Genomic DNA, 72,089 nt, shown 5'->3' on the forward strand with positions numbered 1-72,089 from the left:
AGAAGAGATGGATGATTTGTTCCATCCATTTTGGTTACCTTTTGCTAAGAAGTCAACATTAGCCAGAATATGGTTCATAGGGATGTAAGATTTGATTCAAAGTGTCAATTAAATTCAGAATGGTTTGGATTTAATTTCTGCTTTTCCACATAAAGTTTTAGTGTCTAAATTAGTTTAAATTCAACTGACCCAATTTGTATTATTCAAATTAGACTTTTTGACTAATCCCTTTCATTTGGTTTAAGCTCTTTTTTTGCACGTGTAATAAGTTAGTTGAAAAAATGAGAGCCAGGATTTAAAATCTCAAAATATTATTTTTAGTTACTTTACATTATAAAGCTCATTTCTTTTTGTTTCTAATTTTTTATGCCCATTTCAGAAAATTGATTGAAAACCAGTCAACATTTTCTTTGAAAACTTTACTAAAGGTTGTGAAGGACTAAACCCCAAAGGACAGTCTCATTTCCTCTTTGCACAAAGAAAGAATCTCCTGCAGTCTGGATTACAAAGAAAAGGATTAGAGGCTAGCTAAACTAAAGGCTAAGTCCCATCAGAACAAATCAGTTGGAAACATATAATAGGAAAGGAAAACAGTAATTTGAAACCATAATACCTTTTCAGGTTTAAAGTAAACAGCAAAAAATAGGTAGGTATAGAAAAATAGTGCAACTATTTTTGTTCATAAACTTCCTTCTATTTCTGTATGTGTGATTGCAGTGAGGCTGCTTAATCCAAAAGTTTGGGTTAAGAAACAGATAATCACAACTTTTCTAAACCACAGCAAAGCAGGTTTCATCCAACTCTCAGGAGGAACCACATCCCAGGGGGCAGACGCTGCTACGGATTTTCTCTATTTGATCTGTTTTGCAGACTACTTAAGCTAACAAACATCTGGATTAAATAAAGGAAAATGATTCTTGGAAAATATTTGCATATTGGGGATTTGGTAATTTTGACTAAGATATAACACTTTCTCCAGTTTTTCTTTCCATATACAACATTTCCCATCTGCTTTTCATTTAATTCACAGATCTGAAAAAGAAATAATCATTATATTAAAATCTTCTGAAAAGTTATACATTCTGCCAAAATTCCTTAATTCCCATTTGCATTCATAAGATTACATTAAAGTTACCCTAACAAGGTCAATTATCCAACATTAGAATTTTTTTTTTCTAAGAACGTTAGATCAAATTCATAGAGGACAGGCCCCCATTGTCGATTAGCTGATAAATATACTTTTGATGTTACTTTTTTTTTGTTAACTGAAGCATGAATTATGCCTGATAATTCACTGCATAAATTGTATTTAAATATTTTTATACCTATTAAGGATTTTATTTGGTTGGATCCAAGCCAGTCATTGTATAAACAGAACAGCTCATTCCATTCATGAAAAGTATTAGGATTCAAGTTCTATGTTAGCAAAGAAGGTGGGAGAGTGATCTACCTTGATTCTCCCCTATGTTCCATTAAGCTGCCTCTTGTGGTGTTTCGGACACTTACCTAATTTTAATCAAATGGGTTGCAAGCAAGATAGGAATTCACTATAGTTATTTCTCATTGTTTTCCTCTATTCTGAACGGAATTCCATACAACACTGTCTGGATCTCTATATGCAAATCTAAAGCAAGTAATGAAAAAAAATACACTTGAAGATTCTCTGTTATTTATCAATAAATACATTGAGTTTTCTGGGACTGCTCCTAAAAAAAAGAAACTTGCAGAGACTATATATTTAAGTTTTAAATGATAACCAAATGATAATGATAACCATTGCATTTCTTCTATTTATCCAGACAGAATTACATATAAAAAACAACAATGAAGTAACTTTGCATATTTTTATTGATGTTGGGCAGAAAAAGCTTCTGTCATTTTCTCATGCAAGGCAAAGAAAGAGCAATTGTTTTAATTTTTATGATGTCTGTACATTGATTTAGTTATAACTTAACCAAGGTTGTGTGTACAGTATATGTTCAATCTTTCATTGTATTATCATCTTTCCAGCTCTTTCTTCCCACAGCTCTCCTTGATTTTCTATGCTTTTCTTAAAAATCTTAAGTAAAAAAACATTTCAAGGAAGTGTTCCATATGAATATTTGCATAGTTATGCCACTATCGTCATGACCAAGGAAAGGTCCTATCCTTAAGAAATGGATGGAGAATTCTCCTTTCCTTGGAAAAGTATTGCGTGACTGGATTTCTGGCCAAAAAATTTGGAAGACAATTTTAAAAGGCCATTTGTCCTCAGTTGTAATTTGTATAGAGTTACTTACCTACTTCATATAAGTTATATAAATAGGGATATATTTCTATTCAACAAGGAATACATGTGTGAGGAGATATGGCTTTCCTCTGCTTCACAACATATAGCATCACATCATAATTTCTCAAAATAATACACATTCTGGATAAGAAAAACATTTTTCATTCTTTACATTCACCTAAACCTTAGACCAGGAGTCTTCAAACTTGGCCCTTTTATGACTTGTTGACTTCAACTCCCAGAATTCCTTTTGTGATATGTTCCCCTACAGCTTATTTTCTCAACTCTTTCCCTGACCAAACTACTTGTCATCCTGTTGTCATATATGAAATGAAGACAGAGACAGACTGGGGCAAGTGAGCCAATTGGCAGATTAAGTCCCTTTATTCAGTGATTGCTATGGTATCAGAGCCGAGGTGGTGCAGCAATTAGAGTACAGTACTGCAGGCCACTTTAGCTGTCTGTGTTCAGTAGGTCAGTGGTTCAAATCTCACTGGCTCAAGGTTGACTCAGCCTTCCATCCTTCCGAGGTAGGTAAAATGAGGACCCAGATTGTTGGGGGCAATGTAAATATATATAAACATTGCTTACTGGTGTACACCACTTAGAGAGTGCTTGCACTTAAAGCGGTATATAAGTCTCATAAATAAATAAATAAATAAATAAATAAATAAATAAATAAATAAAAAAATCAGTAGAGAAAAAGCGTGTTGAGATTCTCAGTGTAGAAAGGAGATGGTGTCAGATCATGCACTCAGATCACTTTTTCCAAGGTATGCTTTTGGGTAGACTGGTAGCCAATTGGCAGATTAAGTCCCTTTATTCAGTGATTGCTATGGTATCAGAGCCGAGGTGGCGCAGCAGTTAGAGTGCAGTACTGCAGGCCACTTTAGCTGACAGTGTTCAGCAGGTCAGCGGTTCAAATCTCACCGGCTCAAGGTTGACTCAGCCTTCCATCCTTCCGGGGTCGGTAAAATGAGGACCCAGATTGTTGGGGGCAATGTAAATATATATATATATATATATATATATATATATATATATATATATATATATATATACATTGCTTACTGGTGTACACCGCTTAGAGAGTGCTTGCACTTAAAGCAGTATATAAGTCTCACAAATAAATAAATAAATAAATAAATGAAATAGCAATGACCATTTTGAAGTAGTCATATGGATTAAGCTATTTTTGTTTCGACTCAACATATTTAAAATTAGTCCTCTAATTGTCTTCCTTAACCGGATGCCCTCCAAGTAACATCTGTAATCCTAGCTAGTGGAAGGTATCTGATTGGAGAGGAAAGCTATATGCAAACAATTTTCTGTAAAATTAAGAAAAGTAGAACATTTTCTTATAGTTCTTGCTTTCCATTGTTGTCAATAGAATACTCTTTAAATTGGCTGTATATTTTAAAATCAGAGAAAGGTAGAAAAGATAAAATGGCCAGCAATGCCAATGACAAGGGAATGGGTTTCTTAAAACCAAGGGGAATAGCTACCATGTATGAATTACTTTAGTTTAGCATACTTGTTTGATACAAAAACAATTGTCAAAGATCTAATATATGTAAGTCATAATTTTGTATATGTTCAGCACGTACAATTGTTTCAAAATAATTTGCACTATACACTTTATTCTGAATTATTGTATATGTAAGAAATGTGCAAACTACCATCTTTTTCTAATGGTTCCTATTGTTATGCCCTACCTCAGACATGTCAAACACAAGGCCTGGGGGCCGAATGCAGCCCGTGAAGTGGTTTCATGTGGGCTGCGAAGCCATCCTGGAAATAGTGAGGGAATGGCCCCCACTGCCATGGCCCTGGCCCAGGCCAGCCGGGAGGGACCCAATGTACAATTTTGTTGTGGCCATCTGTACTGAAACACATTCAGTCTTAGCTCCACAAGGCCATCTAGAAACAGAGAGGAACCAGCCTCTGCTGCATCGGCCCCGCCCCCTGGGTGCATGCTGGGAGGAGTCACCCTTTGTGAGGAATGAAGAAATGCACTATCGCCTGGAAGTGGCCAGCAAATGGCTCTTACCTACTTCACCTATCTGGCTTGATGGGCTCCAGGGGAGGGGTTTCAGCAGGCAGTGAAGCTCCTCCAGTGGACCATGCCCTGGCACTTGCCTTGGTCCCACCCCCTTCTGCCAGAGACCCTCAGATCTGTCCCACTCCTGCCCAGGCCCCCTCAGGCACCCTTGAATTGAACGATGTAGAGCTGGCCATGCCCACCCAATAGGCCAAACCCACTCCGACCACACCCACCCAGTAGGCCATACCCACCCTGGCCACACACACCAGCCCCCCAGAGGGCAACCACAATGCTGATGCGGCCCTCAATGAAATTGAGTTTGACACCCCTGCCCTAGCTCATATCATTCTCAGATGAAACTTATAAAAATCTATATGCTTCCTATGAAAAAAAGCAAATGACACTTGCCCTTATGATGTGATGTTTTCTATTTACCATAATCACCAACACACATCTGGAAACCAAGCATATGTGACTATCAGGAAGCAATCCTAATGTCATCAGTCCAGCCATCTTGGAGAGCATAGCAGGATTTCTGTATCTTTCAAAAATTACAGACTCAGTATAAATGGCTGCTTGCTCTTCTATTTCTAGTGATTCCCCTGAACAGTGACTGCCAAATAGACTTCTTTGAGTCAATTTTTATGGACAGTTATATGGACAGTTTTAGAGAAAGCAGAGGATGGAACTGATACAGCTTAAATATTTAATTTTGGTTGTTAAATCTCAGTACTTTGCAACAGCAGTTCTAATTATGGTTTCTTATTTAATCTTCCTTCTGTGGGCATGAATCCAGTATTTTCCAAGAAGCTGCTGTAATTTGGACAATCTCGATCTTATTTTTTTATTTTGCTGAGTGCTAATTTTTGCACTAGTTCTTATGTCAATGTGAAATTATACAACATATTAAAGTCGATAACATATCCAATGAAGATGGTAGCAAAAATGTGATTGATTTAAAATAAAAACCTTATTTCCAATGTGTCCCTTACAGGTGCTAGAAATATATCTGGGTATCCTGCTTCACGAGAAGTGTCTCATTATTTCATTAGAGGAAGCAGTTCTACAGAAAGATGTTTTTGTTTACAGAGGCATATTAAAATGACCGAGGCAATCAGCAAGAACAAGAATTATTATTTGGTTAATACATAGCTTTGAAAGTATCACTAAGTATTTTAAGAGTTTGCCATTCTCCTCACTGATAATTGAAGTTGATGGTGTGTGAAGAGCTGAAAATAGCATTCTGAATCTCTATTATTCATTTATTAGTTACAATATAGACATGTCTTCTAGGTATTAGGGCACTGTATAAGATTATGATTAGAATCACACAAAATTCAATAAAATGCAAATCAAGAACAATCAAGCAACAAACACAACAGAAGATAATAAACTGAGCAGAACAAATATAAGTCACTAACACTATTCATAGAAACAGAAAATTTAAGTATGTACAGGAGTTGAAGATACATATTCTAGTCCTGTCCATTTAATTTCCATTCTTCATGTATTAACAAGAATCTTTCCAAAGCCTTTATATCAGTAGAGGAAATGTCTGATTATTTAGTCCTCTCTTATCTTTATAATAAACATTATTTCCTCCAACAGAAGTAGTGTAGAAAGGCACATTTATAAGACTGCTAAATTTTGTATTAATTAAATATTAATTTATATTTAATAATAAAGAGAGCCAGTTTGATGCAGTGGTTAAAATGCTTGCCTAGAAACCAGGAGATTCTGAGTTCTGGTTCTGCCTTATGTATCAAAGCCAGCTGAGTGATTTTGGGTTAGTGTCTCTCTCAGACCAACCCACCACAAAGGGCTGTTGTGGGGAAAATAGGAGGAAGGAGTATTAGTTATGCTTGCCACCTTGAGTTATTTGTAGAGTAATAAAGGCAAAATAAAAATCTAATTAATTAATTAATCTTGCATGGGTACTCAGAATGTTGCATCCAACTCCTTATGATTTTGAGAAAAGAAAGTTAAATTTTCTGTTGTCTTTTTGAAAAGGGACTGATTTTATATCGTACACATCTCATAGTTTATTTTTATTTTAAAAAATTAACTTCTGTAAACACTGCCTGTACAAATCAATTGAGTACAAATGGACGAGTCAAACATCTCTTATTTTAACAAGCCACCTTTCTTTTTATTCACGGAACTTTTTACTGGAATTGTCTACTCAAGACTCCTCAAATATGTAATGATATGAGTTCTGAAGCAAAATTTCAAACTAATGTCAAAAAACTAACACTTGATCTCTGTTTCCAAAATGAAAAACCAATAGTTGAAATTTTATTAAAATCATGTTACATTTCCAGCAATAAATGATTGCTTCCAAAATAAGAATCAACAATATCAAATAATTTACAACAGGACTATAAAATTTGACAGTAATGGCATTCATTCTCACGGGGAAACACACAGTGGTGGGATTCAGCCAGTTCACACCACTTCGGCAGAACCAGTAGGTAATTTTTTTGTTGCCCAGGCCCAGAATAGACTTCCAGAAATGGCATCCAGACAAAGAACTGGTTGTTCACATATCTGAATCCCACCACTGGAGACACATTGATCTCATGTCATTAAAATCAAACATATGTGCATGGAAACATATCAAATCAAGTCCTGATTTCTATTTGGAAGATTAACCATGTGACTTTGCTGTGTAAGTATTTGATTATATGCACGTATAATATATGTTGAAAGGCTCAATAGGACAGCTATAGAAACAGAATAATGGATTAAATAGGCTTTAGGATTATTCCAGTACATCACAATTTAATGGACCAGGTGGTTTGTTATTTTCACGTTTCCCATAGCACTCTTGATATTTATATAAATACTGCTCTGTGCCTCGACTTCAACCATTAATGCTGCTGCTGATATCAGTAGAAACTTATTCAGGAGGAACTCATAGTGGAATACTCACTGAATCATGCAAGGAGAGATGCTCTGAATGTTGAGGGATACCGTATACCTAAGAACTTGAATATGTCTACCTCTATGGTTCTAGGTACTCTGAGATCCCCCCAGATACTCTTGTCTGTGAAGGCAAATATCATGCATACTTGGGCTTTAAATAAATCTTCCAACATAAAAGTTAGTGATCACTTTGTTCATACCTGAGAGTACTACATATATCATATTTGCATGGGTAAAATCAAAGGCCAGTCTCAAAATTATACACTATCTTGGGAGAAGTTGGCACTGATGCCCAGCAGATCTAAGAATGTGCTGCCTTGCAAAATGTAAGCATCATTAGGAAGATTAGCATTCAGAAAAATTGGCTTAGTAGAACCATTTAATAATTGCTTGAGTGAAAAGGGAAAACTGGCTGACTGTCTCACAACTATTTCACTGTATAATCTCCTGAGCCAATAACAGCTCTTAATAAAGATCCTTACAACATAAAACTGATGGAGATATTAATTAAAATTGTTTCCTTAAAATTTTGGAAGTAATATTTTGATCCAGCTTGTTTAGTTTTCTTATCGAAAGCCTAATGAAAAAGGACTAATCCACTAGTTTTTTTAAAAAATGTGGCATTTTCTCAGAGGTTGATTCATTGTAAATTAGAACTGTGAGTCCTGATAAGCAGTCCAGGAAACCATAATAAAGTATCATGCTCTAGAGTATTCTTTTAAGCAGCCTAGAAGTGTCTAGCAAATGGTAGTAGAATTAACTTTCCTCAGTCATTTAATGTGATAATCCAACAAATTTAATTTACCTACAGTATATGCATTTTTAAATAGTCCCATATATTAATATTTAAATTCAGAATAAAGATTTAAAATGAGATACTTGCAGGCCAGTTTTATGCATATTTATTGGCAAATACATTCCACTACATTCTTTGTTGTCGCCAATGTTTTCCAGTGCATAGGACTGCAGTTTTAGTTAAAGGGACTTAGGAGAAATTGTTAAGGCATTCAGAAAGGAAAGGCTCTGGGCATCTTCCCAGCAGTGCCCCCTTGGGATATACAATGAGTGATTTCATCATCCATCACAGATTATGAATTATCTGGTCATACGTGGCAGTGCCTTTTCCCTGCTGCTACTTGCTTGCCCACACAAGCTGGATGCAATTCAGTTCAGTTTTTTTTTCCTACTGCATCTTGGAATTCATTCAGAAGAATTTCAAAAAAATACAAACAAATCCATAAGAACACTAGTGTGATTTACTAGCAACTCCTAAACAGCAAAATTGCTAATAAAAGAAAAAGCACTGTCTTCAAAATGTTATCCAATGGCTTAGCAGTTAAAACTCTGTGCTTGTTAACAAAAAGTTTGGCATTCAATATCCAAGTACCATGTAAAGGGGTGAGCCCCCATTCCTGCCTCAGCTCCTGCCAACCTAGCAGTTCAAAGCATGCAAATGAGAGTGGGTAAATAGGTATCATTTTGGTGGGAAAGTAACAGTGTTCTGTGTGCCTCAGTCATGCCAGCCCCATGATCATGGAAGCATCTTCAGACAATGCTGGCTCTCTCAGCTAGGGAACAGAGATGAACATTCCCCCCCCACACACACACACAGAGACACAATATGTGTCTCTGTGTGTGTCTGTGTTTGCATGCTTTCAAATTATTATGTGGGCAAGAGCTGGATAACAGGAGCTCATCCTGTTGCGTGGAATTCAAGTTGAGAACTGTCATCTATCCAGCTGACAAGCTTAGCATCTTTAACTGCTGAGCCATCACGCCCGAGACAGAGATAGAGAGATGATAATAGATAGATAGATAGATAGATAGATAGATAGATAGATAGATAGATAGATGATAGATGGATGGATGGATGGATGGATGGATGGATGGATGGATGGGTAGACAGACAAAGAGACAGAGACAGACAGACAGACAGACAGAGAGACAAAGACAGAGGCATATATATATATGTAGGTCTTTGGTTATTCGGGTTTTCTCCCACGTCAAATTGGAAGTGTCTTGGCGACGATTAACGAAGTCCCATTCGTCATCTTCAGGCTTCGTGCTGAGAGAGAGAGAGAGAGAGAGAGAGAGAGAGAGAGAGAGAGTGATGCATAGATATGTATATTTGCAATAATATAAGATAAAAGTAGCATAAAATATAATTAGGGAATGATGGCTCTTCTGCCATGTATCCTCTGTTTTCCTGCTTTCATTCAATAAAGTTGTAACACCTATGTGAAAAGCAGGGCTGACATTTGAAACTACACATAGAATTGATAAATTTGTTTGCAATTTCTTGAACCAGCTGCACACAGGACATAATGCATGTTATATGTTTTCAATGATTCCTTCATTCTTTGTACTGCTATATTCAGTAGATCAATCGGTAATCTGCGCAAAAGATACGGCAAAAATAGACAATCAATAGTGTACAGTCTGGCTTTTCTTAAAGTGCACAGTGTTAATTTTACATCAGAAGAAAATTGTCACCAGTCAGCTTTGTAACAAAGGGATGAAAACCAGGTCTAAACTGTAAGTGTTGTGAACTCAGTAATGGTATAAATGGGTCTATTCAGCTAAGGAAAGAATGATGAACACCATCACTGTGGGTCTTACACAGGGAGAAGTATAACAGCCTTTCTCAGGTATAACACCTTTTAAAAGAATTTCCAGTAAGAGCTAAGTGTCGGTGGGAAAGTTAAGAGAGGAAGCAAAGCTTCTCCTGTGACATACAAGGGGACAGAATGAAAGGGAAACAATATTTTTGCTGCCAGCTTACTTCTTTCCCATTTTGGGGCGGGGAGATAAGATCTTCAATTTAGCTGCATGCCATCCCTTGGAAATACCTAATTATAGTATAAAAGGGCCATTACTATCTGACAGTTGAAAAAGGCTCTGAAAAAGTCAGCAACCCCAAAAGTGCAGAATTGAGGGATAAGGTTGGAATGATTTAAACATATCTGGCCTGTAAACAATATAGACCCATAGATGTCAGCTAAAACATACAGAAACCTGATTTGAGGCTGCCATCTAATATATGTCCAGAGTTTTGCAGCCCAGATATGGCAGTTCTAATTTAATTCCTCACTGCAAGGAAATACCAAAAGTGGAAGTTCAGCTTTGGAAAACAGAGTACAGAGTTAAACTCAGCAATCAAAAAACTTATCAACCTCTTCTTCTACATCAGCGGTTGAACCAAAGCTTGGAGAAGAGGATTAAAGTGATGTTCCTGAACTCTAATAATATTATTCAGTCATTAAATACACTGTACTCAAATTCTGTCTTTGCTATGCCCTTCCTGACTATGAAAACAATACAAATCCATTTTTAAAAATTCCTGAATAGTAAATTGTGTCCAATTCCAATCCATATCAATTCTCTGATGCTTAAGATGTCAATGTGTAATCATTTAATCTTTAGTAATAGTAATAAAGTTGGAAGGGACCTTGGAGGTCATCTAGTCCAACCCCCTGCTCATGCAGGAAACCCTACACCATTTCGGACAAATGGCTGTCCAGTCTCTTCTTAAAAACTTCCAGTGTTGGAGCATTTACTGCTTCTGGAGGCAGGCTGTTCCACTGATTAATTGTTCTCACTGTCAGGAAGTTTCTCCTTAGTTCTAGGTTGCTTCTCTCCTTGATTAGTTTCCACCCGTTGCTTCTTGTCCTGCCTTCAGGTGCTTTGGAAAATAGCTTAATTCCCTCTTCTTTATGGCAGCCCCTGAGATATTGGAATACTGCTATCATGTCCCCCCTTGTCCTTCTCTTCGTTAAACTAGACATACCCAATTCTAGCAACCATTCCTTATATGTTTTAGCCTCCAGCCCCCTAATCATCTTTGTTGCTCTTCTCTGGTGACCAAAACTGGATGCAGTATTCCAAGTGTTCTTACTTCTTAAATTTCATGTTCCCATTGCAATTCCTGTGCAGTTTTAAATTTACTGTTCCTGAATGGCAACATGAGCAACTAAAATCTGGAAGGCTTTATCTAACACAATTAGCACTCTGAAAGATTGTCAACTCTTCCTCCCCATGTGATTTTCTTAGTAAAATACAGAAGTGGTTTATCATTACATTTTCCCATGCAGTATGAAATGATGCCTTTGCCATTGTCACTAAAGTAATAACTAGCCTCCAGAATCTTCCTATATTATTGCTGCCCAATAGAAGTGCCTGATTGATTTAGTGGAGTAGCTGGGTTTATGTTCACCCCTTCAGTAACCCTGTTGAGATTATATACCTTTATCATCCCATTTGCTCATCCCTTTTATAACTTCCACCACAATGACACAGCACTGAAGATATTGGGAAGGGGAAGATATCAGATTTTTACTAGCCTGATTTTTCTCTTTCCATGTACAATCCACCTTCTTCAAAAGTTATGTACATATTATATAGAACAGGTGGACCTTTGCTACCCTTAATTTCTTTCTCCTGATCCTTCTTCCTTCTTTGGAGGACAATACTAATGAACAACCCAAAAGCCAAATATGGATCTTCTACTTCTCCATAGTGGCATTCATAATAAGCCAAGAGGGTACCAAAACAACAGCAAATATTATGATGTGATTGTGCAAAAATTGCAATTTAATACTTTTATCACAACTGACTCCAATAAGCCCATTTTGTTATTTGCTTCATGATGCCATGGATTGTGTGGGGGTGATGTCATTGGGGGAAAATATAAATCTATTGCAAAGAAATGGATGCAAACTAATATTAACTACAGAACTGTTGAACTGATTCTTCATACAAGCAATATCTTATTTAATATTTTACAAAAGCAGATCTGTTGAGAGGAAAATGTCAAATGAATATGCAGGTTTCAAAAAAGATAGAATGAAATGAGATTAAATAGCTAACATATAATAGATAATGGAAAGAGCAGAAGAATATAAGTGAGTTTAAACTTTTTGTTCTTTTTCTACAGAAAGGTCTTTGACAGTGTAGATCATGCCAAAAATGTTGAACATCCAATGGTTAATGGGTGTATCATAACACCCTATTAGTCTAAGAAACTTTACAGTGAACAAGAAGCTATTATGAGAACTGAGAGTAGCTCAGAACAGAGAAGGTGTAAGAGAAGATACATATGGTCCCCTATTAAAAGAATGGCAGAATAGCAAAGGAGGACAGCTGGAATAAAAATTGGAAGTTGAACAAAATAATTTAAAATATGCAACTAAGAACATGTTGTTAGCCATTTAAAATGATTTAGAAAAATTCATTATGAAGATAAAAATGGAAAGTAAAAAATCTGAGTTAATGTTCTTCTTTACTTCCTCTTTTACCACTTCAGGTGTCGAGGGAGATACAAAGTTCTGATTCTTGCTGTTAATTGATGTTGTTATATTGTGTCTTTGATATTGTCTGTTCATCTTCTTCTGTGTCTGCTTTGTGTTCTTTCACCTTCTTCTCCTTTTGTATATGCCTTGAAGTAACATCAACTGTATTGTTTAGTGAATTTACAGGTGATAAGGTAGCGAAGTGAAAGTGATATATTTGTTTTCTTCATCTGAAGAGTAAAGTTGGAGAGTATGTTGGAAAAGTAGAGAGGAACTTAATGTTAGGGAAAAAGCAATGTTCTATGTAGTGTTGCTGTGAAATTTGGCCCAAATAAAGGCCAAATACTCCCTTGAGGAGACGATAGCAACAGAAAGCAAAGCGAGAGCAAAGAGTGTATGAATCCAGTTTAAAATTCCTTCCAATCAAAGTACTGTTCACTAGTCTAACAGTCTACAATTGATCTCCTCTGTTGATAAAGCCTTAAGGACTTTACTTCCTGGGATTTTTTACTTTAAAGCCAGCAGACTGAATTGCAGATAGAGAGAGCTGACACTGTGCCAGGTGGGTTTCAGTTGCTCTGCTCTGTTTTCAGCTTAGTACATTTCTGCTCTAGTTATCTCAGGCACAGCAGTCATCACATTGTAGCACCCCAAAGCACCAACCAATGAACTGCAATAAACAACACTGTCAGCCTTTACAGTGGAGAGTACTTGGAACTTTGTCTAATTAGGCCTTCTGCCAGCCAGGTGAATGGGCTGCATCAAATGGCCAGTGAATTAGCCAAAGGATATATTTTCCTCTTGCCAAACATTTAAACAAGGCAAAGGGAAATACTGTCTGACGCTTAATGTCCAAAATGTATCTCCAACTTCTAAAACTTATAACAAGAAAACCAAACTTTGTGGATGCCAACACAATGTGGTAATAAACATGGTATATTTAACATGTCACCTATGGCATATTATATCTATTGTTTTATTGTGCTCTTTCCTCAACAAACATTCAGTCCTTTCAGTGCTAAATTTAGCAGATTAAATCCATTTAGGCTGTATCTACCATTGTCAGACTCAGCTTTACTCTGAATGAAAAAAATATGTTGAAATAAGAAGCACAATTAACTGCATTGGTTATTGATTTGATTACATGCTATCAAGTCATTATCAAGTCATTTCCCCCCCCACAATGATCAGCCCTATTATGGTTGTTCATCTACCAACAGTGTACACATCTCCACTGTAAATGAGTCATTCCTCTTTGTTGCTGGTTGTTCTTTTCTCTTTTCTTCCACATTTCCCAGTATTAGAATCTTCTCCAGAGAGATAAGCCTTTGCATAATGTCTCTGAAGCAGGATAATTTGAGTCTGTTCATTTGTGCCTCAAGTGAGAACTCTGGGTTGATTTGTTCAATGAGCCATTTGTTTGTTTTCTTGGTATTCTATACATGTTATTCTCAGGAGTCTTGTCCGTGCCAAAGTTCAAAAGCTGATTGATTTCTTTAATTGATTTATTAAAACTAGTTATTTCTTTCAAATGGCAAATTATGCTGCAGTAAAAAAAAATTCACTACTCTGTTACTGGATTGTGCTGAATGGACCTAGAGCTCATCAGGTTTTGGGGCAATTTAGCCTACGTTTCATGCATTTTTATTTCAGGAATAAAATGATAGAATATACAGATCATGGGGACTGGTTTCATATATATAATTCTGCATATTTTATAAATCCCTTGCCAATGAAACATGAGAAAAAAAATTGCTTCAGTTTTTGTCTGACATGGAGCAATAGTATGTTTGGATGATAATAATTCCAGAAAAGCCCCAGAGTAGACTAATGTGTAGATTTTCATAATAAAATTTCTATTCTGTTTTAGAAAATTGAGTAAGTAGCTTTTGAAAAGAAATATTTTCTTCTATATCAGATGACTCCTTGACTGAGATAGTAATCTGGTTTGGTTTCTCCTATATCCTGGCTTCTGCTCTCTCTCAGATGATTAACTGGGATCTGCTTTATACATTTGAATTTAATATGCCATTGTATTTGTTCATGTTGAAAAAACAGATCATGTTGAATCTGTTCTATTATACTGTATGCAAGTTTTATTCTCACTTTGCGGTGCCTCTATATAATAATAATACAAAGACTGGACTGAGAGCCAGACTAGAGTGGGTCTCTCTTTGAGTTTATACACTAAGTATGGTCAACGTAAGAGTGAGTGATTAAGGAAGCAAATCTCATAAAAGCTAAGGTGCCATGTTGCTGATTTTTTTTTCTTTCCCTGCAATGGGGAAGTTGTTTTGCCTGCTGCTATGGTTTCTACCCTCAACCCCACCATAGAAAAGTCTGCCAGCTAGATCAATGCTCCATCCCAGATTATTACTGTGCTATAGTTTTGGACAGGTAGAGCTCCCTAAACCTGTCCCATCCAAATTGAAACATTTTGCAGATGTGAAACTTCAGTTTTCATTCTAATAGTTGCTGGGTGATAAAAAAAAAAATCAAAGTGGTTAACTTTTTTCCTGACATTAACCATTCAGCCATTTCCAATTTGTTTGGTGCATAATCAAACCCCACATAACTCGAAAGATGAAACTTTGTGTAAGAAACAATTTTTGACTAGGAAGTAGATGCAATTGTTGATTGGGAAGCAGGCTGACCATCTGTTCTACTTTTCCCCAGATCATCCAGTATCTGAAGCAGAAGACATGGCTTCAAGGTACAGTATGTGATCAAATAAATAAGTCATATATTTGTAATCTAATCCACATGGTGATCTATGTTGGATTTTAATGTTAATTATCAACATCATTTATAATTTTGCATCTACCTTTAAAAAATAGTGTGCAAATTTTAGACAAATCCATACCTTTTATCTTTGTTTTTGGTGATAAGCTTTCTTTTTTCTGTGTTTCTTTTAGGAGGCAATGTACAAATTGTCATCCTACCAGGAACATGTTTTTCTTTGTAACAGCAGTTTCAAATGTGTTGCATGCATATCAGCTCGAATGCATTTATGCCAAATATTCTGCTGAATGACAATGATAAGTATCCAAAGCACCATCGAGTGTACCTGCTTCTTTGCTTGGCCCGTGTAGTCCCTTTTACTCCAACATCAAAAATTGGCAGTGGTATATTATACTGCCATATTTTTAGATTTCTGTGAAACAATCTCCATAAGATATAGGAGGCCTAGGCAATATAAATCCATTGCTGACCTCAGCTTCAACTTTCTGTCCTTTAAAACATCAATATTGCATGATTAAAGTTCTATAACAAAATGGCAGCTTTTTAGTAATACAGTGTTTTCATTTGCTTTAAAAAAAAAGCATTGGAGGCAAGGAATGAACTGAGTCTCTGTAGGCAAAACACATCAATTTTCCTCATTAAAATCCTATCTCACAGCCCCCAAAATGAAATGACAGTTTTTATCTTTGCCCACTTTCTGACCTCACCTCATTATGGGACATGATGTTTACATTTCTCAGAGGCCATGTTAATATACAGTCACTGGAGTAGATCAACAGGGACAGATATCACCAAAATCTCTGCCTTGGGTTGAAGAGGGGAAGCAGTCAACCCAGAGGCTATTAGAGCCTACAGTAGATGGGGAGAAAGAGGCTTCACCTTAATTCCAGCAAGATGGATTGGCTGTGAATTTGAAACTCTTTAAATTAAGTAAAGTTGAACAAATCATGGCTTAATGCAAGACATGAATTTTGTCATGTTTTATTTCTGTTTTCTTCTGGATGTCCACATTGCTGTCCAAAGATTTCTGAGTGCTTATAATTGCATCCAGTGGATGTAAAAATAATGGACTTTAAGAGCTCCAGCTAATTATGAACATCCCCTTTTCCCAATCAAAGAAAAGTAGAATGTATAAAAGTATATTTAATTTGATGGCTTCATTTCTGTTTCACATATGCTAATATGTCTTTATCTGCATTTAGAAGAGAAATATAATGTAAAAAATTGATCCATATGGAAGTACACCTGATTACCCAGAACAATAACCAAAATGAATTTTTTTGGTGCAGTGTCCTCTTTACACATGAAATGTTGCTTATTTCCCTTTATTTAACACCAAACAGTTTATTTATTTATTAAATTTATATGCCACTCATCTCACTATCAGGTGTGACCATGGGTGGCTTACAATGCTTAAATACAATTCTTAAATATATAGATATCTCATTAAATTTCTTAATAAGAATTTTTTTCTTGGACTTGGATTTTCAACACAAATTTTTTCATTTTGCCACTATTGCAAACAAATCTTTTTGTGCCAATGGGCCTCTCTTGTTTGTTTGTTTTTCTTCCAAGATATCTGATCAATCATTCATCTGTCCTTGTATTATAAACCAGAAATCTGGCAAACTAGTCTTCAATTTGTCAAAGTTCTCAAAAGAGGGCTGTTGATTCTGTATTTTACCCTTCCCTCACTTTTATTTTTCATTATTTAATTTGCTTATTTAAGGCAATTATGACTTTATTACCTTCTTAGAAAGAACTTTTATTTTTAGCTATGTGAGATTTTGTAGTACTTTAAACAGGCTTTTGACTATGGCTCATTTTCAATCTGAATCATTTTGTAGCTTCAACTGAGATCCATATTTGTGTTACATTGAATTCCTGCTATTTTTGATAATCTACCAGTGTTTACATCATATGTTTAGCTATATAAGTATTAGTTGCTTTGTCTATCTCTGCAGAAAAAAATACCATGTTGTTGCTTTTTTAAAAAAATCTGAAACATATGAGTTGCTACAAATCTGATTGCTCAATTTCCCATAATCTATTCTTCCCATGATTTAAATGCTCATTCATGGTTTCTTTTGCCTTGATAACATGTCTGTTTCTTCAAACTTTTTAAAATACAGTTATAGCCTCCTAATCCATCCCTTCCGTTTATTTTTCCCCTTTTTAATATAATATAAATTAGTCATATCGGCAAAGAATTGTGGGACAATCTTTTGATTATTGATGTGATATTTCTTTTAGGGTTCTGTTCTCTAAGCAATTTCATATGATGATCCATTATGATAGAAAATCATAGAATGTTCTTGCAAATCATCCTTGAGAGGTCATTATAAATCACATTCATGTCAGAAGCACTTCTGGGTTGAAAGGATTAGCCGGTGATATCACCGATGCCCAGGGGCTGCCCCGTTTGGAACTCCTTTCATGACCCTGGCAGGATTTGGAATGAAAGACAGGAATTCACCCCCACCCTACAGCAGCACTTGGGTCTCGAATGCAAGCTTGCTGCTTGTCAAGCAAGTGTACTCACCATGGGAGCCACCATATTGGTAACTGCCCCAAATCCTCCCCAACAAAATAAAATTGGCAAGAATGGGTGCACGTACACCTTCCAATGCACAAGCATGAGTTAACCATACAAGGTTAAACTTCAGATGCAGGTTTTAGAATTTTTCCAAAGAAACTTCCCAGTGATTGTTTAGACTTTGGAAATCTGAACATTTCCATACTGTGCCCATTTAGAAGCATTTTTATAATTTTGTATTATCAAATATCAACTTGCCTGTTTTCCATGTTATAAGTTATGTGGAAATTTTTCATGAACTATTGGAGCTGCATTCAGAGTTTAGAGAAGCAGGTGCTAGAGCGCAAGTTTATTGAGTGTAGGTCTAATCGTAAACATTTTACTGATTTCCCAGCTAGTTCAGAATCTCTTATTGTTTTTCATTTGACCTTGCAGTTTCTGCTTGTGCCATACACTTTCTTCTTGTAAATTTTCCCCAACTAATTCCATCTTTCTATATTGTTCATGGATATCTTGTTTCTTGAAATAACTCAGCCTACTTTTTCTTTTCTGCCCTTTACATTTAGACCTGCTTTCTAGAATTCCTTTATGTGACAATTTCTCTTGATTTTTGTAGGCATATTTCAAAGTCAAAATATTTTAGATTTATATGTTTTAAATATATGTTGCATAGATCTGCAAATGACAACACTCAGCTGAATCTTTCTGAGCTTGGAACCCGAATAGGCTCAACCTAGGTTACGAATTGGATAGAGGACCACTCATCCAGTGCATTGCAGAGTTGTAGAGTGGAAACAAACAAACAAATATTGAAAGAAAACAAAGGCAAACTACTTCAGAATTTTTGTCATACTATGAAAACTGCATATATGTAATCATCTGTAGCTAAACTCAACTGTATTTTTATCTTACAACAATGGAATGAGATGGAATGGAATGGAATGGAACAACTAGCTATATAATTCATTGAAATAAGTTACAATTCTGATAAACATAGAACTACATTTCTTTGTGGTTAACGTATATAATGTCACATTTGGTTTTTAAACATTTGTGTCAAAAAACACACCCAGAACTATGTTCTAAACTAAATCTTGGGTTCTATATTAAATCACCTTGGCAATTCCTTAATGCTTAAGTAATATTGTTCATTGTTTGAAAAAGACAACTTTATTAAATTATCTTCATAGCTAAAAAGTATGAATATACACCATGCAGAAGGTCCGGAAGAAAGTGAAATCATATGAAATTAAAGATATATATATATATATATGTAGGTCTTTGGTTGTTCGGGTTTTCTCCCACGTAAAATTGGAAGTGTCTTGGCGACGTTTCGACGAAGTCCCATTCGTCATCTTCAGGCTGGTGCTTTCAGCTTCGTGCCTCGAGCATTGCTGCTCGAGGCACGAAGCTGAAAGCACCAGCCTGAAGATGACGAATGGGACTTCGTCGAAACGTCGCCAAGACACTTCCAATTTTACGTGGGAGAAAACCCGAACAACCAAAGACCTACATACAAATACCCGCGAAAACCTCAGAAAACATATATATATATATATATATATATATATATATATATATATATATATATATATATGTGTGTGTGTGTGTGTGTGTGTGTGTGTGTGTGTGTGTGTGTGTGTGTGTGTGTGGCATTTTTGAAATAACAAAAAGATTATTAGATAGGAATTTGCTATAATATACAAAGTTTACTCAATATAAAGGCAGATAAAAATTAATAATAATTAACACAGTTTTATGTTTTTTAAAAAGCAATTTTAAAATTGCTTTTAATTTTCTCATGTTATAACAGCAGCAAATATATTTTATTATAGCAACAAATATACTATATATTTATTATTGTGGGAACAAATATATTTGCAACCTCAAAGGATTCCAGAATAAGTCTTTCCTACACTATAGAAAAAACTCAAACCTATTAAATCACCTATTTCACACATCACACTAAGTCATAGCTGTTGAATGATGATTTGTTGAATGAACCACAGCTGTTCCTTTCAACAATATATTTGCAATATATATGCAAATATATATGCAAATTAGACTTTGCAGAAGTGGTAGGGTCAATATCAGTGCTATGTCTAGGATAGATATGATGACTGAGATGTGAGCGGCAAATGTAGTTTTATTGTGACAGCTCAGTGCCTCCAATAACAATTTTTAAAATAGAAAGATGGACAGACTAATATATCTTATTCTCATTTGGTCATCACCTGGGCATACAGTATGCCAAATAATGGTAAAGAAACAAATTGGGTCTTTTTTCATAACTTTTTTGCAGAAATTGTGAGTCATGTTCTGAGATGTAAAACTAACAATCTCCACAAAAACTTTTTGGGGAAACATGGAAGTAAGAAGGGGGAAAAACATCACCTATTTCATTGTAAACACCTATCAGGAGGAAAGAAAGTGTACTGATGGGGTAGTCAGGCCATCATCAATCACTTCTAGAAACCATCTCCACGCTGTCCCCCAGCCTCACAAATCTGGCAGACTACTAATAAGTTACTGCCATGGGAGAAAAAGAAATTCATAGTGAGAAAAATGTGAATATTGGTAAATGTTTTCTCTTGTGATATTAGAGTTCAGGATTATCCAGCAAGATAATTTGAGATAAAAGGCAGTATTTTTTCCCATATTAGATTCATTGCTGTAGAAATGGTGATCCTCTCCCCTCCCCCCAAAATTTAGATGTTATAGTTAGATGTTATCATACTAGCAGGTATCTCCATATCACATGGCAGCAACTCTAAGGAAGATTAATGGTACGTTCACATATCAAATAAAACCATAAACTAGCCATCTGATTATTTGATGTTTCAGTGTATTGTGCATCAGCCACCCACCCTTTTGTGGGTTGAGTAAATGACAGTAAAGTTAAATAATAGATGTGTCATATTTATGAAATCAATGTTTGGAAATGTTTTATTGCATCTGTTTCTTAACATGTAAATGTAATAATACTGGAGAATGGGTAGGCTTCTGGTATGAACTAGTATTTTCTGTTTACAAACTTCACTGAATACTCCCTAAATGGATTGTTGTTGTTGTTGTTGTTAATTGCGAAGTCGTGTCCGACCCATCGCGACCCCATGGACAACATTCCTCCAGGTCTTCCTGTCCTCTACCATCTTCTGGAGTCCATTTAAATTCACACCTACTGCTTCAGTGACTCCATCCAGCCATCTCATTCTCTGTCGTCCCCTTCTTCTATTGCCCTCAATCTTTCCCAGCATTAGGCTCTTCTCCAGTGAATCCTTCCTTCTCATTAGGTGGCCAAAGTACTTGAGTTTCAACTTCAGGATCTGGCCTTCTAAAGAGCAGTCGGGGTTGATCTCTTCTAGGACTGACCGGTTTGAACGCCTTGCAGTCCAAGGGACTCGCAGGAGTCTTCTCCAGCACCATAGTTCAAAGGCCTCAATTCTTTTGCGCTCAGCCTTTCTTATGGTCCAACTTTCACAGCCATACATTGCAACTGGGAAAACCATGGCCTGGACTATACGCACTTTTGTTGGCAGGGTGATGTCTCTGCTTTTTAGAATGCTGTCTAGATTTGCCATAGCTTTCCTCCCCAGGAGCAAGCGTCTTTTAATTTCTTGGCTGCAGTCCCCATCTGAGGTGATCTTGGAGCCCAGAAAAATAAAATCTGTCACTACCTCCATTTCTTCCCCATCTATTTGCCAGGAATTGAGAGGGCCGGATGCCATGATTTTGGTTTTCTTAATGTTGAGTTTCAAGCCAACTTTTGCACTCTCCTTCTTCACCCGCATCAAGAGGCTCTTTAGTTCCTCTTCACTTTCTGCCATTAGAGTGGTATCATCTGCATATCTTAGGTTGTTGATATTTCTCCCGGCAATCTTAATTCCAACTTTTGATTCATCTAGCCCTGCCTTTCTCATGATGTGCTCTGCATATAAGTTAAATAGGCAGGGCGACAGTATACAGCCTTGCCGGACTCCTTTTCCAATTTTGAACCAATCAGTGGTTCCGTGTTCGGTTCTCACTGTTGCTTCTTGACCCGCATATAGGTTTCTCAAGAGACAAATGAGATGGTCTGGTACTCCCATCTCTTTAAGAACTTGCCACAATTTGTTGTGATCCACACAATCAAAGGCTTTTGCATAGTCAATGAAGCAGAAGTAGATGTTTTTCTGGAACTCCCTAGCTTTCTCCATGATCCAGCGTATGTTGGCAATTTGATCTCTAGTTCCTCTGCCTCTTCGAAATCCTGCCTGTACTTCTGGTAGTTCTCGATCCACATACTGCTGGAGTCTAGCTTGTAGGATTTTAAGCATAACTTTACTAGCATGTGAAATGAGTGCAATGGTGCGATAGTTTGAACATTCTTTGGCATTGCCTTTCTTTGGAATTGGAATGTAAACTGACCTTTTCCAATCCTGTGGCCACTGTTGAGTTTTCCAAATTTGCTGGCAAATTGAGTGTAGCACTTTTACTGCATCGTCTTTTAAGATTTTGAATAGCTCAGCTGGAATACTGTCACCTCCACTAGCTTTGTTGTTGCTCAGATTTTCTAAGGCCCATTTCACTTCACATTCTAGGATGTCTGGTTCGAGGTCAGTGACCATCTCATTGTGGTTATCTGGGATGTTAAGCTCATTCTTGTATAGTTCTTCTGTGTAGTTTTGCCATCTCTTCTTAATCTCTTCTGCCTCTGTTAGGTCTCTGCCATTTTGGTCCTTTATCATGCCCATCTTTGCATGAAACGTTCCCTTCATATCTCCAATTTTCTTGAAGAGATCTCTGGTCCTCCCTGTTCTGTTGTTTTCTTCTATTTCTTTGCACTGTTCATTTAAGAAGGCATTCTTATCTCTTCTAGCTACTCTCTGGAATTCTGCATTCAATTGGGTGTATCTTTCTCTTTCTCCTTTGCCTTTCGCTTCCCTTCTTTCCTCAGCTATTTGCAAAACTTCCTCAGACAGCCATTTTGCTTTCTTGCATTTCTTTTTCTTTGGGATGGTTTTAGTTGCTACCTCTTGTACAATGTTGCGAATCTCCATCCATAATTCTTCAGGCACTTTGTCTATCAGATCTAATTCCTTAAATCTATTTGTCACTTCTACTGTGTATTCATCAAGGATATGATTTAGTTCATATCTGAGTGGCCTAGTGCTTTTCCCTACTTTGTTCAATTTAAGCCTAAATTTTGCAACGAGAAGCTCATGATCTGAGCCACAGTCAGCTCCTGGTCTTGTTTTTACTGACTGTATAGAGCTTCTCCATCTTTGGCTGCAGAGCACATAGTCAATCTGATTTCTATGTTGACCGTCTGGTGATGTCCATGTGTAGAGCCGTCTCTTGGGTTGTTGGAAAAGAGTGTTTGTTATGACCATCGTATTCTCTTGACAAAATTCTATTAGCCTGTGCCCTGCTTCATTTTGTTCTCCAAGGCCAAACTTGCCTGTTATTCCGGTTATCTTTTGGCTTCCTACCTTAGCATTCCAATCCCCCATGATGATAAGGACATCATTTTTTGGTGTTAATTCTATAAGGTGCTGTAGGGCTTCATAGAACCGGTCAATTTCATCCTCTTCAGCACCAGTGGTTGGGGCATAGATTTGGACTATTGTGATATTGAATGGTTTGCCTTGGATTCGAATTGAGATCATTCTGTCATTTTGGGGATTGTATCCCAGTATTGCTTTTCCTATTCTTTTATTGACTATGAAGGCTACTCCATTTCTTCTGAGGGATTCTTGCCCACAGTAGTATACCTGATGGTCATCTGAGTTAAATTCACCCATTCCTGTCCATTTTAGTTCGCTGATTCCTAAGATGTCGATGTTCAGTCTTGTCATCTCTTTTTTGACTACGTCTAGCTTGCCTTGATTCATGGATCTTACATTCCAGGTTCCTATGGAGAAAAAATCTTTACAGCATCGGACTTTCCTTTCACCACCAGATATATCCACAGCTGAGCGTCCTTTCGGCTTTGGCCCAGTCGCTTCATTCTTTCTGGCACTACTAGTACTAGCCCTCTGCTCTTCCCCAGTAGCATATTGGACACCTTCCGACCTGAGGGGCTCATCTTCCAGCGTCATATCTTTTTTCCTTTTAGTACTGTCCATGGGGTTTTCATGGCAAAGATACTGGAGTGGTTTGCCATTTCCTTCTCCAGTGGATCACATTTTGTCAGAACTCTCTGCTATAACCTGTCCGTCTTGGGTGGCCCTGCACGGCATAGCTTATAGCTTCATTGAGTTACGCAAGCCCCTTCGCCACGACAAGGCAGTAATCCATAAAGGGGTAATGGATTGTATGATACAGTATTTTAGTGACTGAACTTCACCCTAGTTTGGCTTAGTTGTCTTATTAATGATCCCCCAAATTCTGTTGTCAAGAGATTTCAGACTGATCACTTCAAATGCTAGGGAAGCACAAAAAATGTCTAAATATGTGATAAGGTTTGCTTTGTAAGGAAATAAAAACCATGTTAAGGTAATCTCCAAATCTTTCCTTTAGCATTTGCTTTCTGCTTTGGCAATTTGAAAAGAAACAGCAACATGATGGCACAGCAAGAATCTATTTGGACTTTAAAATGTTCATCTTATTCTGGATGCAAAATGTGTAGCCACACTGAGTAATTTTCTTTAATGTGCTTACTTCAACAGATTTTTTTTAAACACCGATGCTTGTGTAGAAATTCACATCCTGAATAAATCTAGCATTGTCTTCAAAGCCTGCTGAGTAAACCACTCAGCATTACCTGAACTCATAGCAACTCCAAGTTTCAAAACAACAAAATAGTCTAGTTCATGAAAAGACCTGAATACTGATCTTGAAAAGATTATATTGAAGGAATTGAGGTAGTTGGGTTTCGTATAATGTTGTGAGCCAGAAATTTTGATTGTACCAGTGGCTTTATTTTTATTTTATTTACTATAATTTACCACTGTGACGTTATGTATCCAGAAATTGCATAAATAGGAAGGAACCTTTAGAACATGCAATACAACATTTATATCCATAAAAGCAATGCATACTGCAAACTGAGCCTTTCTCTCTTGTTTTTTCCCTTTGTGCATATATTTTTATATCTGTATATCTACATATCTACAATATATATCCACATCCACATCAATATCTACCTACTTAGAAATACTGTATTGTAGGTAGATAGAAACCAAGAGACTCATGAACCTAAGACAAGCCTTCTAATTTATACCTCAGGGCCAAGCAATCTTTCTTGTTGCATCTCACTTTTGGTCACCCAGGATCATATGGCTAGATATCACACATGTAGATAGGAAGAAAGGCTGTGTTCTTTTTGAAGTCAGGAGATGGGATTGTTTCAGCTGGACTAAGCCTATTCAAAGTTTAACATATCTTACTCCTTTAACACATCTTACCCCTATTATTAGCAGTTATGCTAATAATATTTGTGAAAGCAGGGTCTGAGAGTTCCACACAGCCCATGGATTGCAAATTGACCAGCTTGAGTATACAAGATTACCAGTGAGACTTATTGAAGTCAGTAAGAAAAAAATCAGTATCACCATGTGTAGGATGACAGTGTTATCCACCCTGTACCCTCAGATGTTGGTATATCTATTTAGAAACAAGGTTAAGTTTTTTTTTTTTTTGAATGATACTTCATCCTTTTTAGATTAATTGCAGTTTAAACAAGACATGATTTGTTTCAGTTTTTCAAACTGATGGTTTTCAGATGTTTTCTGAAATAGCTACCAGAGTTTCCAGCTAGCATAGAAATTCTGAGGGTTGTACCCCCAACACATCAGGAAGGCACCTAACTGTGGAAGGCTGATTTAGGATATTTATATCAAGGAAATAGTCAGGGTGATCAGTAGATGGAATAACATAAGGCATCACTGTATGATATATTCATTAAAGAAATGACTAGGGCAGTGAAAAACACATTTTCATTAGAAAGCATTAAAGATGTTCTCAGAAACAAAGTTTTTTCTCTGCTTCCCATCCTGTAAGCATCTCAGGCAATCAAAAATAAAGTTTCAAATTACTTCATATTCTGTGGAAAACACGTTTTGTTGTTGGAAAACATTTTTTTCTTTTGTCCTTATTTTAAGTACTTTCTGCCTGACAGGCTTCACAAATTTGTCTCTTCTGGTTCTTATCATTTTCTCATTCTTCTATTTGTAATTTTCAGGAAGATGAAGACCCCAAAAGACTAGATGTTATGATAGAAATGCTTAGCAGAACCTGAATAGAGCTGAGGGCATTGTTTCTCAACCTTGCCAACTTCAATTCCCAGAATTCCTAAGCTAGCCATGTTGAAGTCCATACATCTTAAAATTGGCAAGAATCTCAGTGTTTCTCAACCTTGACAATTTTAAGGCATGTGGACTTCAACTCCCAGAATTCCATAGCCAGCTTTGCTGGCTGTGGAATTCTGGGAGTTGAAGTCCACATGCCTTAAAATTGTCAAGGTTGAGAAACACTGGGCAAGATTGAGAGATACTGGAGGAGAGCAATCCATTCACATTTCCTTAATGCCATATATCCCTATTTAGATCATACAAAGTATCTTTGTTGCAATCTGAACTCATTGAAGACAAAATTAGAGCACTTATGCATCTTCAGCAGTTCTAGCAGCAAATATTTTCAATAATAATAAAATAACAAAGTTTTAAAAAATGGTATCCCTTTGTCTTTTTTAGTTTTAAATTATTCTTAAATGTTGTTTATTATTTATATTATTTATATTTACTTCCCTTTCTTTGTCTTCTAGCCTTTTCTTTGAGAAAAGAGCTTTGAGTGTAGCATTAGACTAGCATGTGAATAAATAAATAAGAATTAAATCCATCATACATTTAAAACATCATATGTTTTTAAATGAAAAAATAGCATACTCTCTGACTTAGAATTCCCAACGTCCAGTATGTCGACTGGCCTCGAGCCCCGGCATGCCAGCAACTAGGCCCCACAAACAAGCAAAGGATGAAGGCAGCACACGAAACCATGCCCCCTCTGGTCCATGAAAAAAACCTCTCTCCACGGAACCGTTCCCTGGTGCCCCTAAGGGGGGGTTGCTCTAACTGATTGTGGAAACTTTCGGTTCTAATCATGTTTTTTCTTCAAGTGATGATATCTTTAATGAATAAATTATATTTGGCAATACTCATTATTGTTTAAAAATTTCTGGTACATTGTATTGACTGAGACAATTTTGCAGTAACCTTTTTGATCAGAATTTCATCTTTCCATAAAATCATTATTTTCCTTGTGGTAGAAAGAAACATGTTTTTGAATATCTGTTCTAGCAAGAAAAGCTACAATAGTGAGGAAGAGGGCAATAATTTATATGTTTCCAAATTTCCAAGTAATTTTGTATTACTAAATTCTTAAAAACTCATGAATTGTGTTTCATATGGTTAATTTTTTATATGGATAGGCATCTTAAATTCCAGACCACTCCCCAACTATAATTGCCTCAAATTGCCCCAGCATGGATTTGTGTCTTTGTAAGGCAAGATAATAAAAATGGAAGCTTGGATTATTAATGTGGATTGAAAAGCATAGCAAATTCTACAGACATGTACTCTCCCCCCCAAAAAAGGGAAAGCATTCCAAAACCTGCGCCTGACCACATATATGAAACAGTTGCATTCATACTTCCCATGAACCCAGCATTTAACCCAGTCAATCAATGAAGAGCACCAAAATCAGCATTCTATTGACACAATATTTCCTATTTCTATATCCTGCTAAATTTTTTACAGAGAGGAAAATATGAGGCACTCTGTATTGTGAAAATGACATGATATTCCTCATTACAACAACAATTAGCCTTAACATGGCACTTATACCACCTCTTAGCCATTTCTGGCAGTTGCAGAAGCTCAAAAAAGGTTCAGGGCAGTTACTTCTACCTACTGTAGGTGTTGAATAAGGTCATGGAAGAGTAAAAAGAGCCATGGTCATTTTGCCATGTTGCTCTTCAAAGCAACTTTAGAGTGATGTATACTGTCAGAAGTACATATTTATACATTTATTAATGTGGTCATCCACCAATCTTCTCTTCTGAGTTATTGATAGCACTTCTATTTATAACTAAATATTTATATAATGTTTAAACAGATGTCTGAAGTACTAAAATCCTTCTCCTTTACAGGCAAGAGATATCCGCTATCAAGCTACATGTTATGTAGTGCATCTATTGTGCATTTTTTGTCAGTCCAAAGCCCAAAGGTATCACAGAGAAATCCAATTGAGTTCAATGTTTTATTTGTTCACACCTAATGGACAGAATCTTGACAAACACAAGTTATAATTCTCTACCTTGATAGTTGTATCCTGAGAAATTCAAGATGTATCTAATCTGAATCTCCCCCCCTCTCCAACTCTGTCCTGCACAATAGCTTTGGGCTCCTCATTGATGGAATGTACACCTCTTCCCTGAGAAAGTTCTGTGCTGCCAAGAATCCTGCCCACTGCTTCTCCAAATGCACATTCCATCAAACAACTTCAAATAAGAGAGAGGATGGAAATATGAATGGGGCAATAATGGGAGAGGAAAATGGTCTTAGCATGTAAGAGTACCTAAGCAAGTTCATTAACTTTTATTAGATATGTCCCTTCCCTGCAGTTATACATATATATTACAATATGCTTGATATGAACATTCCAGAGAGATAATCACATTTTTTGGGGGAAAAAATCACATCACTTTTTTAAAAAAAAAATTACATCAAAATGAAGAAGCAGGAATCCCTGCAGAGATTGACCTCATTTATATTTATTGAAAGAAAGAAGCTGTACCTGTTCTTCCATTCATGAGAAAACTGCCCAGCATGCACCTCTTTTTAATAGGTGAATCTACAGAACTATATTAAAGGAGTAGATTTTTTTTTCTACCAGAAATATATATGTGGGATCATTGGATAAAGGCTAGAATTAGTGCAGTACTGTTATATCTTTTAAAAATGGGTTTTTAGGATTGAGCATTATTGTAGGATTGAAGAATTATTTAATAGAAAAAGATCACTAGTTGCTGTTTAAAAATGAAAAAAAGTGAACACACTTATACTCTTGTGAGTGTAAAGTACCATATGGGATTTTTGAAAGGGAAAGTTCTGCTAATAAAGCCTTTCTCAAACAAAGCCATCTGTCCATACACACAATATGACAGTTCATAAAAGAGGACATGATTTTAGCAGGAATGGGCTGTATATATTCTGGCTAGGAAGCCAAAAATAAATGGGAGTGGCTTGGAATTATTTTGGCAATTTAAATGGAAAAATAAATGACATACTCACCATATGACTGGGATGCATTAAACTCTACTTCTTAAGCCAGAAAGATATTTTGGCTTTAGAATTTTAAAGCTTATAAATTGGGGAGATGAACAGTGGCTGAGGATTAATTTACAATCTGCTTATATCATAACAGTCAAAGGTGTACTGGAAGACCCTGTTCCTTATGTTTATACCCAGAAGCAAACAAGCAGAAATGATCCCTAATCCTAAACTGATCCAGTGATTGATTTATTTTGACAATCTTAAAAAAAAAACTTGCCAAAAACTTCCAAATATTGCATCAGTATTTTTTTTCTTTATTGATCTGAACATCTGTATTTTCTTTTGTATTTTGAAACACAATCCATGACCTTTCCTTAGCTGTCTGAAAATAATTTTCCTTCCTTTACTGGTAAAACAATTCAAATGCCTTATATGTATTTTTGCATGTACATTATGTTTCCTAAATATATGAAATCAAAATAGTCTTTGAATTGCAATGTACTTTGAAGGGTGACATTAAAGGGAGATTCTTCCCTTTATTTGTCTTGGGAATTAGTACAATTATTTCAGGGTAAATAAATAAGATAAATTGTTAAGATAAGTACAGTATTGGCAATTAAGGACATTCCAAATAAGCTGCCTTCTCTCTCTCTCTCTCTCTCTCTCTCTCTCTCTCTCTCTCTCTCTCTCTCATAAAACACACACACACACAAAGAGAGAGAGAGAGAGAGAGAGAGAACACAAAGACACAGAAACAATAAAGATACATGCAACATCAAGCATGACATTTCCATGTGAGCTCAGATAATTAACAATTGGTCCCATTATTTGCTGTATTTTGGCTGTCGGCTCTACAATTTGACCCTGAGGTCCAGCTCTATTTAATTATCCATAATTTTTTATTTGATTTCTATAGCCGTCCATCTCAACAAATGACTCTGAGAGGCTCACAGTTCAAAACATTCAACAGCAACCCATAGAACAAATAAGGGCAAGAATTATTTACTATGTGCATCTGTTTGCTTTGCTTCACAAACATCTAAAGAACAGAAAAATATGATCATACCAGTAGCTGTTTCTAGAAATTGAAGATTATAGACAGAAAAACTGTAAAAACTTCTCTTACTGACAAATAATAATCCATGCAGAAGATATTGCCATGCAATGGCCAAGACCTACATACTTGCATTGGATATTATGATCCAAGACTGCAACCACAGCATTAATATGTGCCATCATTTTGAATATGTCATCATTTTAATGTTTTTGGTGTTATAATATCACTAGTAGCTAAATGAAATATTAATATTAATAATAATAGCAAAGATGTAATTGTTCAGACAATTAGATTCCACATTTAAGACTTAAGATATTATGTACAAATAATATCTCATTTTGTTTTTGTTTTTTTTTAAATGCAAACCACCCAGAGTTAACTGGAGTTAGGCTGGCTCTAAATCATATATATTTTTTTTTTAAAAAATCAAATCAAATGTACCTCTAGTTCTTATGTATTAATTCTTTTTAATTAAAAAAACCCACCTTGGTATCTCTTATATAAAAATTATAAGCCAATTAAAACAACACTTCTGCCCCTGATTTTAATCTCATCTCTGATTGTTCATCTGGTAAGAAATTGTGCAAAAAAAGTTTTTGGAAATGTTGCTTTGAACAATAGAAACAATAAAACACTGAATTTAGTTAATAGCATGTCTACATTTATAAACAGTTGCCACCAAATATTTCCCACTTTAATCCCATAATCAGGATTACACCAATAAATAATAGGAAAGAGGTTATATTTGTTAGAGGTCACATATTTCAGAAAACTAAATCCCTAAATCTCCAAAATAGTAAATTTTTAGCCTTATTAGCCCCAAACCCCTGGGAAATATCCTGGGGCATAAATCTTTCAAAATAATTCCATCCTTGCAGAAGAGTATGAACAAATTCAAAGCTTCAGTGAACTAAGCTTTTCTTAGCCTTTTGGCTAAGATCAAGTAACTAAAATCTTATTGGTACAATTTTCGCTATTATTCAGTCAAGCCAATTCTAAATTATATGCCAATTTTGTATCAAACATTAGACATGTACACATCTTTTACAATGAATTCACAGGACTTACCATACCATCCCCATTTATTTTTTTGCCTTTTTTCTCCCTGAGCTACTGATGTACATATTTTACAAAACATTGAAAAAAATAGTTGGATGTCACACTATTTCTGGCTGAGCTGAGATTCTTTTGTCAATACATTAATGTGCATATATGTGTACATAGATTTAAAAATATGGGAATCAGAGCTGATGTATGGTTTTTCAATATACAATACATTTGTATTGTTTACCATTAAGCAAGAACCTTTATAAACACCTATTGATCAGCAAGATGCTTGTAAATAAATTTTATTTATTTACAAGCATCAGCAGTCTTGCACAATAAAGCATGGGATTACTCAATGGTAGGATTCAGCCGGTTCGCACCACTTCAGCAGAACCGGTAGCTAATTTTTTTTGGCCCAGGCCCAGAATGGACTTCTGGAAGTAGCATCCACACAGAGAACCGGTTGTTCACACATTTGAATCCCACCACTGAGATTACTATTTCCCTTCCCACGATCATTTGACAAGTTTATGTCACATTTCATGAGGTAAGCAATTTTTCCAATCAATTTCATAAGACATTTGTGGATGTATGCATAATGAAAGCATTCAGCATTTGTGTGTTTAAAATTATTTAAATTTAATAGCTATCACACAACAATTTGGCTGTTGAAAACCACCACTGTACCAGTGGGAACCATATTATTATAAAAACCATAATATTATTCTGAAATAGTCCAGTATTCAGATACAGATATTTAAGTCATACGTTTTGCTAATACTGCTAAGGAATACCAATAGAGAAACAGTTTAGCATAGTGGTTAAGGCATCAGGCTAAAAGCTGGGAAATTGAAAGTTTGAGAATTCTAGTCCCACTTTAGGTACAAAGCCAGCTGGGAGACCTTGGACCAGTCACTCTCTGGTCCATGGCAAAAACTTTGAAAGAAAATTGCAGGAACCTATCCAGACCATCACTCAAAGGAACAAAAACAAAACAAAAGAATTTGTGGGTAAAAATAAAATAATTACTAGACAAGTAAAATAATTACTTGTACTGTAGTTTTATATGAGGATCCTTATTTTATAATAAATATAAATATAAATAAATCTACTTAGATTTATTCCATTGAAGCTTCTTTAGACATATCTCTTTGTAATAGTTTTACAACATGCCCTGTGTGCATGTCAGAAGCACCTTTAATTGGTTCTGTTGAATACTAACAAAGAAAAATTCTTGCTGTTGTTTCAGACATTAAATAATACTCAAGTCTACCTAATGTCTTGATTTTTTTTACAAAAAGTATTTTCAATTGTTTTATAGATAATCCCCATGTGCTTTAGCTTTAGCTACTGTATAATCAATTGTTTCAATGGGCTTATGTTAATTAGACAGGGGTCTCTCTCTCTCTCTCTCTCTCTCTCTCTCTCTCTCTCTCTCTCTCTCACACACACACACACACACACACACACACACACACACACACCAGGGAAGGGAAAAACCCATCTTGGTTAGTATTACTTTCAAGCTGAAGTCTCCAGATGGATTTTGGTGTACTTCAGCATATAAGAGACTTTCTTCTCATTTTGAGCAGCTTTTTCATGATAGAAAAGAAAAAAAAACCAATAAAAGGAATGAGTTTGGGAGAAAAATATTTAAAATATTAGGTTAATTGGAATCTAGTACATAAAAACAACCTAGAGATCAACACCAAATCATCGAACTTCAGATTGTTTTTAATCTGTGGGCATATTCCATGTAGACATATGAACACTTTTATAGAAAGGGGCGTTGTCTTACCTGAACGCCTTTTCTCAGCATGATGATGGAGAATCCACGGATGGGTTGTCTTAATCTATCTGCTCCAATTAGACTAAGTCTGAAATTGGCAACGCCCCTCTGTGCCAAGTGCACCCCAGTTTTAGGCTAAGGCGATACCAGACTTTAGTCCGATGCGTCTGAACAAATGGGAACCAGGCCAACTGACCTAATGGGAGGGAGTGGATTCTCCATCATCATGCTGAGAAAAGGCGTTCAGGTAAGACAACGCCCCTTTCTCCAGCATGATTGGATGGAGAACCCACGGATGTGACATACCAAAGCCCTGTGTCCCTAGGTGGGGAATTAGATTGGGCCTGGGTCCCATCCAATGTTAATGCGTGTTCTAGGACCTTGCGGCCAAATGAAGCCATAGAAGATGCATATATATCCATCTTGTAGTGACGGACAAAGGAGGAGGTCGATGCCCATGTTGCTGCCCTACAAACTTCCTCTATGGATGCCTGGGTAGACCAGGCTGCTGTAGTGGCTGCGCCCCTGGTGGAATGGGCCGTGATATGGCTGGGAGCTTGTACTGACTGAGTCTGGTATGCCAGAGAAATACAAGCTCTAATCCACCTGCCTATAGTGGGTGAGGAAACCTTTTGTCCTAACGACAAAGGGTGAAATGACACAAACAGAGCCTCAGTCTTGCGGAAGGATGAGGTTCTCTGTATATAGCAATATAAGGCCCTGCGGACATCCAATCTGTTCCACTGAACCTCTATGTCATTAGATGGGTTTGGACAGAAGTCCGGCAAAACTATGTCCTGGGATCTATGATACAAGGAGTTGACCTTGGGCATGAAGGAGGGATCTAACCTGAGAGTAACCCTGTCCCTATGGAAAATACACAGGTCCTTTCTCACTGACAGGGCAGCCAGCTCGGAGATTCTTCTGGCTGAAGTTACAGCAACCAGAAATGCCACCTTCATTGATAATTGTTTGAGCAAACAAGTGTCAATAGGCTCAAAGGGTGGTGAGACAAGCGCCTATAGAACCTGATGAAGGTCCCAGGAGGGATATCTATGTACCGTTGGTGGTCTGGCATTGTTAGCTCCCTTTAGGAAGGAGCGTATCATAGGGTGCTGTGTTAAGGATTCATTGCCACAGGAAATAACCGTGGCGAGTGCTGCTACCTGCCTACGGATGGTGCTTGTGGAAAGCCCTTTGTCCAGACCATCCATCAGGAACTCCAAGATAACTGGCACTGCAGCCTGTAAGGGTTCAATTTTGTGAGCTAAACACCAATTACAGAAGCTTTTCCACCTGGCATCGTATATTCTATTCGTCGAGGGTTGCCTGGATTGCTGGATCATGGCTATGACCCTTGACGAATATGAGTCTAGACCTAAGGCCTGCCTCTCAAGTGCCAGACAGTTAACTGGAGCCATTGAGGGTCCGGATGATGTAACTCCCCCTGAATGAGGGAGATCCGATTGGCTGGAATCCTCCATGGCAGGGATGCGGAGAGCTCCATCAGGTCGGCGAACCAAGACCGTCTCGGCCAATGCGGGGCGACCAGGAGGACCTCTGCTTGTTCGCAAAGGATCTTCCTGATCGTGGCAGGTAGAAGGGATAGGGGAGGAAAGGCATAGAGCAGTTCCCTGGGCCAGGGACTGCGGAGTGCATCTGTTCCTTCCGCTGATGGAGACGGGAACCTGGAAAGGAATCTGGGAAGCTGTGAGTTGGTTGGGGAGGCAAACAGATCTAGGGTTGGGGAACCAAACCTGTCCACGATCTCTCTGAAGATCTTCGGATCCAGCTGCCATTCGGAATGGTCCACGGTGGCTCTGCTCAGTGAGTCCGCCTGCTGGTTGGCCACTCCGGATATGTGCTCCGCCCTGATGGAGGCAAGATTCAGTTCTGCCCAAGACCCCAGCAATCTGGCCTCCTGCATGAGAGGCTTGGACCTTGTTCCCCCCTGTCTGTTGATATGGGCCTTGGCTGTGATGTTGTCGGTTAAGACCAGGACGTGCTGGCCCTGTACTAAGCTGCTGAATCTCTTTAGGGCCATGTGTATGGCTCTTAGTTCCAGCCAGTTTATATTGTTCTTTAGATCCTGCCTGGACCACTGACCCTGGGCCCAGTGTGTGTGGAGGTGTGCCCCCCACCCAAATAGGCTTGCGTCTGTGGTGATGGTGATCCTGTCTGGTTCTTTGAATTCTGCTCCCCGTGACAGTGCCGGAGAGTCCCACCAACGAAGGGAGTTCAACACCGACCGTGGAACTCGGACCTTCAGGTGGGATGTGCTGGTATGAAGTCTCTGAAATGGAAGGAGAAGCCACTGTAATTCTCTGGCATGGAGACGTGCCCATGGTACAATTTGCACGCAGGACACCATCTTCCCTAGTAGCTGTGAAAGGGATGCCAGTGTGACTACTCTGTCCCTTCAGATCCGACGTACAAGAGTCTGAATAGAGTTCCGTCGGTCCTGAGATAGGTAGACCGTGCAGTTGTCTGTGTCTATAACTGCGCCCAAATGGAGGAGCCGAGTTGTTGGTACAGTATGACTTTTCTGGAAATTAACAGAAAAACCGTGCTCCTGCAAAACCTTGATGGCTAGGGCGAGGTCTGCTTGAGCACTTTGCCATGATGATGACTGAATTAGAATGTCATCTAAATAGGATTGAACTCTGATGGGAATTTGCCTAAGGTGGGCTGCGATCACTGCCAGTACCTTTGTAAATACTCTCGGTGCAGATGAGAGACCAAATGGAAGGGCTCTGTACTGGTAGTGGCATTGGGCATAACTGAATCTGAGGAATTTGCGATGTCCAGGAAAAATGGGGATGTGCAAATATGCCTCAGTCAGGTCTATCGAGGTAAGAAAGTCACCTTGCCTGACGCTAGCCAGGATTGATTGAAGTGATTGCATCTTAAATTTTTTATATCTCAAGTAAAAGGTTTAGACCTTTTAAGTCCAAGATCGCCCTCCAGCCCCCTGAAGTCTTGGAAATGACGAAAAGGTTTGAGTAAAACCCTCGTCCTTCTTGGTCTTGTGGAACTGGTTCAATTGCTTGTATTTGCAATAAGTGGGCTATTGCCTCTGACATAAGTTCAGCTCTGGTCCTGTTCATTGAAATAGGACAAGAGCGGAATCTGTCAGGTGGGTGGGAACAAAATTCTAGTCTCAGACCTTGGGTGATGGTATCTAACACCCATGCATCCGTAGTAGTGGCCGCCCAAATGCTGGAATAGAGGGCCAGCCGGCCTCCTATGGGAGGTGAGGCTGCAGGTTCACTTGCCTCGCTTAAAGGAATAGCTCCCTGCGCCTCGAAAGGACCGCTTGGTCTGGAACTGTGATCTGCCTCTGTATGCTGAACGATCTTGTTGTCGTTCCTGTCTCTGAAAGGAGGGGCGAGGAGCCTGGGCCCAGTCCCAGGATGGCGCTGGCCGAAAGGACTGCCTTCTGTAGTTACTCTGCGACAAGTTCCCCCAGCGTCTATCTCCTTTCCTTGATGTATTAACCAAGGTCTTGCATTTATCCTTACCTTCGGTTAGGTATGGCTCTAGCACCTTACCAAAGAGATGTCCACCTGTGTAAGGTTTAGAGGCCAGATGCCACTTGCCTTGGTGTCTGCTTGCCAGTTTCTGAGCCAAAGGAGCCTTCGTGCTGAAATGTCTGCCGCGATGGTCTGGGCAGTGTATCTGGCCATGTGTAAGGAGGCATCGGCTAGATACTGGGATGTGGCCACCAACTTACCCAGATTCTGGTGGGCTCTAAGCTGGTCCAGAGGGATCATGTCCTGGAGCTCCCGTAACCACAGGACCGAAGCCCTGGCAAAGAAGGCCATCAAGGTTGCCGCCCTCATTGCCCAGGCTGATGCCTGGTGGGACCTGCGTAGGGCGGACTCAATCTTTTTGTCCTCTGCCCTTAGTGCCTCATTCATGTCCCCAGGGATGTTGGAATTGGGAAACAATGAGTTCAAGGGCTCATCAATCTCAGGAATCTCCAAAAGGGAGGTCAGGGAAGGAGCAACATTGAACAATGTTCTCTCCACCGCACCAGGGCTTAAGGGGGATCCTAGGTTCTCCCATTGTTTCTGGACTATATTTAGAAAAAGGGGAGGGCAGGGAATATGATTCTGTGAGACAGAGGGCTCAGTGTATATGGCATGGGGACCCTGGGATGTTGGTGGGGTCTCCTGTTCTTGGGCGAGGTTTGCAGTAGTGCAGGCCTTGAGAAGCAGGGAATTGAAGAAGGAATGGTCAAAGAGACTGACAGGAGGGGTGGGTTCGGATGGGGCGATGCCCTCGTCCGGAGGGAGAGGATTGTGAGTCTGTCAGCCTGATTAGGCTTCAGACTGGGATGATTGATCTTTCTTCTATATATAATCAATTCTGAATCAAACAATAAATAATAAATAATAGCCTGAGCTAAGTAAATAAATAGAATTAAACAGTCTTCTGCTCCAGGAAGACAAAACGCGTCTTAGAGCAAAGAGACTAAGTCTAAAACTGGGGTGCACTTGGCACAGAGGGGCGTTGCCAATTTCAGACTTAGTCTAATTGGAACAGATAGATTAAGACAACCCATCCGTGGGTTCTCCATCCAATCATGCTGGAGAACTGTATTCCTCTCCTTGGGATTTGTTTCCAGGTATTGGATTATCATATTAATCTGGCTGTGTTTTTGATGTTGTGAATATGTGGTGAACTTTGAATGAAGAGAGAAAAAAGTAGATTTGGGGACTTATATCAGTGTCTATTTAAAAGAAAATTCTGGTTCGATCCAGACTTAATTCAAAGAAGACAGAGCAACTGCTCAGAATTCAACAGCAAAACAGTTTAATAGTCAAAGGTGGTCACAAGTTGAGAGACAAGGACAGGATAATATTTATAGGAAAGTCTGTTTTTTGTCTGAGAAGCATGACATGTCAGCTGGTGTTTTTGCCTCTGTGTGTGTGTGTGTTTGTGTGTGTGTGTGTGTCTGTGCACATGCAGGGTCCAGTAGGGAAGATAGGCAGTTTTCTCACCCTATGAGGTATGATAATTTTTGCTCTTTTGTGTGTCCAGTATTGGTTTTGGGGTGATGGATCTGTGGTCAGGAGAATCATATTTTATAGGTAAAAAGATTTCTATATCTTGCGAGGATTTTCTTTGGTTATGATCAATTTGATATTTGCCAATTTCCTACTGGGAGATGTGCTTAATCAGTTTCAACCTATGGGTCAATGTAAACTCTGGCCTTTTGATTTGTTGTTTGTGGGTGTTTGGATCAGAAGTGTTCAGGGTTTAGGGTTTAGGGGGGAATTTTCAGCATAAACTAAATTTTTCTTTCTATTCCAGGATTTTACACCATTCCCCCCCCCCCACACCGCAAGCCAATTAATTACTTTCTAATTTATACTTCTTTCAGCAATGCTCTCTCTGACGAAAGGAAATACTTAGGCATGCTTCTGGCAAGCAGGTTGGAGTCTTCACTGAAACAACAATGTAGACAGACACATCAAATACATAACTCCTCTTTTTGTATTGCCTTTCAGCTGTGTCCTTGGGATCCTGGGTCAGTGTATTAATTATAATGCAATAGGCCTGAAAATATGCATCACTGAATCTTAAAGTGAAACTCAACAATATGTTTAATAAAAAATATGTGGCTTCAGCATCTCACTTTATGTAATTACAGATACAGGAGCAATATTACTCCTTCACCTTGTGTAACCTCCACTGCTTTATGCAGCTCTACCTATTGGTGCCAATAGAAAAGGTAAAATAAATATCTCTGCCTTAGCCAGACTTGAGAGGGCTTCATGTCTGGCAAGAGCTTATAGCTTTTCTGAGATATATTGAGGAGTCTATTGGACCTTAAAATGTTAAAAAGTTGACAGCAATTCTTAGAAATGTTCTGGAACTTCCAGACTTCAGGAATTAGGAACTAATATTGGGCCTTAAATTGTAAACAATTTGCTTAGCTCCAATTTAGCAAATGGAAGGGGAAGAAACTTTACCCAGGTCTTCCCATATATAGGACTGAAAAGAATAATATAAAAATGTTGGATTATCTTTACTGCAATTCTACAGTGTGGCATTTTGTTTTCCATTTTGATTTCCCCATTTTGGCAAGGTTTGCTCTGGTCAGAGAACTCCTGTTATTATCAACTGCCTTTGCTGCTGTACTAGTAATTGTGCGTGTTAAGAACAGAGACGAGTGCTAAAAAAAAATAATCCCCATTTGCTTGGACTGAAAGAAATGATGAACATTATGTTTGTGCTTCCCCATGGAAAAGATGATATTTAGAGAGCTTTCAGTGTAATAAGAGGAGGAGGTTAGCAATTCCCTTAGTAGAACTCTGAAACCTATAAAACCAAAAAATAAATCATTAAAAGAAAGAGAGGTTTTCCTTTGCCCGATTTCTTGAGCTGCAACTATCCAGCTGATTTCAGAAGAAATTACAGAACAGCTGCAAAGAAGACAGCATTTCATTTCTTAGAAGAATTCATTGTTGAGTACCCAACACTTCACAGTAATTGTCTTACATTTTATTGGTTTCTTTTCATTTCACTATGGTCCCTTCATTCCACTAAAATTGTTATAATGCCATCACCTATAAGAATCTAACCATTCTGACCACTTCCATTTCAACCCATTCCTCCCCCCCCCCCCCGTTTTTAAGCTGGCAAGCTGTCAAAAGCTAGCAGCTGTAGGCAACAGGGCATGATTATCAGGAGCATTCTCCATTTTTCTGAATGGATCTTGTTATCAGGTACGTATTTAGAAGTTAAATCCATTTCTTTCTTTTTTTAAATAAAAGTTTTATTAATTTTTTTAAATTACAGTCTTTAGTGCTTTAGTAAACCACGTGTTGTCTGGGTTCAAATATTTAATATTAACTTTTTCAATATAAATCTGTTCAATACTACACAATCCAGTATTTTTTTTCCTGATTCTCCTTTCTTCTCCATATATTTTCCATTTTCCCTTAATTACCCCTTTACAATTTTTGGTACTGTTAATGTATACAAAGTTAGATATAAGCATCTTCATCATATTTTACTAATATACAAATAATATCAATTCATAAATAATTTCCACCTCTATATTCACTTTTTAAAAATCTTTTTCTTTGCCATCAGATATATTTTGCAGACCTAAGGGATAAAAGGTTTTTTGCATTTTTGTTGTTATAGCTAAGACTTGCAGTTCTTTTATCTCTTCCATATCTAAATCCATTTCCTCTGTTTCGTCTTCTGATTTTGGGACTATTTGTTCATACATTGTAGTCCTTATCTGGGAGCTTTCTAGTTGTAGATTTAATTTGGAGATTTGCTTGTTTATATTGTCTAAATTGTTTTTAGTCTCATTATGATTTCTTTTTATATCTTCTTTGCATTCAACAATTGTTTAATGAATTAGTTTCTGAAAAGTGTTTATTTTTTCTTGAGGCATCATTCCTGGAGATTAATTTTCTGATCTTTATATGTATTCTTTATACTCCAATATATTCCAAAGTATAGGTTCAGTTCTGAAAGCAATATTTTATAGTAATCCCTTGTCGCAAGCATCCCCAAAATTGTCAATCAGGTAAGGTTGTAATCCACAATATTCGAAGTGTTTAAAATGCTCAACCTTTCTGAAAACAGCTCAAAGGTCTCTCCCTGCCAGGCATAGTCCAAGGTTAAATTTTTCTTTCTCTCCCACTAGCTCTTGAAGTTAAAAGTCCAAGCTCAGTAAGTATTTATAATCCAAGAAGCCAGGTGTTCTCGCAGGGTAGGAATCACCAAGCAAAGCAAATTATAGTGCTATACACAAATCCACCATTAGATGTCATTCAAAGTCCATTTTCCATTCTTAAAACAAAGGATTGATTTATTATATTTCACCTTAATGGGTTTTTTTTCAAAGAGAAAATCTTAACAGTTATCAAGTTCTTAAATTTATTGAAAATGTAGCTTTATGTTACTTCCATTTCAATATTGTATGTTTTTGTCCCCCATAAAATTAAAATAATGAAGAAAGGATCAATATTCTCACCCAGTTCTAGACATGCTGTTTACTATGTATTAGTGCTTTTTTCCTCTTCTGTTGTCAGCAGCTAATGGCTGGCCACAGAAATGTAGCCGGTCTTTCCCCTGCTGATTTGGAGGGCTTTCCTTGGATTGAATAGAAATACCGCCATGTTTCCATGATCGACAAGGCATCCCTCCTTTTCATAGCCTCTTCGGGGTGGTTTTAGGCCCTTTTTAAGGCCCCCAGCAGGGCGAAATCAGGTGTGTCCCGTTCTGCCACAACGCAAACCGGAAGTCTGAAAAGTTAAGTCCATTTCATCCACAATACAAATCAGTGTCCTCCAAAATGGTGCCCCTACTTGTTGCCTACACACCACAAAAGTGAAAATTGGTAAAGCTGCCCTACTGCAAATGCTGAAAATCCTGCCAATGATTTACACAACATGCTATCATTTCTTTAACAGGAGTTTATTGATAATTGTAATTGGCTGAATTTGTACATTGTGCTGAGCCGTAAGATATGGCTTACAAATTATAGTGCTGATGTTCATATAACACATTCATTCAGAAGTATTTTATTTATCCTGCTTTTATCATTTTAACAAATAACACTTGGCAGCAAGTATATCCATCACAGTTTCCTCCTCCTATTTTCCCCACAACAACAATCCATGAGGTTGGTTGGACTGAGAGAAAGTGGCTGGCCCAAAAATCACCCAGCTGGTTTTCATGGCTAAATAAATCAACCTACATTAGAACTTACTGCAAGGCTAGGAATTTTGGGCACTGTTGAGAACTTTCTATTTAGCATCTGGTTAGCTACTGAGTGATTTACTCAATATGATTCACTTTTGCAATATGACTCTAATATATTTGCCTTTTGGGGAGCAGATTCCCCTGGAACATATCTTCTGAAATACATACTATAGCTTTTTTCATTTGATTAAAATTGTGATTGAAATAGCCTGGCTAATAAAATACTATGTGAGACCTCTGAAATTCCTGATGTGGTGCCCATCTTCTTTGCTTCAACTTTTTCAGCCATTTCTGTCTTTCAGATGCTTAGAAGTGTATGAATACCAAAAGAGATGTTAAAGATGAAAGTGGACAACTGCTGCAACCGAAAGGCAATCTGATTAGGCCCAACTGAAATTAGAATTTAAAACACCTAAAGATATTATATATTCTAGTGCTATTGTAGACAGTGGTGTCCTAATAAAGTGTAGTTGGATAAGACCTGGACATATAGCTGTCCTTGGGGAAAGTTAAAAAAAAAAAAGATCAAGATGGCAACCACATACGTGAGATTAAATCCAGGGTTTTTTTCCATGTGTTGCAATGCACATAAAAATAAGTGTTTCTACACCCGTATGGTTGGGACTGTTATCTTGGCTTCCCTGAACCTATCCCCATGACAATCCCTATTGGCTGAGTACAAATTTCAAAATTCTCCACTAAATCTGTGGGCACAGAAATTGAATGGATAACTTCTCCCAATTTCTTGAAGGAAGGAACAGAATCTCTAACACTCTAATATTCTTAATAACAGTAATAGTACCATTAAAGTTTCTTTTTAACTACTTCTCTTGAGATTTCAATCCAAGCAATGGAATTTGGGAAGGTAATTGGATAGTGGAAGATAAGACATGCCCTTTGGCCAACCTTATAAATAAAAAATGGCAAGATCAACTCACATCACTTTTGAAAATTATTTTTCCAATGAAAGAAAAACAAAACAAAAACAAAATGTTTTTCATGAAACTAAAAAATGCGGATGGATGAAATTCAGGAGAATTGTCCACCCAACATGACTTGCTGATTGTGAGACCACAACTGTTAATGACCTACAGCAGCCATGCATACTTAATTCTCACTCTTTTATTCATTGTGCCAGACAAATATTCTGCCAAACTCTCCTAGTAACACCATACAGTACATGCTGCTGTTTTGTTTCTGTTGAAGGTATTTTGCATATAAAGATGTTTTATATTCCTATTTTATGCCTTTTGTTCAGTTTTAGCAATGTACAAACTATGGTAAATACATGTAGGTAGAAAGAAAGTATATAAAAAGTTTAGAGGAATAAAAAAAAACTATTAGCAGCTGCAAACTTATTTAGCTTGTAGCCATAAAAGCATGGGGGTGGGGGGAGCATTATATATCTTATACAGATTCAGTTTGAAGTCTAAAGACCTTTAGACATTTCTTCATTCTTGGGGTAGATGAAATCACCATCAGTTGCAAATTCCCAGAGGAAGTGATTATTACTAATTATGCTATTATATTGCTCTGCTTCCAGACTCAGACTGGTTCCCAGAGAGCCTAATGTCCAGAAAATGATTGCCCAGATCCCCCTAGTTCTAAATATAATACAAGCTTTTTTATAGTCTTTCTGGCTGCAAGAGCCTAAGAGTTAAACTAAACATTTGACAATAGGCTGTTGCATGCAACATCTTTTCTTTTCTTTTTACTTTAAATTGACTACAAGTGATTAAAAGTAGGCCTTACATCCATATATGAGGATTGCAGGCTTATGTCTTTCATCTGCATGCAATGGGAATAAAAAGCACCAGACCCCCAGTTTGCTTTATTCTGTTTTTTACAGGTAGTCCTTGACTTACAACAATTCATTGTTCAAAGTTACAATGACACTGAAAAAAAATGACTTATGACCATTCTTCACACTTATGATGGTTGCAGCATCCCCATGGTCATGTGATCAAAATTCAGACACTTGGCAACTGACTCATATTAATGACAGTTGCAGTGGCCAGGATCACGTGATTCCCTTTTACTACCTTCTGGCAAGCGAAGTCAAGAGGGAAGCCAGATTTGCTTAACAACTGTGTGGCTAACTTTACAACTGCAGTCCTTAAATGAACAACTGTGGCAAAAAAGTTGTAAAATGGAGTAAAATTCAATTAATAAATGTCTCCTTTAGCAACAGAAATTTTGGGCTCAATTAGACTTTGAAATTTGAAAAGTATGAGTTAAAACTTTGACATCATGACATGAGCTTGCCTTCAGATGTGGGTGCTTCATCACTCAAAGTTTTTAAGAAGATACTGGACAGTCACTTGTCTGAAATGATTTAGGGACTCCTGCTTGAGTAGGGAGCTGGACTAGAAGATCTCCAAGGTCCCTTCCAGCTCTGTTCTGATTAGCTTAAAACTACTCACTGATTTTCCATTCTAGAATATCCCTCAAAACAGTGTCAAGGTAATACAATTTTGCCATAGGCCTGGCACAGTGGCATGGAAAATGTCCATGGAGGAAGATGGACACAACTGTGTGATTGAAGCCCCACTCTTTTAAGTGCAGAGTATGACCCAATCAATTATGACTCCATTAACTAGCCAAGATTTAAACAAATTTGGTTTAACTGCAAAAATACTGAAATATTTGTATAGAAGCTTACTTTGGGTCTGGTCTAAATTTTTTAAAAATGGTCAAAAATTAATTGACTTCAAGGATTAATAAAACAAAGTGCTTGCTTCCCTATTTGGTTATTCTATCAGTATGTTATGTTGGGCTACAACATGAGAATATGTGAATCAAGTATGTAAGTTATATTAATGCTGGAGAATATATATGAAAAGTGTAAAATTAATATTAGATGGGGGAACTGATAGGGCAGAACAAAAGCTGCTTACAACCAAAGCACATAAGATCCTAATTTTCTTATAATTTGTGTAGCTAATATTTAGATATATCGTATATAGTAACAACTTTGATTTTTGTTCTTTTATAAAGTTTAATAGATGTCTGTTAGTGAATATTCCTCTTCTGATGATAAATATTTAACTAGCTAGAATATATGTGCCAGAATACAAATAAACAGTGAATCTGATATATTGTCCATATGTATATCAGATGACTAGATCTGCAGTTGGGTGAAAATAGAAACATCTGAACATCTGAAGCTTACAGGGGATTCCTGTTCATTAGCATGGTCAAAGGTAGCAAAGAAAAGCAGCAGTAATTATAGTATCATATACTTCTTATCCAAGAACAATGGCAATAATCACATGTGGAAGTTGTATGTAATGAAAAACAAAATTGCTTTACCTGTGTGATTATTTGAAAGTCTTAGCCTAAGGACTATGGAATTCTGTGCCACTTTGCAAAATACATTCAGAGATCTTTAGGATTAGTAAACCTTGAATTATTTCTAAACTATTAACTGCTATGAACCTAACAATAACTCCCTATGTTGCTACATTTCACAAAAACTGAGCAGTTTCATGAATTTCTGATGACAAGAGCATCAGCTTGATACTACTCTTGGAGGCAAGCTCACAGAAAGAACACAATTCATATATTATTTAGGAAATAATTTACATAAAAGGATAAATATAATGATGAGAGTCTTGAAATTTATAGTTCTAGTATTTGACCTGTAACTAGTAATTGTAAACTGTGCTTAATTACATTTCTTAATATATAAATGGTTCTTCACCATAAGTTAGCTCTGAACAACTTTTTTTACTAGATTGACCATTATATCTTCCATATACAAAATATAAACACTACTCTTTAGCTACAGCCCTAACTCAGAGAAAAGGAAGCAATTTGCACTTCAAGAAAGAATTGTCAAATCATGTATGTCAGGCACAAACTATTCCTGGAACTATTTCATTATACTAGAATTCTGAAATGAATCCAGTCTTGATAATAACATATTCAGCTGGACCTTCCATTCATTTCATTAGTCTTAAAGGGAAGGCTTTATAGTGTTATGCCCAACTGTGAAAAGAATAATTTCTGAATTTTCAAGGGGTTTTTCCTTTTGTAAAGAGCTGTGTATTCAAGCAACAAACAATCATTTGGGACTTTAGAAAATAAAAATGCATAGAAAACCCTAACAAATACCAAGTGAATTGTCACAACCAGCATTACAACAAGAACCATTTAACATTACTGACTTAAATGTTAGCAACTTTTCAATTTCATGTGCAACCTTTTGTTCTTTCTTCCATTTTCCATCATGGTCCACTGGGAATCCCTTTGTCATTTGTTATTTGGAGGTTTAATCTCCATGAAGAATTTTTCACATGGTGTGAAAAATAAAAGCCCATCTGTGTTTTCAAAATTTTTGTGAAACATTTTATCTCCTTGTCAATATTGAGAATTCTCAAATTCCATATCAAAAAAATCACTGGGTTTTTATATGAGAAAGACATATAAATATAGTAGATAAAATAGTAAATAATAAAATGTTCAGTTGGAAAAAAGCTTAATATTATGCTTCATGCAACATAGATATTCAGAGTATCTGAAGATTAATTATTAATCCCGATTTTCTACTAATGAGTGTCAGTTTAGGACAGTGGATAAGACATTAGGCTAGAAATCAGGAGCCTATGTGTTCTAGTTCTGCTTGGGCATGAGGCCAGCTGGGTGACCTTGGGCTAGTGATTTTCTTTCAGTCCTAAGGAGTAGGCAAACCACTTCTATAAATCCTTGCCAAGAAAACTGCAGGGATTTGTCCAGGCAGTCTCCAAGAATCAGATGTGATGGAATGGAAAAAAAACACACACAAATGCTACTAATGAAAATAGATTGATGGATTTTCAGCAAACTGTTTACACACTGTTTGGAAAGTAGACAGCTGGAAATTTTGATTCAGCATGATATAAGGTCCAATACACCCATTTACTGGAAAGGATACTAGAAGGGGATACTTAAGAAAAATAACAATTAAAGAAAAAATAAGCAGTTTTGCACTGACATTAACTTAAAGGGTGCATTGTACATAATAGATGCTACACTAGAAATTTTGTAGACAGCAGCTAGCTGCTTTCCATATTCCAGAAGTTAATATTTGGTTTATCTGTTTAAATGACAGTCATGGATCTTGCAGCTACAAATTTAGTAGCACAACTCAATTGAACACATCAAATGCTTTTCTGCTCAGATTGGTAACTAACAGGACAAAATTAGACTGGATCTTATAATAATCAAAACATTGTTAGTAATATGAATCCCTTTGTGGCATAGGATATGGTTATTTGAGAGTAAAAGTTTTTTAAAAATCTATGTGAATAAATAAATAATAAAATAAACATGGAAATGTGGGTCCATTGTATATTATAAGAATGAAACTTGTACAGTATGAATAATTATGTACTAACAGAAATCATTGTAATTCATGTTTTTCATCTTGTAGGTTTATGTTGTGAAATGTTTGTTTATTCTGTTTAGCTTTTAAATTATTTTTTAAAATGATAAACCATTATTAAAAAACTAAACCAAAGATATACTTGAATATATGGAAAGGACTGGACAAGAATGGGATGGATTTATTATCATTTGAATATAATTGGTGGCTGAAAACATCTGGTGGAGGAAACTAAAGTGGGTAGAAAGTGAAAGAAAAAGTCTGATAATACAAGCATCTTGGAAGGACAAAAAAACTTTAGGGTGACACACAAATTACATGTCAAGGTATGTGAAGAAATTATATTGCAAACAAGGAATCCAGATAAATAAGCCATGGTGTAACAGACACTTCTAGCAATGCAAGCTTCGGAAGATACCTGTTACATCAGAATACTCTGCAGACTGAATAATAATAATAATAATAATAATAATAATAATAATAATAATAATAATAATAGAATTGCGCCTTGGGTGCAATCCCAAAACAACTGGAGCACCACTTGAACACTATTGGCATTGACAAATTCGCTATTAGTCAATTCCAAAAGGCAGCCTTACTAGGAACTGCTTCCATCCTGCGACGATATCTGTAATACCATCAAACATCCACATGTGCCTATCCCAGGTCCTGGGTAAGGACCCGATAGGTAGACAAAATGCCAAATCCAGTCTGAATATCTGGCTGACTGTGCGATGATCCATAATACTGTATATGCCGGCGTATAAGACGACTTCCGGAAGCGCTAAATTTGGCGCCAAAGATGGGGGTCGTCTTATACGCCGAGTCGTCTTATACGCCGGAAATAGTTTCCAGCGTATAAGATGATGTTCTAGGAATGCGGCTCGGCGATAAAGATGGGGATCGTCTTATACGCCGGGTCACCTAATACGCCGGCATATACGGCAATAATAGAATTGGAAAGGGCCTTGGAGGTCTTCTAGTCCAATGCCCTGCTCAGGCAAGAAACTCTATAACATTTTGGACAAATGGCTGTCCAGTCTCTTCTTAAAAACTTCCAGTGTTGGAGCTTTCACAGCTTCTGGAGGCAGATTGTTCCACTGATTAATTGTTCTGACTGCCAGGAAATTCCTCCTTAGTTCTAGGTTGCTTCTCTCTTTAGTTAGTTTCCATCCATTGCTTCTTGTCTTGCCTTCAGGTGCTTTGGAGAATAGCTTGGCTCCCTCTTCTTTGTGGCAACCCCTGAGATATTGGAACACTGCTATCATATCACCCCTAGTCCTTCTCTTTATTAAACTAGACATACCCAATTCCAGCAACTGTTCTTTATATGTTTTAGCCTCCAATCATCTGATCATCTTTGTTGCTCTTCTCTGTACTCTTTCTAGAGTCTCAACATCTTTTTTACATTTGTGGTGACCAAAAATAAACCTATACTGACCAGTTAGCTAAATCCTCAGCAAACATAGTCCTCTTCCTCTTGAAGTTAAATAGAAAAATAAGAGTTTGTGGAAGAGACGATTCAAAGATCATTTCCCCCAAAATAAGACTATGAGGAAAAAAGCAAAGAATCTAGAACAACTCCTTTTCTCACTTGTGAAGTAAATGTTTTAGGGCAGCACCCAATTTAATCCACGTTAAGTTAGTTTTATTTTGTCTGTGCTGAAAACAAATGATTGGTTTTATTTAAAGCTATTTATTCTCCATTTTGGACGGACACACCCATTGCTCCTTTCTTTGTTTTGCCTCTCTATATCTAAACAATTTCTTTAAGCTTAATGCCCATGCACATTTTCTTTATTCCTTTTAAATCTGCAGCAACATTTTAAACATACATTTTTCATGCCATGCATTTCATTTTTAAACAATTTTGTCTTGAAAGAGAGATAATTTGGTAACATGCATCAGATGGATCAGGGCTTTTCAGGCTGCCAAATATTGGGCTTAAGGTGCCTGTCTGTTCCTCATTTAACACAAACTGAATGTCATGGCTGAAATAACAAGGAATTTATTTCTGATTTATTTTTCTAATGCTCCTGTGAATACGGGGCCAGGTTCATTTTAATATTTGCATAATCTAATCAAACCTAAAACTTGTTTCCTCTCTCTTTCCCAATTCCCTTAAATACCATCACAAACTGAAAGAAATGAAGCTCTGCTTACCCAAAATAGACAGATTACAACTGACTGGAAGCAGCGGGGATTCAATTTTGTGTAATTGTCTAAGGTTAACATAATTAGGGAAAAAGTGACCAGTATAACTCGATGTAACTGCAAGTATTCCATGTCAATTGACTAAAGGTGCCCAATCTCATCAACATTCCATCTCTTTTTATAATAAAGTTATAATAGCTTTTCCATTGCTGCTGCTGTTTCATGCACATCTTTAATAGTAATTTCACCAAACCAATCAGATTTATTTATCCGATATTTCAAAAAGTAGGAAATCAGAAAACAACCAGCCCCTCTGTCAAAGTATCTATAAAAATCTTTACTTGTCTGTTCTTTAGGCGTTTCTTTATTTTGTGAGCCTTTCTTCCTTTGCACTTGATTCCTGTGTCTTTAAGGATACAGGGAAGGGATTTTTTTTGGGGGGGGGGGTGCATTCTTACTACACTGTGGAAGGAGAGCTAAGAAGGGCTGACCAGCTAGCTCAGGGGTTTACAAACTTAGCAACTTTAATATCTGTGGATTTCAACTCCCACAATTCCTCATCCAGCCATGATGGCTGAGGAATTCTGGGAGTTGACGTCCACAAGTCTTAAAAGTGCCAAGTTTGAAGACCATTTAGCTAGCTGATAGTGGTGCATATTAATAAACATGGATAAATTCATCATGCAATTGTCAGTGCAAAGGAAAAGTGATTCAGCAAAGGAACAGCCACCAAAGAAATATAAACTGGTAATTTTTCCTTTTTTCCTACAGTTTGTAATATTTTATTAAATTATAGAATAAAATACAAAAATATAAAAGCAAATAGTAGGATACAGTGGGGAGGAAAAGGGGGGAAAAGTGAGGGGGAGAAGAGAAAAAGAACAGACTTCCTCTGTTGCAGTAGAAGGAAGTATTAACATTGAACCTCATCTTTTTACTTTTCCATAATATTATAAACTAGCCATTTCTATAATAACAAATGAATCTAATCAGTAAAACCTAAAATCCCCCCCTTTTTTTAGTCATCCAGTTTTTCACACCTTGCTAAGCATTGGTGGTACTCAAATATTGTCATGTCCTAAAAGTGGTATAATCTGTGATAAGCCCTGCTTTAAAGGATCTAAGATTATCAGATATTTGTTAGGTGGACCAGAATACTGAAGCTGAGTTTTTTTATGAACTATGTGTACTACTATGTCCTAGCCATAAAACTGTACAAAGAACAAAAACCTGGTAGCATAGAACAGAGCTGGTGATATCTATCAAGCCCACTAGAACTCTATTTTGTTTGTGTCTGAATTTAATGGAGTGAGAATATTATAACAGGCAAGGGAGGAGAAGGAAAGAATAACTGAAAAACACTTATTTTTTTCTAAAAAATAGTTTTGGTTTTAAAAAGGGGTAATTAGTCCAATTATAATTCCCATATCCTCAAAAGGTATGGCTTTGAAATTTGGCAAAAAACAAACAAAACACAAAAAACACTCCCTGCAAAGGTTGGTGATATTTTCCAGTCAAATTTAGATGGGGAAAAAAAATAAACAACTCTCTCCTTAAAATCAACAAAATCAAGAAACCCTTGGAATTTTGGGCCACCCACTTGTAAGGCATCATTTCATCCTTGCCCTGCCCTTTGTGGAATCTCAGATGCTGCAAAATAAAGTGTTTTTCAAAAGTTCAGTTTTTAGCCACAGAAACATCGCTCTACTCTACTTTTGAAAATTTTGTTTTCTCTAGGACTGAAGGGGTCATCATAAATAAGTCCTATGTTTTCCTGCCATAGATGTTTTGGATACTGAAAAATAAAATATCCAGGAGTCAGTTAAATGGAATTATGGCCTTGAATTATCTAAGTAGAACTGAATACAATATTCCTACTGAAGGGATCATATCATTATTCCAAAAGATATTATGATTTGTTTTAGAATATCAGAATAATAGAGTTGGAAGGGACCTTGGAGGACTTCCAGTACCATGCCAGACAAATGACTGTCCAATGTTCAGAATTTCTAATATGATTTTTTCAGCACTTATTCATTAGATTGATATTTTCACATGCAGTTCATTAACAAGGTATTCATTTATTGTCTTTCCCAAATGACATCATCTAAAAATAGATGATATCATTTTCAAATGATTCTCCTTCTGTCTTTAAAATACAAAGGAATTATTGAGTCAATCATTAGCACCTCTATAACTGTCTGGTTTGGCACAGCAACCAAACGAGACAGACACAAACTTCAACTGATAGTTATAACTGCAGAAAAAAATAATTGCAACCAGTCTGCCTCCTATTGTGGACCTGTATATTGCACTAACCAGAAAGAGGGCTGTGAAATTATCTACTGATCCCTCACATTCTGGACATAAACTGTTTCAACTTTGTCCTTCTAGATGATGCTGTAGGACACTGAACACTAAAGCCAAACATAAGGACAGTTCCCCCTATCACTCTTCTAATAACTAATTCCCACAATACTGTCTTATGCCCTGGGATATCAAACCACCTTGTAGGGCTGTATTACTATTACTATCATCCTTCTCATCGTTCCTATTACCTATTTCCTTAGCTTCTTGTGACTATAACTTTGTTGTTTGTATTTCATGATTTATGTTGATTGCTTTTATTTAGTATTCTATTATGATTTATGTTGATTATTTAGTATCCTATGACTATCTTATCTTGTATCTTATAATTTATGATGATTGTATTTTATGATTATGATCATGATTTATTACTTGTTGCTTGTATGTACATTGAGAGCTTATGCACAAGAGACAAATTCCTTCTGTGTCCAATCACGCTTAGTCAATAAAAGAATTCTGTTCTGTTCTGTTCTATTCTCGCATAAAACTTGGAAACCCCACTCTCCTCCCTCAGTAAAGCAGGATGTTGTGCATATTTCAGGTTAACATTTAAGTGCTAGATACGTCATCTCCATCTATCAAATTGTTTCCTTCATGATGAGGAATAGAAAGAGGCCTGGTGTTCTATTTTCCATCTCTACTCTGCTACCATAATGTACAAAAAGGGGGGGGGTTAAGATGGAACAGCCAAAGGCCACTTCCTGTGGGATTGTTCATGCTACTTTCCCACAATATTATTTCCAATACTTCTGGAAAGGCCTGCAGTTTCTGATAAATGGAGTACAAGTTAATGTAAATTCTTGTCTTTGTTCATCTCTCCTGGCTTTTGTCTGCATTTTGTCCCATTTTGGACAATTAATTGGTTTGATGTTTGCTGATGTTTAATAAACGAATTGCCAGTTATATTTTGTGCTTGCTATGCTGAGTAGCCTGAGAATTTGACTTGAATAGTCAAGTTGTGCAGAACTGTGCTGGACGCAAAGTAAACTGGTAATTACCTAAAGTCATTTTCTAGTATTCAAGAGATAGAAACAAAGTAGTTTTTTTGTGTAATATCTGTTGTGATGGCTCTGCATTTTGGGGCAGTTCTGTGCCAATCTATATTTTCTGAGTAATTTTCTTGCGAAGATAATAAAGGCTATGAAATTCAGCAGAGGGAAAAATAAACCTATAGGGATTGGTATTCTTAGCATCTGTTACTAGAAGAAATGTGAATGAGTAAAAAAACAAAAAATAAAAACAGTATTATCAAAAGGGTTATACTTGAAGAAGTGGAAGAAATATAGGTGTGTATTTTCCATAAATCTTTTTTTGTGTGTGTGTGTTCACTGTAGATCATTCATCATGTGGGATAAATTCTCTAAGGTCCAGGTTCTAATAAGCATAGAATAATGTTGTTTTATGTCAATTTAGAACAACATATCGAGTAGAAACTTCAACTTTTTTTAGGGAGTAGTGCAAAAAGGAATGCCTTGTTTAAAATAAGAGTCTCACTCATGCTATCACACTCATGGAAGCTAGAATAATTTCATATTACTGAAGTTGTGTCAGGGGCAAAGTGGGAGGAGAATGAATGTTTTGTATTTAGCTATAGATGTTACTGATATACTGTATATCCTTGGACAAATGCCTGAAATATTAGTTAATTATAATTAAAGCATCCAAGAGAAAATTTAAAAAAATAGTGGTAGCCTGTATAGTATAAACAATCATAATTAGAAAGAGAACTTTAAATAAATCTTCACAGGCTGCTATTAGCAGATTTGGGGGTGGGAGTTTACTAAGTATGATTTCCCTAGGATAACCTTTACCAGTTTAGCACTCGGAATTGTCAAATTTTGAGAATTGCTTTGCAATCACATTTTGAGAGGCTAAAAATGACTTTTTTGGGAACTTAGTAATCTTGGTTTCTTTTACCAATCTATTCAATTTGATAGCTTTCAGACATAAATTCAATACATAAATAAAAGAAATGAAAAAATGAAAACAGGGTATTCCTGTATTATTAGCAAAAACTTCCTGGCTATATTGTTAATCCTTTTTACTGTTTTTTATTGTGTTAACACATTTTGTAAATTTTAATAGTAATTGTGTAAATAGTAAATAGTACTTTAAATTGAAAGCCGGTAAGAATGGGTAACAATAGAAATCAATCAATCATACAAAGGTCACCAAGGAGTCAACAGTAAGCATCTTTAAGTTCCACTGATTCCAGTGGGTGAGATTAGGGACACTATTTATACCTTTTCCATGAGCAGCCAGTGAAGGAACGGGAGGGTAAACACTCAACTGCTGTGAATTATATGAATTCTGTGATATCATCATGCAATTAACACCACAGTGGATTCTACCAAACATGGCCAACAGAATATAAATGTCATTAAGTGTGGCTTGCTTGGATTGTATATTAGATTTATTAGGGCTGTCACATGCCCACAGTCCGATCCATGCTTCCCTGAGAGTAAAAGTCATTAAAAGCAATCACTCTTTTGATTAGATAAATAGAGGAAAGCACTCCTAGCTAATGAATTGCATAAATTTTAATGGAATAATGCTGCATTCTGAACAGATATAAATGGGAATAATGCCTATGGAATTCAGTGTGACTTACTTTTCATTAGTCTTTCATAGCATTGGGGAAAGCAAAGGAAATCTTATATATGTCTTATATACTGTACATCCAAAGTTCAGAAAAGTAAATGTACAAGAAATATGTTGTTCAAGAACATGTTTACTGTATCAAGAAACTCTTTTATATACTCCTTTCTGTCATGGACAATGCAAAGGGGCAGTCCAAGTGTATCATCAATACCATATCATAGGTCTACATATAGTTTTCAGAGAAGCTGCTATCTACAGTTCAGTATTTCACCACATGAGACAAGTACACACCATTCCAGAGGATGCTGACTATCAAAGCTCCGCTCTGTAATAGAAAATCACCACAGACTCCGCTTATGAGATCCACCATTATAACAGGGCACACCATTACCTGGCCTTATCATGTATCATCAATTTTAACAGTTAAAAATGCTAAGGAAACCTATAACAGAGACTATTAAGCTTTCTCTTTGTATTTTCAGCTGCCTGAACATTGCATTTGCTACTTCTAAGTAAAAACTAGATAATCTATTGACACGTTGATCATTGTTTTAGAAATAGTTCCTTACTTAACATTTGCATACCTCCATGCACTTTAATCCTTGTGCCACTTGGCTTGCACCCACAAGCACCTCCTTACACCTTGCTCAACCCCATTCATCCTACTCAACTCATGTGGCATCTCTTGGGAAGGCTGTGCATGATTGTGTCATGGGTTGAAAAGAGTGCACAGGATAAGTCAGAAAGAGAGTATGTAGGTATACAGGAGGATAGGTGCTGCACAATTTGGGAAGGGTGTATAGGGGTGCATAAGAGATGCTGCATGGATTGGAAAGGGTGTGCTGGCATCTTTACTTGTACAATCACAATCAAGTTTATAACTCCTGACAACTTCCCTAATAAGTTTTGGGAAGTTGCCAGGTAGTGTTGGAAATGTCAGTCACATGACCATGGCTGATGCAGCAGTGCTGAAGCAAACACTATTTCCAAATTTCATTTCCACTAGGATAACGAATTGTGGCATTCTGTAAGATAGCCACATTTGATGTACCTTGGTTCAAAAATTGTTGCCCTTTGACACACCATTTCACCCAATTAAAGGTTACAAATAGACAGACACAGGGATTTTAGGAATATATAGAAAAATCTGAACTTTTGAAATGTAACACTTGATGGTCTGGAGTTGCAGATAGAGATGATAATCATGGTGGAACAACGGAGCATCTTTTTGTACAATGCTCCCATTCATGAGTTTCTGGATACTTCTCATTAACCAGAATACATAATGTAGTCTGGATCTGTGACTATAAGAAACTCTACTTTATCTGAGCAGGTACTAGTATTGGTTCATGAGACAAATTGAGATGCCACTTCCCTTGTCTCATCCCAGTTGTTTGGAATCTCTGTGGAATAAACATGCCTTGGCAGTGGCATCAACAAAATAAAACCACAGCTGCAAAATGGAATGAGTATGCTTCTGAGATTATGAGGTGGAGCTACTCATAACATATGTTTAAAATGCCTGGTGGTAGGCAAGGAATGAAGAAGATCATTGAAAACTATTGCCAGGTTTGTGAGATCATTGTGCAGTTTTCTTGATGTAGATGGAGAAATAATACACCAGCATTCCTGGAAAATAGTCATTGGATCCTCTCAGTCTAATTCAAGCAGATGGGTCTGTCCTTTCTCCATATCAGAACTAAAGTATTTTTCTCAATTTATGAGCATTTCAGCAATTAATAATGTCTGTAGTTCCCTGATTGAAGTTGACAATTTTTACCATAAGCAAAAAAAGAAAGAACATGTTAATGAATCTAGAACTTAGAGTGAACTTGTTGTGAATCTAGCGATCCTTATCCTAGCTGATTAAGCCCACTCTATTTTTTTTTCCTGCACAACAGTCTTTGGGTGCTTATCCCCCCTGTATATACTACCAGGAAATAAAGCTGGTTTAAAATTCTCTTACCAGTTTTCACTACCTTCATTTGCTTTCATCATGGTGATGACTTTATGTCCTATCTGGACCTAAAGTGGATTAGTGAATTCCCCTTCTTCTTTACTTCTCCTGGACAGGAAGGAAGAAAATAGGATACTATATTTTTACCATTTTTCCTGGGGCATCTGCAGAGTTTCAATGACAGTTTTAAATCTGCTGCAGATGCCCTTCTATGAATCCTATATCAAGTTTGGGATTGTAGCCAATATGCAGTCTTATCACCTAGTAACTGTAGAAAGATGTTTGATTTAATATATATATCTAAATGGAAGGGGGAAATTAAAAAAAAACATTAAATATTGATACTTAAAAATGTTTTAGGAGGGAATATATTTAAGAAAAACATTAGTGTTCCAAAAGATAGATTATCTACAGCTGGCCTGATTTCTCTTGTTTTGTTTTATTATTTGCAATCAGGAAGGTAATGCAGTATAGACGAAAGTTGGGGGAATAGAGAGCAATTATTGATCATGCTAGCAAATAATGCTTTTATTTACTTTTATTCCAGATTTCCTTTTTTATTTATAAGCAACTGAAGATGTCTGCACCGCTGCGTAATTGGTTCTGGACTCCTGCCATCTGTCAAAGTTAATTATTGACGGTCTGCGCATTGCTCCTCTAAGAGAATCCAGTATCTGTACAAATTAGTTGAAGGCAACTCTCTCATGCAATAATGAAAATAAATCCCTTATACTTTTCTACTGAGAAAGAATTGAAAGCATTCATCTTTACATAAATATTGTACCTGTTGATTTGGATAGAAAAATATGGTTGTGATAATGGGTGGGTAGTTCTAAAATTATGGTATGGTATCAAAGGAAAGGCTTCAAATGAGTTGGGAAAATCACAATATATGACTAGAGCTATTTTTATTATAAAAATATTACTGCTACATCAAAAATTGATGCAGCTATAACATTATTTGCTAGAGTTTAGAATTCTAAACTAAGAAAGTTCCTTTCCAATTTCATATTTCTGTCTTTTGTTTCTGTCTCGCTTTAGTTAAATAATTTGACCTTGTTTACAATCTTTTCTTGGTAGAAAAATATTCCTAGCATGCACTTTTTGAGAAATTGTATGGTTCCTTAATTTTGTTGCACTCTTCTAACAACATAATGATATGAAGGGAAAATCAACAGCATATACCTGATTACTAATTGCTTTGATTATTGTCAAATGTTCTGCATATTTATGGAAACCATATATGGCGAGAGGTTGCAGGCAAAGAGCTACTCAATTCAAGGGGAACAGTTTATAAAATCAGCATTATGGTTTACTTACAAATAATTCAGAGATTGAGGGAAGTTATCTTCAGGTGAATTAGCAGAATAAATGTCAGGTGTAGTGGAACCATCTCTGTAATATATTTCTTTTTTGTTTTGGAGTCTACCAGGGAATCAACTGATTTTTATCTATTAATTCTTTGCTATGTCTTTGTATCCTTTTGTTCTGCAGATTGTTTTACCCAAGCCATGTCACAGGCAGCTACACCAGTGGTGGGATTCAGCCAGTTTGCATCTGTTCAGTAGAACTGGTAGCTAATATTTTGTTGACTTTGGCAAACAGGCTGATGCCCTAGCCCTTTTTTTGCAAGACCCAGAATGGCCCATGGTGTGTGGATGCCATTTTGGGAAGTCCATTCTGAGCTGGGGAGCCTCCCAGGCCCAGAACGGTCCACCAGTGACCTCTCTGACTTAGAACAGACTTCTGGAAGTGGCATCCATGCACTTCCGATGGGCCACTCTGGGCCTGGGAGGCCTCCCTGGCTTGGAATGCTCTTCCGGTGGGTTGTTCTGGGCCTTGGGAGCCTCCCTGGCTCAGAACATACTTCCGGAAGTGGTGTTCATGCACTTCTGGTGGGCCATTCTGGGCCTGGGAGGCCTCCCCAGATTAGAACAGACTTCCAGAAGTGGCGTCCATGCAGAGAACCAGTTGTTCATGTATTTGAATCCCACCACTGAGCTACAGCTTGCATTTTTTCATGGATAGAAAGCAAGAAGTTGCAAGTGACTTCACATCCATTTTAAAGAATCGATGTATATCATGGCATTTTTCTAGAAGGAAAAAAGAAAGGTGGTTCTTTTTTCCAGTTTGCTGAGGCAGCTTGCCAGCAAATACAGGCACTTTATCTTCTTTTGCAAAAGAGTAGAAGAGTAGATCCGTTGACTGTTACTGCTTGTTAGTTTGCCAGTAACAAAGTTTCAATTGGAATTAGAATCCCAGCAGAAACTAGCTTAATGGAAAACAATGACTTTCATCTGAGGAATATAGGATGTGCCCCTGAAGATCAAAACTATTGTCTGCAATTTGCATTCTAATACCATTAGGAGCTCCTTTCCATCTGATTGTTCTATATCTGCCTTACTTACCATGTGGGCCCATCATAGCTCATTATTAGCTATGAATGGTGGCTAATATGTCTGGATAAAGCTTGTGGTTTTTCCATACTGAATATGAAAAAAAAAACAGTTTTATTATCTATCTGAGGGAGCACATATTGTGTAAATCTCTCTCTCAGATTTGTAGCAGATCTTATGCGCCAGGGCTTAAGTTTATATAAACTTGCTACAAACTCGTAAAGCTTTTGGAACAACTTTTATGTATTGTTCTCTTATTACTTCAATTTATGACCTGTTTTTATCCATAGCATACTAAAAGCAGCCAGCAGTAAAAAAAACAACAAAGCAAAATAACAACTGAAGGAAGAAGGAAGTTTAAGCTTCCTTACTGACAATGTTTAATTGAAATGATGGATTTGGGAGTGGTACATCTCTTAGCATCAGTTGATTGGAGTGGTCTCTAAGTTACTATGTAAGGAAATAAGTAAATAAATAAACTCTGCTTCCATACAAGCTTAGTGAGTGATTTGAACAAGATTTTAGTTTCCAAAATCAATGGAATTTTCTACTAATGCTGGTGATATATACAGAATTGAGAGCCAGTATATTATGGTAAAAATATTGAATTGGGACTGAGAGTACTCAAGTTCAAATTCCCGTTCACCCATGAAGTTAATTTGAGTGACTTTGGATAAATCCCTGTCTCTCAAACTAATGCATTTTATAGAGTTGTAGTAAGAATTAAATTGGAAGGCAAAGTATATACCTGCCATCTTTAACTCCTGGAAGAAAAGTGGCAACAAATAAATATTTCAAAAAGAAATGTTTCCAAGAATATAGTCATTCAAACTACAATATAGCTGTGAAGACTGTTCAGTTCTTAGTATGGCTTGCAATCAATCATGCCCTAGTCACTTCCAAATTGATCTACTGCAATGTGCTGTATATGGAGCTGTCTTTGAAGAGTATTCAGAAACTTCACCTGGTTACATGATGTATTGGTGGGGGCAGTTATGTGTGCTCCTAGGAAAGCCATGTTGAACCTCTGCTTTGTGAGCTGCATTGGTTGGCAGTTTGCTTTTGGGTCCCATTCAAGATGTTGGTTTTAATCTTTAAACCCTTTATTGGCATGGGACCAAGCTCTCTGAGGGATTTACTTCTCCCTGCTTACATTAGGCCCCCCCAACATAAGAACTTGAGAAAGCATGCCATCTACATTCAAGGTCCCAGGAGCTGTGCCATGACTTCTGTGGTACCCCTTTTATGTCCTTCCCCCTAAAATCAGATTGGCCCCATCCCTTTTGATATTCTGGTAGGCCTTCAGGACTTGGTTACTTATATGACAAGGCCTGGGGCTCCCATGAAATCAGATATTTGTCTAGATGGCTCTATTGTTGAGGGGGAGGGGTCATATTTTATTTTCTCTTCTTTTACGATTTGTAGGTTAAGTTTTTAGGATATTTATTTACTATATTTTTATACTTGTTGTTGCTATTTTTATATTTTCTGTTTTATCTACTGTTGTGCATCATCCAAAGTAAACCAGAGAGATAAGCATATACATTTGATTAATAAACTAAATAAATTTTTACATTAATGATTTAAAGTGTCTTCTAGTGTCATCCAACAATCAGTAGGCAAATATGACAGTAATGAGTTTAGACTGCTTTAATGATGGCTGCAGAATAGTACAATGTAACTAATTAGTGGGAGATGGTCTAATTGTAGATCAAGATATTTTTAAAAGAAGATTCATTTAAAATTTGTGGCAATGCTTTCTCTAGGGTATTTTGTGAATTCAGTATAGAGGAAAAAGATTCTTAGTTATCTGTTTATATAAGCAAACTTCTATGTATGTTTAATATGCACCTTGTTATTCTGCATGGCAATCCTCATTCAATAAATCTGAAGTCACAAACCGGCTGTGGGAATGGATTCCTGCCAAATGTCTGCCTGTTTCACCTGCCTACTACTGAGACCACAGCTATGTGCCAGAGAACATCCTGGATTAGACTTTGGCTCTGACCATTTCCTGTTTCAAATGATCAAGTAGCTCTGAATGGAAAAGGTTCATACTTGAAACTGTAGAGAGCTACAGAGGAGTGGGTGGAAAATGATATGCTAGATCACCCGTAGGGTTTTTCCAGGTGACTTGAGTTTCTCTTAATGCTGCTATTGTCTGTAACCTCATTCTCAAGCTTTTGGAATCAGTTGGGGCTCATTTCAACATGTCTATGTATCCGTTCTACTTTCATGTCCCAGTTCCACCAGCAAAAGTATACTTTCTTCTCAGAACCCTACCACATTTCAATAATCATTTGAACCTCTTGAGGTATTTTTTTCCCCATTTCTTGGAGTTTGGACTGCCTTAAGCATATGTTTTAAAGAATAAACTTCCAGCTTTCATATGCCTTCACTTCACCAAATCATGTCTGCCCTGCATAGAGCAAAGCCCAGACATTTATTTGTTCATTTGGCTAGGCAAGATGATTGTGTTTACAATAAACAAATAGAGGGCCAGGAGAGAACATTGCTAATGTTTTTTTGGATTTTCATTTCATTAATTGCTGTGCATATTCAGATGTAAAGAAAGTGAGATCTGCAAACAATGATTGATTGGAAGGAAGAGAAAAAGAGCATATATCTCAGGCTGTGAAGCTCAGGATGAGACAGAAGGAGATTTAACTAGGTGTTAGATGAAACACTCTGGCAAATATTCAAGTATAGACATAAAATGTTGAGCACAGAAAAATGCTCAAAAATATCACTAAGGGGCTCATACTTTCATCTCTCACTTCTGCCTTCTATCATCTTGATGGCCAATTAGAAAGTGTCTTATAAAGGGCCATCTCTCCTGCTCTCCCTTATGTCTTTTTCTTCAACCCCAAGGGACTGGCAAATAGCTATAAGATTCCTCAAAGAATTATCTGTCTGCCATTTTCAACTTCATACCACTCATTGTCAGCCTGACAACTGTGCCTCAATAAATCACAAATCTGCAGTGTGTAATATTGCCAGCTCTTTCAAATTCTCCATGACAAGTCAGCTGCACTTGATACCTGGATATTATTGAGACTTAGTAACTTTCTGATCCTTAAGCCCAAATCTGTAGGAAAGAATGAGGTATGTGTTTTGAGAAGAGCTGTTATATTTTTCACTGAGTGACACCTGGAATTCTCAGACTAAATAAATTTCAGAAAATTCTTGACTAAACAGCTTGTGCTTTAAATTGGAGGTGTGAGTGAAGAACATGGGGAAATAAATTATAAGATAGGAAAGTTTGCTTTGGATTTGCAGGAAAGCAAAATAACAATAACTCCTTACATCCAGACTTATAATTGATAACTTCCAAAATGGTAATTTTATCACAAGCTAGTATGGCTGAAAAGCAAAGCACTAGGATGTATAGTACATAAAGTATTTAGTTTGCGTGTATGATATCCAGTTCAAATCTGTACTGAATGTTGGAAGTATATATGGGGTAGGAGGCAGAATCTACAGAAGAGCAACAAAGATGATTAGAGGTCTGGAGGCTAAAACATATAAGGAACGGTTGCTGGAATTGGGTATGTCTAGCTTAATGAAGAAAAGGACGAAGGGGGACATGATAGCAGTGTTCTAATATCTCAGTGGCTGCCACAAAGAAGAGGGAATCAAGCTATTCTCCAAAGCGCCTGAACGCAGGACAAGAAGCAACAGATGGAAACTAATCAAGGAGAGAGGCAACTTAGAACTAAGGCGAAACTTCCTGACAGTTAAAAGAATTAACCAGTGGAACAACCTGCCTCCAGAAGCGATGAATGCTCCAACACTGGAAGTTTTTAAGAAGAGACTGGACAGCCATTTGTCTGAAATGGTATAGGGTTTCCTGCCTGAGCAGGTTGGGCTAGATGACCTCCAAGGTCCCTTCCAATTTTATTATTGTTATTGTTATTATCTTTAACTCCCTTTGATTTCAAAGTAAAAGCTGGGTATGCTATGATCAGTCCTATCCTCTCCTGTATTTGTGTCTGCATTCAATGTATATATATATATATATATATATATATATATATATATATATATATATATATATACTCAATTTCTCAATCATTGTTTGAGACTCTGCATAAATCAGCCCTTTATGTCAAAATTCTAATCTTAAAAGCAGCCAAATACTTGTATCTTAGTAGCAGTTTCTTCCATTTTAAACAGACTGATGCAAATATATTATTCTAAAAAAAAAAAAAAAAAAAAAAGGTGCCGGAACTCATACAAGTCGTACAACCTGCCTTGCCTATCCTACAAGGTTCAATTCCAAAAAAGGTGCCGGAATTCCGTTCTGGGCGTTCTATGAGAAAAAAGCCCTGGATTTAACCTACAAAGCTACCACATGATGAAATATGAAGGACCAACTATACTTAACAGGGTGGATTCTCTAAGTCAGTAGATATTTCATTAAGAGTTGATTAAAATAGTAGTAACTGAAGCTGAGCTATGAATGTTGAGGCAAGCCATTAGGAAAATGATATCCACCATATGTGCAGATACTTTAAAGCTCCAGAAAACAGAAAAAACTTCAATAACATTCTTTCTTGTCCTTTTAATTGTTTAACTATTAGGCTACAACTAGTGGTTACCATCTGTAATTTTCTTTTCAGTTTACATTGTACTGCTTTTCCTTTCATCTTGTTTTCTCTTATTGGGGTTTGTCCTGTTATATCCTATTTAATTTTCTAACTCTGTCTCTTTCAAACATATAACAAAATGGAAGAAACTATGTTAGAGCAGCCTTCTCCAATCTACAATAAAGTTACAACAGCCTTCTTTACAGCCTGTATTCCAATTGGAAAAGATTATAACAGAACAGAACAGAACATTGGCAAAGTGTGATCGGACAGACAAGGAATTTGTCTCCAGTGTGTAAGTTCACAGTGTACATATAAACAGCTAGTAATAGGTTATAGTTTATAATCATTTATAATTAATTAATCATAAGTTGCAAACAACAATTGATAAGTCATAAGAAATCAATAGGAGAAGATAGTAGGAAAGATGAGAAGATGAGAAAAGATGGAAAATGAGACAGTGTTGTGGGAATTGAATGTTCAGCAGAGTGATGGCACAAGAGAAAAAACTATATGTCTAATTGTTTTGGCATGCAATGCTCTATAGCTGATCCTGAGGGGAGAAGTTGAAATAGATTATGTCCAGAATATGAGAGTCTGTAGATATTTTCTCACCCTATTTCTGGTTCATGCAGTATTCAGATCCTCAATGGAAGGCAGGCTGGTGTTTTTTTTTTTTTTCTTCAGTCCTAGCTATCTGTTGAAGTCTGTACCTGTCCTGTTTGGTTGCTGTGCCAAACCAGACAGTTATTGAATTACAAATAATTCCTCTGTCAAACTGTATCAGCAGATCCTTGGGCAATCTGAGCTTTATGAGTTGATGCAAGAAGAACATTCTTTGTTGTGCTTTTTTGACGACTTTTGATGTTAGGAGTCCATTTTAAATCCTTGGAAATAATAGAACTTAGAAACCTCTTTGTGGCAACCCCTGAGATATTGGAAAACTGCTATCATGTCACCCGCCATCTTTCTCTTCATTAAACTAGACATACCGAATTCCAGCAATCGTTCTTTATATATTTTAGCCTCCAGCCCCCTAACCATCTTTGTTGCTCTTCTCTGTACTCTTTCTAGAGTCTCAACATCTTTTTTCATCGTGGTGAAAAATTGGATGCAGTATTCCAAGTGTGGCCTTACGAAGGCATTGTAAAGTGGTATTAACACTTCGTGTGATCTTGATTCTATCCCTCTGTTAATGCAGCCTAGCACTGTGTTGGCTTTTTTGGCAGCTGCAGCACACTGCTGGCTCATATTTAAGTGATTGTCCATTAGGACTCCTAGATCCCTCTCACAGTTACTACTATTGAGCAAGGTACCCCCTATACTATACCTGTACATTTGGTTTTTCTTGCCTAAATGTAGAACCTTACTTTTTTCACCATTGCATTTCATTTGTTAGATAGCACCCAGTGTTCAAGTCTGTCCAGATCCTCCTGTATCCTAAGCCTGTCTTCTGGAGTGTTGGCTATTCCTGCCAGCTTGGTGTTGTCTGCAAATTTGATGAGTTCCCCATCTATCCCCTCGTCCAAATCGTTGATAAAGATGTTGAAGAGCACTGAGCCCAGAACAGAGCCCTGGGGCACCCCACTATACCCTTCCCTCAATGTAGATTGAGGACCACATGCTGAGTACTGCCACTCAGCCAGCTACAGATCCATCTGGTGGTGATGCTCTCTAACCTGCATTTTTCTATCTTATCAAGTAGTAGGTTGTGATCTACTTTGTCAAATGCCTTACTGAAGTCCAGGTAAATTATATCCACAACATTCCTCTGGTCCAGTAAACTGTCTTTAATCCTTGCTTCACAAAGCACTGATGATTGAAAAATCAGTGTTAGTTATAAAATGTATAGTTGCAATTCTACCTATTGCTGTAACATTGTTATACATTATTATGCACCCAGTAGTGATTGGCTATACAGTACAACATCTTAAAATTTATAACTTCCTTTCCCTCGTATGTTAGATTACACCATTTCTTCAGACATCTGATGCAAATTAGATATTTTCATATTTTCTTTGGTTACTTTTATCCCAATAATTTTTTTTTGCAGTGCATCCTCTGCTTTTATATTCACTTACTTTTTCTTAAGCTGAAATTCACTGTTCTCTGCAGATCAAATCTTTTGTCTTTTTCCTTAACTAGTTTCTTCTAACTCATCTTTATGTACATAATTTAATATGCTATTCATTTGCTTTTTTCTCCTAGAGCGTTAATGAGGATGCAACATATGATATGACCTAAGGCTGATTCAATCAGCATCCAACTGGTCATTTCCTCCTGGCTAAATGCTTTGCACTTCTTTATTACATTTCATTTATGAACTTCTCCCAGTTTCCAATCAACATGACAATGTTCTGAGGTCCACAGCAATTAGCATTTGTCTTACAGGATAGCTTTTATTATTTCCTCTTTCAAACACTTTATGCAGATCTAGTGCATTATTCAGACTTACTTTCTTCAATGATTTAATCTGCTAAGGAGCAGGAAAAGCAATCTGCTTCATCTGGAAGATTGTGTCACTAATGAGCAAAAAAACGATGGCTTATTTTAATGCAGAATGATGGTTGTCGAGATTTACTATCTTCACAGAGGAATAACAATACCTATAGTAGTATCAAAAAAAAATTTTTCCAGCATGGACAGATCTAAAACTATCTTGCCATTGCTATTCTACATTAAATTGTGTATTGGTTTAACTAAAAGTTTCAATTGTCAATGAAATTAAAGGATGGTAAGGAGAAGCAGCCATGATACATGTTTATCATCCAAGGCTTGGAATAATAAAATGAGTGAATAAAACGGTCTGTCCTGTTACAGGGTTGGGGACCAAATTAATTTCTTAAAATATGCAAGAATCACTTTTATGTTTGAAGCAAATTCCTGCTTAAAAAAACTTCTACCAGTGCAAAAGGTGTTGTCACATTTTGTATTATGTAAATTTTACCAGTAATCTTGTTTCCATATTTTTTGTTGTTGTTCGTCCATCGATTTTCGATGAAGACCTTGACATCTTGTGGGTTATGGACCATCAATGATGTGTCCGTAGGTGGCTAATAAGACTGATGTTAGCACGGAATGTTCTGCCACATACTGAACAAAGAAATGTAGACACTGTTACTTCAGCATTTGCAGCTCTGGCTTTGCAAGAGTGCTTGATTTTCTTGTGCCAAGATTATCCTTCTGTTTCCATATATTCATACATTTAAATACCTTCTTAACTAACTTTGAAATGAAGAGATTAAAACAGTGGGATGGCAACAGGCCTAGTGCCAGTGTAGAATGTAATAATAATAATAGTAAAGTTGGAAGGGACCTTGGAGGTCATCTAGTCTAACCACCTGCTCAGGCAGGAAACCCTATACCATTTCGGACAAATGGCTGTCCAGTCTCTTCTTAAAAACTTGGAGCATTCAGCGCTTCTGGAGGCAGGTTGTTCCACTGGTTAATTCTTCTAACTGTCAGGAAATTTCTCCTTAGTTCTAGGTTGCTTCTCTCCTTGTTTATTTTCCACCTGTTGCTTCTTGTCCTGCCTTTAGGCGCTTTGGAAAATAGCTTGATTCCCTCTTCTTTGTGGCAGCCCCTGAGATATTGGAATACTGCTATCATGTCCCCCTTCGTCCTTCTTTTCATTAAACTAGACATACCCAATTCCAGCAGCTGTTCCTTATATGCTTTAGCCTCCAGTCCCCTAATCATCTTTGTTGCTCTTCTCTGTACTCTTTCAGCATCTTTTTTACATCGTGGTGACCAAAACTGGATGCAGTATTCCAAGTGTGGCCTTACCAAGGCATTGTAAAGTGGTATTAACACTTCATGTGATCTTGATTCTATCCCTCTGTTAATGCAGCCTAACACTGTGTTGGCCTTTTTTGACAGCTGCAGCACACTGGCTCATATTTAGGTGATTGTCCACTAGGACTCTGAGGTCCCTCTCACAGTTACTACTATTGAGCAAGGTACCCCCTATACTATACCTGTACATTTGGTTTTTCTTGCCTAAATGTAGAACCTTGCTTTTTTCACCATTGAATTTCATTTTGTTAGATAGCACCCAGTGTTCAAGTCTGTCCAGATCCTCCTGTATCCTAAGCCTGTCTTCTGGAGTGTTGGCTATTTCTGCCAGGTTGGTGTCATCTGCAAAGTTGATGAGTTCCCCATCTATCCCCTCATCCAAATTGTTGATGAAGATGTTGAAGAGCACTGGGCCCAGAACAGTGCGGCTCCATTGAGGACCACATGCTGAGTATGGCCGGTCAGCCAGCTACAGATCCATCTGGTGGTGATGCTGTCTAACCCGCATTTTTCTATCTTATCAAGTAGTAGGTTGTGATCTACTTTGTCAAATTCCTTGCTGAAGTCCAAGTAAATTATATCCACAGCATTCCTCTGGTCCACTAATTTTGTCACTTGGTCAAAGAATGCAAGCCTTAGTTCATTTTGAGCCTTAGCTTTCCTCACTTCAGCTTTGCAGGCTTGGGCTATTTGCCGATATTCTGACTTAGTTATGTGTCCCTCTTTCCACTTTCTATACTTGTCCTTTTTATCTTTATCTATCTGGCTCAGGTTGGAATGAACTACTGTATTAAGTATTCTTCTTCATTTCAGAAGATTACCTCTACCTAGAATGGGACAACTTGCCACAACTGAATTGCCTCCACTGGCTCGCCCTAGCCAGCCTGCCCTGTCTAACTTCCCCAGCTGGATTGCCACAGGACCATTCACCATGGGAGAATGCTGGAGGCAAGGGGAATCTCCTCCCTTTTATCCTCGCCCTCTTCCTCATTCTTTGATCCAGCTTATCCCACATACTTACATACCCACAACACATATTCTAATACACCTTGAACTCTGTGGCAGAAACTCCTATTTATCAAAAAGTGTGTGACTGTCTCCCAAATGATCATTTTTCTGGTTGGAGGTGAAGTCCCTTTTCTCCTCCCTACTTCATCCTCCCTGATTTTCCCATGTAGTCTAAGCTACAGAGGAAGAGGAAAAGGAGATTCCCTTTGTCTCTGACATTCTCTCAGAGAAGTAAAGGCTTCTCTGTAAAACTGGCATATGACAGCTCACATGCTGCAAAGAAAAACTGGAAGATCAATTCCAGCAGCTTTTGTTTTGATTCAATGAAGAGGAAGACAAAGGATAAATACAAAAATGTATCACTTAAAAAATTCTCTTAAATAATGTTCTTTCTTTAAATGCAAACAAATCAGACAGGACAAACTGTAGTCTACTAGTGAACAAGGTTAGAAACCTCAAAAACATGCATTCATACATATGCCAAAATATACTTTGAACTAATAGCCCAGAGGAAACTTCTCTCACTATGAACTGAGTACTGAGAAGACATATAATAACATATTCAAAACACAAAGAACAAGAAATGTCAAAACAAAGTAAATTACAAAAGAAGCTAAAACTAAGAGTCCAGAACTTCTGTAAAAATCTGTCAGGAAAACCATAGAAAAAGAAAAATAAATCCTGAAGCCACTTTGCAGCTCAGTAGAATGTACTCACAATGTTATTTATTTATTATTTTGATTTATTTAATATTTTGGTTTCTATGGTCCCACGGGTTGCAAAAGTCACCCTGGGAGACTCGTAAGTTATTTTTAAAAAGCTATTTTAAAAAGGCATGCCCAGTAGGTGAGCCTTGGAGAACTGCTTCAAAAATGCCTTTCAAAAGTAGCTAATATCCACATCCAAATTCTAACTCATGAGAGCTACATAGTTCTACAACATTGCACTGTAGTCAATGCAAATTAAATAAAGGGAAATGTGGCAAGATTACTACAGAGTAAGATGCACTGAACTTAATGACTCTTCTTTGCAGGGTAGTGTCTATAGCAGAGGTCCCCAACCTTTTGAGCACCAGGGACTGGTTCTGTGGAGAGAAATTTTTCTGAGGATGGGAGGGGTCATGGTTTCATGTGGTGCCTGCATCCCGCCGATGGGGTTTTGCTTATTTGTGTGGACCGCTTTCTGGCATGCTGCGGCCCAGTGCCGGTCCATGGACTGGGGATTGGGGACCCCTGGTCTATAGGATTACAGTCTTAGCCATCCTATTAACATCAGTGAGACTCTTCTAACCCTGACATTCTTTAATTATGATTCGATGTCCTTCATAGTCTTTAAACTTGCCATTTTCATATCCTTCCTTGAATATATTTTTATGAATTAAGAACTTGGATAAAACAAGTAAACAATAGACTCTTATTTAAGTATGTAGCGATAGTCTTATCACTACAACTTAAAATTATACAGTACTTGTTACCAACACCTCTTATTTAATTTATGTTCTACCAAAGCTGTTACAATACTTTTACTTATACTGTGACTATGTTACTCATTAAGAATTTATGCATTTGGGAGCTTCCGGTGGGAGGCGACGGCGATGGCGGCTAGCTTTTAGCCGTCCAGCTGGGGAAGTGTCAGAGCCGCGGAGCGCAGCGCGCATCAGCTGGCCCGCGGCTCGGAAATCCCTTCCCGGGCAAAGGGAAGGGATAGAGAACGCAAGAGTAGAGGTAGAACCCCTGAACCCCCTCTGGATTTATTTCTAGAGGGGGTGAAAGGAGTGTTCCCTCGGAGCTCTTGCTGATCTCCGCCTCCCAGCTGTTTTTGCTTCCTTGGAAGCAAAAGAAACCGCCGCTTCTATCTCCGTGTTTACAGCATTTTGGTGAGTAATTTTTAAACGGACGGAGCAGTTTAAAGGACTTTTTCTTATATTTTAGGTGTTTATTTTTTTATCTTTTGATTTTTACTATTTTTCCTCCTTTTCTTTGTTATACTAGTGAAAGGACTTAAGATGGCGTTTTGAAAGTGTCGGAGTTTTTTTTTCCTTTCTCTTTTGTTTTACTTTCCCTTTTTAAGGATTGTTTTTTGCTTTTGCTTTTGCTTTTGGCTTAGAAATTTTTTTTTTTGAATTGTTTGCTCTTTTATTACTTATTCTTGGGATCTATTCTGGACTTTTAATGATTATAGTTTGTCTCTTTTTAAAAATTCTTTTTTTCTTTTTTTCCTCCTCCCTTTCTGGCTGGAGGGGAAAGGGAAGTGACAATTGTGCTTTTTAAAATGGCTTCAAAGAGGCAGCAGCCTTCCTCAGTACCCAAGGTTATTTCTTCTCCTATAACTTCCACTGCACAGCTACAACAACAATCTAAACATGCACCACCGGCTCAGCCACCACCCTCCCCTCCTCTACCTGGACTTTCAGTGCAAGAGGTTAGAGGCATAATGGGAGAGATTGTAGTTCAAATGAGAGAGGAAATGACTCAATTTGTTTCACAGATTAAATCAGAAATTAAATCTGATCTCAAAGAAGAGATAACGGGGATAAAGTCTAAATTGCAAGAAAATAATAATGAATTACGACAAGATATACTGGCAGCTGTTTCAGGTTTGGCTACTGTGGTGGTTAAGCTCGATGCAAGGCTTGAGGAAGTGGAAGACAAAGTTGACTCTTTAGATGACAAAATTCAAGACGTGGAAAGGAAGGTGGACTCCTCACAAGAAGATATTTTGATGTTTCAGTACAGACAAATGGAGTATGCTCTGAGGATTAGAGGCCTCAAGGAAGATATGAATCAAGATTTGATGGAGGTGGTTCTTAGTGATCTGGCGCTGGCTTTGGATATGGATAAAGGAGAATTACAGAGAGAAGTAGAAAAAATTTATAGACTCAACTCCTGGATTGCTAAGCAGAAGAATTTGCCCAGAGATGTGGTGATTTACTTTACAAAGAAGTCCCTGCGGAATGAGATTATACAAGCTTTTTACAACAAAAGATTTCAGATTGCCGCCCAAGATGTCATCATTCTAAAGGAAATCCCATCTAAAATCTTAAGAAGTAGGAAAGACTTTGCTTTTTTAACCAATGAGCTTAAAGCTAGATCGATGCCATTCAGATGGGAAATTCCGATGGGTATCGTTTTGAGCCATGCTGGGACACGTTACAGATTGAACACAGTTGACAAAGCTAGAGATTTCTATACTTCGGTCCTGAGTGCAGGCTCAACTTCATCTGGTCGGAAATCTTTGAGTGCTAAGGAACCTGAGCAGCAATCTGAGGCACTAGATTTGGTTTCCGCAGGGATGATAGAAGTGGCAAAGCAACGCCAAACGGAGGCTAAAGAGCAGAGGATGACTCGTGCAGCTTATAAGCGTAAAGAGAAAGAGCAACGTAAAAAAGAGCCCAAAGAGAATTCTCCTGGAAGTGCATCACCGCCGGTGGGAGGAGCAAGACCCAAGAGTTATGCAACACACGCAGCTCTGTCAGAGTTTGATGGTGTCTTCTCCAGGCTGCGTGCCAAGGGAGATGGCAAAGTTTTTGACCTGGAATGTTAATGGATTGAATTCTCCTCAGAAACGGAAAAAAATCTTTTATTATTTGAAACAACATACCAATGATGTTATTTGTTTACAGGAAACTCATATTCTACTTAAAGATCAGAAATATTTAGTTAATGCTCGTTTGGGATCTCATTTTATATCTCCTGCACCTGGGAAGAAAGGGGGAGTTGTTATATATGTCAAACAAAACCTGCCAGCTTGTCTGGTAGAATCAGATCCCCAGGGGAGATATGTGATGATTGAACTTGGTATTTATGGTAAGAAAGTACTTATAGTTGGACTTTATGCTCCAAATCAACAACAGGAACAATTTTATAAACAGTTACACCAAAAAATAACTTTGCTTGATTATAGATCAGTGGTATTAATGGGTGATTGGAATGGTGTCTTAGATACACAAAGGGATAAGAAAGGTTCCTCTCCTTTTCTTAAACAAGCAAGGCTACCTAAAGCCTTTTTTGATATGAAAGAAGACTGGGAATTAAGGGACTATTGGCGGGAACGTAATCAAGAGGAGAGAGACTTTACTTTTTTTTCTGACAGACACCAATCTTTTTCAAGAATTGACTTTTTCTTGATTACCACGGATTTGTATAATAAAGTAAAGAATGTAAAGATTT

This window comes from Crotalus tigris, unplaced genomic scaffold (assembly GCF_016545835.1).
Source record: "Crotalus tigris isolate CLP2741 ecotype Arizona unplaced genomic scaffold, ASM1654583v1 scf7180000018628.517256, whole genome shotgun sequence".
Taxonomy (NCBI): Eukaryota; Metazoa; Chordata; class Lepidosauria; order Squamata; family Viperidae; genus Crotalus; species Crotalus tigris.